This window comes from Capra hircus, chromosome 13, assembly GCF_001704415.2.
Source record: "Capra hircus breed San Clemente chromosome 13, ASM170441v1, whole genome shotgun sequence".
Lineage (NCBI taxonomy): Eukaryota > Metazoa > Chordata > Mammalia > Artiodactyla > Bovidae > Capra > Capra hircus.
Window position 1 is genome coordinate 37,706,431 of NC_030820.1, and position 65,156 is coordinate 37,771,586.

Genomic DNA, 65,156 nt, shown 5'->3' on the forward strand with positions numbered 1-65,156 from the left:
ACACTCCCCCACGTCAGCTAAAATGGTGCACTGGGCTTGGAACTGGTTGAGAAAACGTCAGGCGGATGGAACCGAGGAGAAACCCGAAATAGCAACCCTGTGGACTGTCGTGGTGGCCACAGGACTTGAGCCTCAGCACAGAAGGCCAGACTCCGGGGCCCAGAAGGCCTCTCCAGAGGGACTGTTCCATGGTGTGAGGTGCAGGGAAGGCCCTGGGAGGTGTGAGCAGTTGGGTCATCTCCCTCCACTCATCTACCTGAGGCCTGGTGCCTCCACCCCTTCTTCCAACTTCCTTTCCCTCCTGCTTCTTGTCCCCTCTCTGGGAATAGAGGCAATTCCCCAGATATAAAACAGGATATGTTTAAAGCTGCTATTAAATATGTTTATCTATTAGTTTTCCAATCAATCTTCCATGTGGCAGGAATACAATAAAAATGTGTGGATTCTTGGAACTTCCCTGGGGTCCAGTGGTTAGGACTCTATGCTTCCACTGCAGAGGGCTGCAGGTGGACCAAACCAAGATCTCTGTGTTCTTGCGAGCTGGAGACTGGATGTTTTTTTCCTCAGAGGAAAGGGGTCATTCTCACCAAGGCTGTTTTGATCTCAGAAGAGTGGGTCCTTACACATTCATCCATTCAACATGTACTGAGAGCCTACCATGAACCAGGCAGTGTCCTCAGCCCCAGGGATAACATGATGAGCAGAACAGACAAATGCCCACCTCGCGGAGATTGCAGGGCAGTGGGAGAGACAGGCAGTAAACAAATGCGTGTATAAATGTCATGTTTTAAGTGCCGTGAAGAAAAACAACACAGAGGAAAGGAAACACAGAGGCTACCTCTTGAGTGGTAATCAGGCAGTGTTCCAGTTCCATGGGGCCGCATGACAGGCCTCCTCAAATCTGAGTGATGGAAACAACAATCACTTTATTATCATTCAAGATTCTGTGGCCTGACTGGGTTCAGCTGGGTGGTTCTTCTGCTCCCCGTAGAGTATTCCTGGGGCTGCTGTCATATGAGGCTTCGCTGGGTGGGAACATTCCAGGTGATTCATTCACACACCTGTGTCTCGGCTGGATGATGAGAAGCCCAGGCCCTGCTGGGATGTCAGAAGAGCTGAGCCCCTCTGCGTGCAGTCTCAGGGCTGTTCCCTCTTTGCTTGGCCTGTCCATATGGCCTTTCCCACAGCCTTTCCAGCAGGGTGGTCAGACATCTTATGTGGCAGCTCAAGGCTCCCCAAATTGAAAAGTAGAAGGTGCCGGGATTTCCCTGATGGTTCAGGGGTTAAAAATCGCCTGCCAGTGCAGGGGACACAGGTTCAGAAGACCCCACATGCCATGGAGCAACTAAGCCTGTGTGCCACAACTACTGAAGCCAGCTCCCTAGAGTCCATGCTCCACCACAAGAGAAGCCACTGCAATGAAAAGCCTTCACACTGCCACTAGAGAGGAGACCCCACTCACAACCAGAGCAAGCCCTCACAGCAATGAAGACCCAGCACGGCCAAAAAATAACAAAATAAATTTTTAAAATAAGTAAAATTTTATTAAAAAAAAAAAAAAAAAAAAAAAAACAGAAGCTGCCAGGCCACGTTAAGGCATAGTTCCAGAGTTGGCACAGCATCACCTCTGACACATCATGTTGATTAAAGTAAGTCACGGGACCAACTCAGATTCCACGTAGAAGGGGGGCTTCATGGGACAGAGCACTGAGGGGCATGGTTCACTGGGTGCTGGTCACCCAGAGGCCTTGATGATGGTGTGACATTTGGGCAGAGACCAGAATAAAGTGAAGAGGTGAGCATGCAGCTATCCAGGGCGTGCAAAGGCCCTGAGGCAGGGATGTGCTTGGGCTGTGAGAGGAAAGCAGAGTCCACTGTGGCTAGAGCTAAGCTCTGGGCCGTGAGGTCAGGGGCAGCCTGCAGGCCAGGGAAGGGGACCGGGGAGTTGTGACCTTCAGGACCCACAACAGTCACCTGGTCTCAGTGCTGCTGGATCCTGGGCTTTCAGGTCCAGACTCCCCATCACTCTCACCAAGGCCCCAGGACAACCCTGTTTCACCTGCAGCCTCCCCTCCGCAGCTCTGCGTGTGCCTCCTCTGCTGGATGACTTCTCCACAGCTCTGAACACCCCTACACGCTTCCAGGTTCTACTCATTTGTCTTACCTCTGTGTGCACGTGCACTCAGTCATGTCCGACTCTTGGCGACCCAATGGACTGTAGCCCACCAGGCTCCTCTGTCCACTGGGATTCTCCAGGCAAGAATACTGGATGGGTTGCCATGCTCTCCTCCAGGGGATCTTCCTGACCTTCTGTAAATCAAAATGTGCTGTGAACAGACAGGCAGGGATTTGGGTTGGCTTCGTGTGCAGGCCCATGAATAATACATGTGTAAGCAAACTAATCGGTCACTCCCTGCAGCACCCCCACCCCCGTCCTGATCTAACAACGTTTGGGACATATGGGGCGGGACTGCCTAGTAAATAATGAACAACTAAATTAACTTGGCAACAGAATAGCTCTTATATTAATAGTTCACTCCATTTATCTCAGTCACCTTCCAGTAAGCAATTATCCAGGGAGAATGAAGTAAAGAAAATAGCCTTAGAAATAGCCTCAATGGAGACTGCAGGTCACAGGACAGCCTCCACTTCACCTGTGACCCCAGTATGCCCCGCAAGCCAGTCCTCAGACTAACTATCACAGCCTAGAGAGTCCTGGGTTAAAGGCAGACAGGTGGTGAGAGGACATGAAGAAAGTGAAGCCAGGGCAGGTGTGGCCTCCTGGGCTGCAGGGTGTGGAGACAAGCAGTCCATGGGCCATGGTGGCTTGGGAAGCCTTGCCCATAAATGGTGTGACAGCAGGTGATGTTTATAAAGTGACCGGGTCACTCATAACAGATCAGATTGTGTTCACCGTCTTCCATTTAAGATGAGAAAGTACACACATCTGGGAAAGATTTTCATTTGAAGGGACAAGCAGGTGCTCACCTACCTGTGACAGAAAATGTGATAGAAAATACCTGTGAAGTTATGCCCACCCCACCGCACCCCTCCTTTCCAATGGCAGCTCCTTTGTAGTCCCTGTTGCTGGCCCCTCCTTCACTCCCTACCCCCATGCAGGCCTGCCCACATGCCCATGAACAAACCTACAGCATTTCTTTTCCCTGGAACATTGGCATCTAGCCTCATGTCTTCATGCCCTTTCTGCTCTAGCAAGGTTCAGGCTCCCCTATCCAACTCCAATCTCGAGGCAGAGCTCTCACCTTCCCAGACTCCTGGACATCTCATCAACTTGAAAAGATCCAAACCAGAACTCTGGACTCCAGACCTCCCCAGACCTAACTCCTCACGCTTGGTCATCCTCATATCAGTAAATGGCACTTCGACTCTTGCACAAAAACTCTGGAGTCATCCTTGACTCTAGGGTGATGATCGTCTCATTCATATTTAAACTGAAACTGCCCCAGACGAAGAAAGATGTATGGTCTGACGATAACCCACATCCAATTCAACTAACCCAGTTAGCTCCATTCTGAAAAATATAACCCGGTATCTAGACATTCTCACCACCTCCTCCACTATCACCCTGGTCCAAACATTCCTCATGTCCTGCATTTATTTCTGAAGTGCCCTCCGAGCTGGTCTCCCCACCTCCACCCAAGCCTCCCGCCTCCAAATCTGTTCCCACAGCAGCCTCAACCAGCCTACTCCAACCTCAGTGAGATCACTTTTCTCTTCAGCTCAGAACTCTCAATGGTCTCCCAATTCATTCAGGAGAAAAGCTGCCCTCTTTGCAACAGCCTGCAGCGGCTGCCTGCTGCCCCACCTCTCTGACCTGTCTACACTCGCCCAGTCCTCCTCAGCCCCTGCTCTCAGACATGCTGAGCCGAGCGCATGTTTGTCCCAGCCTCAGGCTCTCCTCTCTGCCCTCATTTTCGCCAGGCCACATGTCCCCACCCACCTCCCCAACACAAAACACCTAAACTCCCACCTTTTCTGTCTTCCCTCGTCCCTCTGTCTTCCCTTGTCCCACCGTCCTTGCTGTGGATGGCAGATTTCGTTGCCTAAAAAGGGCCACAGAGAGACATGGACGGTTCTCATTAGCTCATCTAGAACCATCCTCCCACCAAAGGGGAAGACTCATTTCCCTCCCCTCAATGTGGACCGGCCTTAGGGACTTGCCTCTGACAGAAAATGTGGCAGAAGTGACCCAGCAGGGTCTGGGCTCTGCTCCTCCTCACAGGAGACAGCAGCCTGATGCTCCCTGCACATTTCCTAGGAAGCCACCACATCAGAGGAAACCCGCAGAGAGACAATGAGGAGAGACACACAGGGAGGCACACGCAGGCGACAGCCAGCATCAGGTACCAGATGCTCAAGAGAACCAGCCTTCAGATGGGCCCGGGGCCCAGACTCCCCACAGTGGAGGGCGGCTGTCCCCGCCGGCCCGTGCTGTGCCCTGTCCCCGTTCCTGCCCACCCCCGGCCCCGAGCCAAGTCTGGCAGTGTTTATGGTCATAGTAATGGGACACCAATTCTGATCTTCTCTATACTGTGTAACACAGGAGACTTCCCTGGTGGTCCAGTGACTAGGACTTGGCACTTTCACTGCCATAGGCCTGGGTTCAATCCCTGGTCCAGGAACTAGGATCCCACAAGCCACAAAGCGTGGCCCCCCAAAAAGTATATGTTTATTGCTGATTTCTCATCTGTCTTCGCCCAAGAAAGACAGTACTCCTGGAGGGCAAGGACTTGGCTCCATTTCTTCCAGCCTTGGTATTTAGTACCGCACACACAGTGGGTACTCAGTCAATATTCGTTGAACACACGAATCTCTGCTAATTAAAGAAAACTGCTCCTCACTATAATTCGCAATACCTTCTGCCGAGGCATAAGACCTTTTCCTGAAGACAGCGTTCTCTGGTGTGTTTTGGACCAGCTCCCTGTTAAAAAATATCTCTTGTCAGCCATCTGGAAAATGATAAAGTTGGATCCATACCTCCCACTATACGCCAGGAAATGGTCCAAACGGATCAAAGATTTATACGCGATAAAATGAAACCATTAAAGTCCTAGAAAAAAGCATGACAGAATTCGGATACAACCTTAGAGTAGGAAGGCCTTTCTAACTACGATTCACACTCCAGCGGCCATAAAAGAAAAAGATGGATCAATTCAAACTACAGAAACATCACAAAACTTCTGCTTGGCCAAAAAAAGCCAGCATGAGCAAAACTGAAAGATGAATGATGATCTAGGAGAAAATCAGCAAACAAACAAATTCCTGCTGGTTGGACAGAAAAGGCCAACATCCCAACAGAAAAATGGGCATTCAGGCAGTTCATGGGGAAAGGAACTACAAACAGGCCTTAATCAAATGAAAAGCATGCAACCTCTTTCTCTCGCGCAGAATAAGAAAAATGTGAAGCAAAACATGTGAGAATTGCACCATAAAGAAGGCTGAGCACCGAAGAACTGATACTTTTGAATTGTAGTGCTGGACTCTTGAGAGTCCCTTAGATAGCAGGATCAAACCAGTCAATCCTAAAGGAAATCAGCCCTGAATATTCACTGGAAGGCCTGATGCTGAAGCTCTGATACTTCGTCCACCTGATGGGAAGAACCAACTCATTGGAAAAGATCCTGATAGTGAGAAACATTGAAGTCAAAAGGAAAAGGGGGCAGCAGAGGATGAGATGGTTAGATAGCAGCACTGACTCAGTGGACTTGAACTTGGGCAAACTCCAGGAGACAGTGAGGGACAGGGAGGCCTGGCATGCTGTAGTCCATGTGGCTGCAAATAGTTGGACAAGATTTAGTGACTGAACAAAACAAAACTATTTGTCCCCTATCAGCTTGGTCCAAATCTCAAATCATGGCAAAACAAGGTGGGTAGGGTGTGGGGAGAGGGCAATCTCACACTTTGTTTGTGAGACTGCTAATCAAATTGGTATATCTCTGTGTTAGGGAATTGGGCCATATTGATCAATGCTATGGAGGGTCTATCCTTAGCCCTAACAATTGCATTTCTGGGACTTTATCCTACAGACATGTCTGCACATATGTGAAATAACATGTACAAAGTTACTCATTGTAGCATTCTTCATAGTAGCAAAATATTGGAAACAACATAAATGCCCATCACTAGCAGTTAGTGCTATATCCACAGGATACAATAGCTGCTGCTGCTGCTGCTGCTGCTAAGTCACTTTAGTCATGTCCGACTCTATGCGACCCCATAGACAGCAGCCCACCAGGCTCCCCCATCCCTGGGATTCTCCAGGCAAGAACAGTGGAGTGGGTTGCCATTTCCTTCTCCAATGCATGAAAGTGAAAAGTGAAAGTGAAGTCGCTCAGTCATGTCCAACTCTTAGCGATCCCATGGACTGTAGCCTACCAGGCTTCTCCGTCCACGGGACTTTCCAGGCAAGACTACTGGAGTGGGGTGCCATTGCCTTCTCCGGGATACAATAGCAGGCAGCTATAAAGGAGAATGAGGCTTCTTTTTTGTACTATTACGGTAAGAGCTATGAGATGTATTATTAGAAGAAAAGTATAGTGGTGGGGAGAGGGATAAATTAGGAGTTTGGGATTAGCAGATACAAACTATTATATATAAAACAGAAACAACAAGGTCCTATTATATAGCACAGGTTACTATATTCAATCTTTTAATAAACTGTAATGGAAAAGAATACGAAAAAGAATATGTATAAGTAAATCACTTTGCTGTACACCAGAAACTAACGCAACACTGTAATATAATTATACTTCAATAAAAAATAAAGAAAAAAAGAAAAACGCAGGGTTCCAAAGAGTATGCATGATGCTAATTTTAAAAAACAACGGTAGAGAACAAGGACACATATGTTCATATTTGCTTCTATAGGAGTAAAGAAACTCCAGAAGGTTCCCAAGAAGCTAACAGCGGTTGATCATGATGGATGGTAGAGAAGAGGCTTGGCAGATGAGAGACACGTGTGGGGGAAGGACTTGTCTTTGCATATATTTAAAAGTATTTATTTCTCTCCCAAACACAAGATAATTTGCAATAAGTGATTCACTCCTTTAGCTCCAAAAGAGGTCCCTTATCAAAACGTAAATATTGGACCTCAATCGGTTTCACAGCTAAGAATCCTTTCCTATGATCTTTCCCTCCCTCACCTTGGAAACCACCACGTGAACCACCCCTGGATGCCAAGAGTGTTGGCTGCTTAACAGCCCGGTGGTCCTGCCTCCCCGCCACTTCCCAGGGATAAGCCACAGCCAACAGCCTCCCTCGGCCTCAAGGTGAGACTCCGTCTGTGGCTCCTGAGATCAGGCTGCGGCTAGACTCCAGCTGCACCCACATCCTCGCCTGGTTTCTCTCTGTTGTACCTGGCATCCCTCACCTCCTTCCCAGTTTCTCTTGAGAGCCTCCCCCAGGAAACCACATGCCCTCGATTCCTGGTCTCAGGCTCTGCTTCAAGGAACCCAACCTAGGACATCAAGCACATACAGCGCATGGGTGATAACAGATCCCTCTTTCCAAAACAAACCACCAGAAGGCACTTCTGACAAGCACAAGAATTCATTTCCATTCTCGGTGCTGACCGAAGATCAATCAACAGCAGAGAACTTCCTGACCTAGCCTGACTTCGTACAGGCTAATGGATGGATTCCGATGAGGGCAGAAGATAACAAAAGTTCATCCATATCCATCCTCACCACTATAGACTTAAGTTTCCAGGGCTGCTAACCTGAGAACCAGTGCCCTAAATCCTGATCCTGGATGCTATAGTGAGAGTTCCTGACAACTGGCTGAGAGCAGGACAAGCAAACGGGTGTGGGAAGGGGACAGAGGCTCGGGTGGTTGTCAGCTGGTTTTGCCTGCCGCGGCAGAATCTGCAAGCTGCTCCCATGATCTGTCCCCTCTGCCCTGGCCTACGAGAGCCCATGGCTCAGGACCTGTGTTCCCTCCCCCACACCCCCTTCCCTAACATGGCGAAGTCCTCACCCTGGAATATGACTGGGCTACTTGCCATTTCTGGCCAGCCGATTCAGAGGGTGGGTGGGACCTGTCCACACCTGAACCAGACCCAGTGCCGCCCCATCCATGTCCCCTCAGCATTTGCTGTACTTGGTATATTAACATTGCTCACAGCCAAGCCCTCGGGCTCTGCCTGAGGGGTTTTCTTGGCACTTGAGGCATGCCTGGTCAGTGCACAGGGCAAGATGGAAAGGCCCAGAAATGAATGCTCCCATGCCAACATCCTCAACCAAACCCCAGGCATGCAGAGCCAGTGGACAATGGCTTGCTGTGCCCCTCCTGTGGGCAACTGCCTCCCAGAGACCCCCCGCTGGGATTGACTGCCCACCAGAAACTTTCCTGGTTGTATTTGTGTGCGCATGCTCAATCGCTAAGTCATGTTCCCCTCTTTGCGACCCCATGGACTATAGCCCATCAGGCTCCTCTGTCCAGGGGATTTCCCAGGCAAGAATATCAGAGTGGGTTGCCATTTCCTTTTCTAGGGAATCTTCAACTCAGGGATCGAACCAGCATCCCCTGCATTGGCAGGCGGATTCTCTGTCACTGTGCCACCTGGGGAAGCCCAACTTTCCTAGTTATGGTCCCTGTATTGTCTTCCTTCTCCTGTCCCACTCCCCCACACCCTACATCTGTTCTTTCCTGGGATCACCTCCTAAGCCAGCAACTTGACCTTGAACTCTCACCTCAGAACCAGCTTCTGGAGGAAACCAAACCGCGACAATTCTCTTACTGGCCGAAACCCAGATGCTCAGCTCCAACGAAGCACATATTGACAAGGAACCAGAGCGGCAGACACGGGAAGTCCGGGTCCCTAAGTAATGGCATGGAGGTGAGCTACCTGCCAACCCAGAGCCACCAGGTGAGGAGGAAACATCCTGCTTTAAGCCACATCACGTGCTGGGAATCTTTGTTCCCGCAGCTGTGCCCTGTCTTAGCTGGTACACCTGCCCAATATCCATGTCCTCTCTGGTCAAAGAACCCTGCTTTCCTGCTGGGGACCCACTCAGACCTCTCCTAGGCCAGAGGTGTAGTCAGCCTGCCTTCTCAGCCCTGCTTCAGAGGAGGCAGGAGCCCCAGGTCCGGCCTGGGCACAGAGCATAGTGATTGGCTGGGGTCAAGTGGAGGCAGTGATGAGAGAGAAACTGGGCCAATCAGAGACAAGAAGCATCAGCCCAGGATAAGGCCCCATCGGGAACAGTGGATGGTCATCCAGCCCCCATTCATACCTGCCTGAGAAAGAAGCCACCTGGAGGAAAACTGGATAAAAGAAAAAAGATACAGGATCAAATGATTTAAGCACCTAGGCCCAGCCACCCCTGAAGCTGGAAAAACCCCAGACGTTACAGCTGATACGTTCTTTTTGTTCATTAAAGTCATTTTAAATTGACTTTTTGTCACTTGCAACCAGAAGAGTTCTGTTTAATAAAACTCTGACCCTAAAGAGAACACCACGTCAGCTAGTTCACAATACCCTGTGCAAAACAAGCCAGAGGGCAGCTGGTCCAGACAGAGTCACTTAAGTATTCCCTTACAGGAATGTCAGATAACCGAGGAAAAAGAACCAGCCGCCTCCTAGCTTCTCTCTCCTGCGTTAAGTGCCGAGACCCAACGCCACTCGCCCATTGGAGCCAGGGTTGAGCCCTCAGCACTGGCTCTGTACCAGGAGGCTGCACCTGGCAACCACCCCACCCCACCTCACATGCCGCCGTGGGTCCCAAGGGCAACCCTGCCACGGCTGATGCTCAAATGCACTGTTCAGACCACATGGCACCGCAGCCCTGGCCCAAATAGCCAGAGCTGCAGACAGTCGAGAGGACCCATGTGGCCCCGCGGTGCGGTCTTGCCCTTCACCACTGCCCTGGGGCGATGACACAGATGTTGAAGACCCCTCAAAGCTTGCCTTCGCCTCATACCAGCCTCAGGTGCAGCCAATGTTGAACCTGAGGCCTCATCTTTCCCTTCTGAAGGGAGGGTGGGGAGACAGGGGTAAAGGAGTTCTGACCAGATTTAGGATCCCTGGATCCTTCCTCCAGCAGCCAGTTCCAGCCGCAGCTCCAGGCACAGAGATGCTGACCCTATAGGAGCGACCAGAGAACGTCATGCTTGGCTTGGTGCCTGGTGCATCATAGGTGTGAAAAGAGAATTTATTTCCTCCTTCCTTCCTTCTGAAGAAAAGTGCTGCTGACTCCACAGAGAAGTGTTGAGTTATAGGATGTACCACTTAAACCAGACTGTAGCCTGAAGTCTGACCACAGTGTTGGGGGTGGGGGGAGGAAATGGGCGAGAGAAGGTGGAAGCTACGGGGGAGGGAAGAAGGGGAGGATGATGTGGCAGGGAGAAAAGAAGAAATGGCCATGCCATCGAAACGTTCCCAGACCAGCCCCAAAGCCGAGGTTTTCTTAACTTTCCAGAGGGGGAATGAACCTGTGCACTCAGCCAGCGCCTAGGGGTCAAGGGGCAGCAAGGTGCTGTGGATCAGACCTCCTGCTTGGTTCCAGCAGCTCCTGGGACTGGGGTAAACCTCTCCCGCCACAGTGGCTCTGGGGAGATCCGGGTCCTTCCTCTCACCCCTCCAGGCATGGAGGGGACCCTGAAAACCACCCCACACTCCCTCCCCTCCAGCTTCTCTTTTGCTCCATCTCAGTCTCAGGGTGACTTTCTCGCTAACGTCCCAGGTGAGGACATGTAGGTGGCTGAAGGTCACTGCGCTCAGCGCTCACAGACCGCGAAGGAGATACTGATGCCACTGTTGTCCCCCACCACCACTCAGGGGCACTAAGTATGCTTCAGGGCTCTTCATGCTCCAGCCTTGGCCCCAATGCCAGACTCAAGGAGGGTGGACGACGGCCTTCAGCCAGCAGGCCTGACCCCGGAGCCCAGAGCATCTCCATGGGAACGCCCTGGCCACCAAGAGTGTCTGTGAGCCCGTCCAAGTCGAGCCCAGCGCCTCTGCCCAGCTCACCAGGCATGTGTTTACCTTTACCCAGTGCTCAAGATTCGCTTCTTCAAACCCACCCACTAGTATAAAACGTCAACCCCCAAACAACCTGAAGTCAAAGGTCCCGCAATAAGCCCTAGACAGGGAGCACCAGGTCAGCACTCTCCTGTTGCATTCTGAGCCGGTTAGTTCCACAAGGATGTTCCCTTTATTAGAATAATTCCGGCCAATGCTTTCAGAATAACAGAATTCGTTTTCCTTGCTGGAGTAGCATTTCAAGTGGAAGTACTTTTATTTCAAGGCACCATATCAATCTCTCCAAGGGTGTTTCTCTCAGAACACCCCTGCCTCCATGTGTGAAAATCCTAAAAACAAAACAAAAACAAAAACTAGACCCAGACGGTGATCACAGCCCTCCACAAGCTTCCATTAGTGTGATAGCGTTCCTGAGGGCCCAGCAGCCAGTTCCAGCAGGGGCCTAATGCCACTGTTATCAATGACAGTATTGGCACGGAGCCCCCATTGAGGCCCCCAGGACAGAGAGATGAACGGACCACTTGGACTCTGGAAAAGCATGTGGGGCAGGGGACCTACAAGACCAGGAATCCGTGGACACGTGGCAGAGTTGGCATCCACGCCCCTCTCCTACTTCTCCTCCTCCTCGCTCAGGTTGGCGTTTCCCTGGAGCGAGGACGTCATCTTGTTTTGCAAGAGAGCTGCCAGTTTCTTGGATGTCTTTTTGAGGAACGCGCTGCCGGGGTGGGCACCGTTCACGTGCAGGTACAGGTCCTCCTGGGTGGGGCCCGTGTAGCCGCAGTCCTCGCAGACGTACAGCTTATCCCGGCGCTGCTTATAGGCGTACTGCTGCTGCACCCCGTGGATCTTCTTCAGGTGGGACTCCAAGGAGCAGCGCTGAGTAAAGGCTTTGTGGCAGACATCACACTTGTAGGGGCGAATGCCTGCAGGGGCGAGGGGCAGACACAGAACCAGTGGGTCAAGGCCAAGCCAGAGCCTCCCACCTATAAGGCCATCAAAAGTCATCCCATACAACCCAATGGCAAAAAGCCCCCCAAATGATCCGATTCAAAAAACATGCAAAGGAACTGAATAGGCATTTTTCCAAAGAAGACATACAAAGGGCTCAGAGACACAAGGGAAGATGCCCAGCAACACCAATCATCAGAAAAGTACAAATTGCCACCACACAGGTAGGAGAGCCAACTCACTGGAAAAGACCCTGATGCTGGGAAAAATTGAAGGCAAAAGGAGAAGAGGGTAGCAGAGGATGAGATGGTTAGATAGCATCACCAACTCAAAGGATATGAGTTTGAGCAAACTCTAGGAGATAGTGGAGGACAGAGGAGGCTGGCATGCTGCAGTCCATGGGGTCACAAAGAGTCAGACATGAGTTGGCAATTGAACAAGGTAGGAGAAATCACCTCACACCTGTCAGAATTTCTATTATCAACAGGACAAGAGGTAACAAATGCTGGAGAAGGTGTGGAGAAAAGGGTACCCTCATGCACTGTTGGTGGGAATGTAGATTGGTGCAGCCATTGTGGAGAACAGGGTGGAGGTTCCTCAAAAACTTAAAGACAGACCTTCCATATGATCCAGGAATCCCACTATCCATATTTATCCAAAGAAAGTGAAAACAGGATCTCAGGAAGCTATCTCCACACCCATGTTCACCGTAGCGTTATTCACAACAGCTAAGACATGGAAACAGCCTAAGTGCCCCTCAGCAAATGAATGGATAAAGGAGATGAGGCACGTATCTACAACGGAGACTCATTCAGCCAGGACAGAGGAGGAGATCCTGCCATTTGCAACAATGTGGATGCATTTGAGGACATTATATTCAGTGAGATGAGCCACACAGAGGAAGACAGCGTGTGGCATCACTTAGATGCAGTAAAGTCCAACTCCCCCGAGAAACAAGAGAAACACACTTGTCAGGGGCTCCCGGGGTTGGGGAAATAGGGAGAAAAAAAGAATCACCATAACCAAGGATGAAGAATATGAGGAAAATGGTCAAGGCAGGAGACAAAATTGTCCACAGAGCAAACATGATAAAAACAGACGCAAACAGCAAAACTACCACCTAGCTTTAAGAGAAGGTACTCTAATCTTCTCACTTGCCTGCCTTAATGTTCGGGTTTCAGAGTGGGCAGAGTAAACCGTGCTTTTTATTTTAGTCTGGGTTTTCCTGGAAAAGGAGGTATTTGGAAGATGCCTCCAGGAAGGGAGACCCCAGGAACAGTGTGAGGTGACTCCCCACCTTCAGAGCAGGGAGATGATGACAAGGTGGTGGCTGAGGGGGAGGTCATCCAGTCAGTGGGCAACCAGAGTTCAACTGGTCAAGCAAGGTAGGGGACAGAGGAGAACACACACCTCCGAGTCACCCTGCCCCTTGGGAGCTGGGGTCTTTGTCCCTCTGCTCAGGCAGCACCCTGGAGAGTGCCTTTGGTGGGTGGGGCTCTCTCTCCCCAGCAGGTCCCGCCTGCCTGGAGGTGGGGGTGGGGGGCCTCCAGCAAGAACAACCATAGTGGTCAGCTTCGACGTGGACAGATATGCTCAGAAGTGACAAGGGACAGGGGCAGGGCACTGATGGCCTTAGCTACAGTCAGGAAAGCATCTCCAACCTAGATCTCATGCTGACTTTAAATCTGGTCTACTATCAGTGGGGCCTGCCTCCTGGCTGGAGAAGCCACAGGTACCATACAGAGCAAGAAGCTCAGCAATCAAATGACAGTCACCCCCATGCCCCCACGGGTACCCCACTGGGTGAGATGGAGCTTCTAGAAGTCCAGAGAGGTCCATGGAGCAGAGAGGAGGCTGCGAGTAGTTAGACCATCTCAGGGCCTGGTGGCCAGGAGGACCACTTCCCACAGGAATCCCCAAAGCTTTAGGCTCAAAATTTAAGAGTATGCAAAACCATCAATCAAGATAAGTATTTTCAAGGACTTCCTGGTTGGTACAATGGTTAGGACTTGCACTTCCACCACAGGGGACATGGGTTTGATCTCAGGTAGGGGAACTAGGATCCTGCATGCCCCATGGTGCAGCCAAAAAAAGCAAAAGTTGTTTGAGTTGCTGAAAAAATAGTGAAAATTAAAATTCACACTCTAAAGTGCTTATTTGACTTATACAACAATGAAATTTATTACGATTTTACTATCTTAGCTTTAATGGAAGCAAACTATTAAAAGATATCTTCAAAATCTACTTTTTTTGCTTAACAATATTCCTAGGGTACCAGCCAGAATGGCAATCATTAACAAGTCAACAAATAAATGCTACAGAGGGTGTGGAGAAAAGAGAACCCTTCTACACTAACAGTGGGGATGTAAATTGGTGCAGCCACTATGGAGAACAGTATGGAGGTTCCTCAAAAAACTAGAATAGAGTTACCATATGACCCAGCAATCCCACCCCCGGGCATATATTCAGACAAAACTATAAATTCAGAAAAATGTATGCACCCCAATGTTCATAGCAGCACTATTTACAATAGTCAAGATATGGAAGCAACCTAAATGTCCATCAACAGATGAATGGCTAAAGATATGGTGCAGACATACAACAGAATACTACTCAGCTGGTAAAAAGAATGAAATAATGGATGTCATTTGCAGCAACAAGGATGCAAGTAGAGATGTTCACAGTAAGTGAAATAAGTCAGACAAAGACAAATATCATATGATATCACTTATATGTGGAATCTAAAAAGAACATATAGTTAAAGTCACTCAGTTGTATCTGACTCTTTGCAACCCCACGGACTGTAGCCCACTAGGCTCCTCTGTCCATGGGATTCTCTAGGCAAGAATACTGGAGTAGGTTGCCATTTCCTTCCCCAGGGGATCTTCCCAACCCAGGGATCGAACCCAGGACTCCTGCATTGCCGGCAGATTCTTTACCATCTGAGCCACCAGGGAAGCCAAAAAAAAGAACATATATGTATAACTAAGTCACTTCGCTATATAACAGAAATTAATACAACGTTATAAAACAACTATACTTCAATAAAAAATAAAAATAAGTAAATAGTCCTGGAGAGTTTACCATGATAGTGCTTACAGCCTGATTCCATCCCTTTTTAGCAGCACCACAGTGTTTTGTTGCTCAGCTGCACCCAAATCCCATCTTTAAAGACTATAGAGATTGAGGAAGCACTGCTGCAGCCCACACTCTCGCGGCACATCACGCTGCCTTGTACAACCTGGTACTAAGGTGTGGTCCACCCTACATCACATCACCTAAGAGCTTGCTGGAAGTGCAGAGCCTCGAGCCCCCCCACCCTAGACCTCCTGATTCAAGCGAAAGCAGCGGTTCTCAGATCTGAGTCCAAAACAGGATCACCTAGATAGAGGGCTTGTCAAAACACAGATCCCGGGCCCCCCACCCTCACTGGCAATCCTGGTTCTGGGGTGGGGCCAAGAACCTGTATTTTCTAGCTGGTTCCCAGGCGATGCTGAGGCTACTTATGCTGAGGTCTGAAGCGATGCCAGATGAAGCCATAGGACAGCACTTGGGGTGTCTGAGGCAGACAGGCACCCCAGTCTTTTCCCCAAGGTTCCAAGTCCCCAGTTCCTTACTGGTGCTTCCTGGAGAGCTCTATCTGTTTATGAAGTTACACAGATGATAAAGGAAGTCAAAATGGAAAACAAAAAAAAACTCCCCAACCTCACTCAACCACCTGAACAAACTGAATGGCTTCCACTATTCTTCCACATCCAGAAGCCTCCATCATTGCCTCTACACTCAGTGTGAAAAAAGTCCCATCAGCTCAGTGTTGTGGTGGGGTGTTCCTCCAGCCCAGCCAAGCAGAAAGCAGGCCTGTATTATATTCTGCTGGTTCCAGAAAAACTGCCAAAAGAAACTTCATTATAATGCTCAGCACTTGGCATATAATAGGTGCTCAGTAAATCACTTTTGAAAGAATGAATGAACCCTCCTGGCCCAGGAAAAGAAAGGAAGACCCCCTGGAGGAAGAAACGGCAACGCACTCCTGTATTCTTGCCTGGAGAATCCCATGGACAGCGGAGCCTGGCAGGCTACAGTATGCGGTCGCTAAGAGTCAGACACAACTGAGCAACAGACACTGTCACTGTCAATCATCTTTCAATGAATGAATGAATGAGCCCTACTGGCGCAGGAAAGGAGAGGTCAGTCACATCTTGGGGGCCAGTTTTCTACAAACGTAGGGGCTATGAGGAGACCTGCCCCAAAGGAATACACCATGTAGGGTGCATGTTTGGGCCCCAAGGGGCTTTGTGCTACCCAGGCCTCTGGGCCCACATGGCAGCTGGCTTCTACCACCTCTGGCTAATCAAGAATCACCCTGATTTCAAACCTGAAGCTCATCAAGACAAATTCACCGAGAGACCAGCTGCTCCTTTCAGGAGGGATCCGAAACAGCCCACGACTATTTTAAAACATCCAAACTCAGCCGGTGGGGAAACCAGTACACTTCCACCAGCTTTAACCTGGAACAATGACTCCTGGATTCTGGAAGTGGGTGCTTTTCCCACCCTGTTCCTGGAGGGCCCCACCCCATGGTGGCCTGAGAAGGAGGGTGGACGGGGCTGCACTGCTTGTCCCGAGCCCTTCCCCTCGGACAAGTCCACAGGCAGAGTCATGTCTCCTTCCTCTCTCATCCAGCTGCTCAGCTGAATTGTACAGGCACCACACCCAGTGCAGAGTGGATGGCAAGGGCGAGAGGGTATCGGAACCCTGTGTTGTGTGGATGACAGAGGCAGGGAGGGGGAGACAGAAGGCCCCCACACCTTGTTACTGCAGTTAATCCTGCCTTCTGCAAACCTGCTCCCCCCACCCCATGACCACATTCACCCCTCACTCACTGGAGCAAGCAGACCCTGTCACATAGCAGCTGCCTCTCGGTGACTCTGGGCCTGGGAACAAGTTCCTGCCTCCTAGAGTCCTCCTTTCCCCTACAGACTCAGAGGTCGGTAAAGAAGATGGCCAGGAAGGAGCCCAGGTGAGGGAGACCAATGTCAGGGTCTCCCTGTCTTGGACACGAGTGCTCTTGAACAATGGCTAATCGTGTCTGTGCTGGGAGTGGGGTTCCAGAACTGAGAGACACCATCCCCGACACCTAGACAGTAACAGAGTCCAGGGCCACTGGAAACCCAGGCATTACCCATCAGCCACTCATCAACCCAGTCCATGCCTCAGTTTCCTCACCTGTAAAATGGGGACAATAATTAATTCCCCCTCGTAAGGCTGCTCTGAGGAGTAACTGAGATCTCATGAGCCAAGGATCCAGCACACAGTAAAAACTCAACGGGATGCAGTCTCAAGTGCCTACAATCCAGGTCAAAAGAAGGCAGACACTCTTTAGAATTTCTTGTTGTTTAGTCGGCAAGTCGTGTCTTTTTTGGGACCCCATGGACTGTAGCCTGCCAGGCTCCTCTGTCCATGGGATTTTCCAGGCAAGAATACTGGAGTGGATTGCAATTTCCTACTCACAAAAGAGTCAGACATGACTTAGTGATAAAACAACAATATTTACAGAGGACTTCTTTAATGTGTTACATTTCTTAAATGTAAACATATATTTTTAATGTATACCTAAGTAATATTTAAGGAGCCAAAGCAATGATTCAATCACAGTATCATTTGTCAATGACAAAAATAAAAGCATGTTAGTGACTGAAAAAAAAAAAAAACGCATTTGTTAAAAAGCATTATGGAACAGACATGTGATGAAATTTTTTAGAAAGCATTAAAACAGTTATAAAAAATCAAAATTTTTAAAAAAGGATAACATTTTAAAATGTGGTCCCTAGGGACTTCACTGGCAGTCTAGTGGTTAGGACTCCATGTTTCCACTGCATGGGGCTGGGTTCGATCCCTAGCTGGGGAACAAAGATCCTGTATGCCACGTGGCATGGCAATATAAATATATAATAATAAAATGTGGTCCCTAGGCAGCTGGTGGAGAGAGGCAGGAACAGACTTCCTTCCCCAACCACGTTCAGTGCTGTGCTGTGGGCCTGTATCACCTGGTCCAGAAAATACTGCGTGTGGGATATCACAAAGGGTTCCTTCTTTTCAAATGTTCTATTTCTACTGCCAAATCAAGCTTCATCTCACATATCCCCAAAGAAAAGTCTTTGTTACTAGCAATATCTGTTTTTGTTCTGCTTACTGTATCTAAATCTCCTTTACTGAACTTTACTCAAAAGTGGGCTTCCTCGAAAAGCTCTCTGCAGGCCTCCTCGTGGGAGTGGACATTTAGGACAACATCCGCAAGAGGCAATGTGACCACGTCCATAAATAAACATCAGAAGCGGTCTACCCTTCAGCCAGCTTCAGGGAGACTATCTGCAGGAAGACTAACACAAGTAGGCAAAGGATATATAAGATTTGTGATTGTGTTCTCTAAAATTAGAAGAGAGGGTGAGAAACAAAAGAAATAGGGAAGGGAGGAAAGGAAAAAAAACCCTGAAAATGAAAGACAGTGTTACAACTGGAGCAAGAAAAAAAAAATGACAGTGCCTCCATATTTGAAATTACATCATCATCTCACAATAAGAAACGCTCTGACACCCATTCAACAGAGTGAGACACCTCCACCAATGCAGGTAGGAAACAGTCTCCCAGATAGATAGTACATGAAAATGCAGTGTGTACTAAAAGTTTCTGGGGAAAAAAATTAAATGCTAGTTTGCTTTCAGGAGGGGCTTCCCTGGTGGCTCAAGATGGTCAGGAGTCTGCCTGCAGTGTGGGAGACCTGGGTTCGATCCCTGGGTTGGGAAGATCCCCTGGAGGAGGAAATGGCAACCCACTCCAGTATTCTTGCCTGGGGAATCCCATGGACAGAGGAGTGCAGCAGACTACGGTCCATGGGGTTGGACATGACTGAGCGACTTCACTTTGCTTTCAAGAGTGGAAATAGGGCTTGGTGTGGAGAGGAGGCTTCTTTTTTTTTTACTTTCTTTCATTCTTTCCCTTTCATATGATTTTTTGTAGCTAAAAAGTAAGTGAAAATCAAAGAGGGGAGAGCTTGTTGAGTGAAGGAGTCTGTGTTCTGCTCCTCAGCTCCCTGGGCTGGGAGGGGTGGAGGTAACTCTTGTTCCTCCATGCACCCCACTCAAGCCTCTCCCAGCCTGTGCTTCTCCCAGTCCAATCTCTCCACTCCTTTCCTTTCGCCTCCAAACAAACAACACCATCATTTCCTCCTCTTCAATCAAGACGGGATTTGTTGGCCTTTCTTTCTCAATGTGGCCCAGATGGAAGATAAGGCCAGAGGGCCCCTTGGGGGCTGGGGTGGTGGTCGGGGCAGAGCAGACACAACTTCTCTGGTCAACAGCATCCCCCATTCCCTCAAGTGACCTCCAACCTGAATTCCTCAGTCTCCCCCCATGGAACTCAGAAGCTTCCACAGGAATGACAAGCACCTCGAACTGACTCTTTTATTCTAGCCAGAGTTGTAAAGGTATAACCAACATGGGTTACGCGCTCTGGAGCCTCCCACAAACTGAGAGGGTGACCCCAGACACGTGTGCCCTTTTCAGCTGGTTGCAGCAGCTATGCTTTCTCCTTTATAGCTTCTATGTTGACTGAAGTTTTTCACACAAAAGTAGTCACTTGTACAAATAAGGAAAATAAAATGCTTTCAATTAAAGCCATATTTGTCTGATGAGCCTGGCACATCTGGTCACAGTGACGAACAACACCCAGACCACACACCTGACACCTCCGCAGACATGACTCGGCGTTTCCTCTCGCCCCTGGCGCCAGCGGTGCTCAGGGTCCCCAGGCATCGAGGGCAGAGACGGTGAGTACCGAGTCTGGCCCATGCTGGTTGCTCATTCTACTCTAAATGATAGATCTCCCCCGACCAAAAAACTAAACCGTCTCCTTCCATGGATGGCCAGCTGGTTCAACCTAAAAGATTTACACAAAGCCAAAAGAATATTCTCTAAAAACAGACCGATGACATTTTTCATGGGCTGTGAACTGAATATACATTCCTTTCTTGAAAGCTCTCCCCCATGCTCCCCCCCTCCATCCACTGTCTCATTTTGACCTGATGCTGGCCTCAGTGACCCTGTCACCTCCTCTCAAACAGAGCAAATCCCTCTATTCTGTGTGCAGTGAGTGTTCTTGGTTCCCCAACCGGACCCCCTTGAGTGGGCCCCCACTTGCCTGGGGCAGGACAGGCCTATAGAGCCAGTCCCACCCAAGACCCCGGGGGTATCAGGCTAAGGCCACATCCCTGCTACACTGTGCAGCTCCCCGCTGCCTCGCAGGCTTCTCCCAAGAGCCACCCTTCAATACATTGGTTTATAAGAATCACCATCTCAGGGACTTCTCTGGTCATCCAGTGGCTGAGACTATGCGCTCCCAATGCTGGGGGCCCGGGTTCAATTGGTCAGAGAACTAAAGATCCCGCATGCCACAACTAAGACCAGGCACAGCCAAATAACTAAAAATAAAAGTAATTATTTTTTAAAAAAGAAAAAGAATCACCATCTCAGAAACTGCTTGTAGGGAACCCAACCTAAAACCATCTGGATTGAAAATAGCCACTCATTTGCCAATATATTTTCACAAGATGGTAACAGAGCTGCTTCTTTCTATTCCAGTTTCTTTCAACCTGGAGTCAGATGTCATGTGGCTACTCCTCCCAACCCTCCATCTCACTAGTACACCCCCGATCTACTCTTTCTTTGGTGAAGTCATATCCAAAACAGAAGTCTAATCTTTTCTTTCATCTACTTGGATATTAAGGTCAGACATTTCCAGGCTCCGGTTTCCCTGGGTCTTTTCCAAGATGTTTCCTCCTGTTCTGAGTCTTTCCTTAGATGCCCTGTTCTCTCCGGGGCTGCAGAGTGGAGGAGGAGATGAGGGGGAGGGGATTCATCCTGCTTTTTGGGCCCCACCCAGCTCTGTCCACCTCTCAACACTGTCCCTCCAATTCTCAAAACAAGGGTCCAGAGATCTTAGGTAAGTTTTTACATTAGTCATGGACTGGCCCAACTGGACTGGGAGCAATCGTAACCTTCATTGAACTAGCTACTGTACTTGGGAAAACAGAGTCCACATCTTTGCTTCTGGTCCAAATACAACATTTACCTGTCACTATCCAGAGCAAAAATCCAGCATCTGCGTCTCAATCAAAGGCAAAGCCAAGTTCACAGAATTCTGGTGAGCTCTTTGGAGCTAGTGAGGTGGTTCACACGAGCTACAAGGTCAGAGGACCCCCAAGACTTTGCTCTTCTTACCGATTATCCCTTTGGCGTAGAGCTCAGAGCTTACAGGGCAGGCCTCTCGAGCCAGGAGGCCAGGTCTGTCCCTCCAGCTCCTGCTCAGCAGCCTCACCGCAGCTGGTGGCCTTTTGTTGATCTGCCAGCAGTTAATTTGTCAACAAGCCCTTGACTCCTCTCTCTGGTTCATCATTACCTGGAGGCAAGTCTCCATCAGAAAATAAACCAGAGCAGGGAAAACAGGTTCAAGACATTTCCTTAATACTTTTTGTTAACCACCATAAAGAATCTACCTGCAATGCAGGAGATGTGTGTTTGATCCCTGGGTCAGGAAGATCTGGAGGCAGAAATAGCAACCCACTTCAGTATTCTTAACTGGGAAATCCCATGGACAGAGGAGCCTGGCGGGCTACAGTCTATGGGGTCACAAAGAGTTGGACACGGCTGAGCATCAGAAGACCAGAGGTCTAGAACTGGCTCTGGGCCCCTTAAGAAGCTTAAGGAGGAGTCACTTTAAGAGTTAAAATTATGATTAAAAATATTAAAATCATTATCTATAGATTCAATGATCTAAGAACTGTCCAACAGAGACTCAAATGCAAATCACTTGGACTTTCCCAGAGGTCCTGTGGTTATGATTCTGTTCTTCCACTGCAGGGGGTGAGGGTTCAATCCCTGGTCAGGGAACTAAGATCCCACATGCTGCATGGTACAGCAAAAAAAAAAAAATTCAAGTCACTTTGTAGTTTTATAGTTCACGATTTTTTTTGGTGGTAGGGCTGTACCACCTAGCTTGTGGGATCCCAGGGATTTTCGGCCTCTCCTTTAGTAGTCACTAGAGGTCTTTCTTGCTCCTCTTTCAGGGCTCAACCAAGAGGACACCTCCTCCGAGAAGCCTCCCTGATGCCACTTTCTCTTCTGTCTGGCACACCCACTGGCTTTCTTGGGGAGTCCAGGGTTTGGGTTCTTTCTCCCTATGTGGGCTGAGGTCTCTGGAAGCACAGAGGTGAGTCTTCAGGCCTCAGGAAAACTCTGCCAACTATTTCAACGTTTACCACCTCTAATAGCTCATATTTACTAAGTGCTTACAGAGTGCAAAGCACTTTATACACCATTATTGCCCTGAAATCTCACAGCCCTCACTTAGGTGATAGGTATTTAAACCCCATGCCCACTTTAGAGATGGACAAACTAAAGCAAAAAAGAAAAAGTAATTTGGACAAGCCTGCACAGACAGCTAGCTCAGATCTGGATTTCTTAACCACTATGTGACTGATTCAACTTGCAAACTCTTCCCTGAGAGTGGTCAGTCCCTCATATTTCTACTAACGGAGAATTAACTCAGTCACAGATGAGGCAGCTCCATGTTTACTCCAACTGACCGTACCAGTAGCCCACAGTGCTCCCCGAGCCCCCTTCACTTTGTCTTAAAGGCCAGGCCCCAGGATCAGAGAGTGGCCAGAGAACCCATCAGGCAAGGTGCTGCAGAAGAAATAGGCCATGCCTTCTACGACATCCTCAGAAAAAGATGCAAAGCTGAGGAACTCTCCAGGACAACCAACGACAAATGACTGGGCAACCGGTCCCCAGTTTCTTAACCTCTTGGGTTAGTTGCCTATTAGACCAGCTTTGTAGCCACTTGTTGGGTCCATTGATAGCTGGGGCTGCCCCATCAACCACAGAACCCCTCCAACTTTCACAGGACCATCTACCACCTACAGGACCCTTCACCCTATTTAGGACCCTCCACAATTACACTGGACTCCCACCACCTATAGGACCCTTCACCCTATTTAGGACCCTCCACAATTACCCTACCACCGGCCACTTCCTAAGCATTCTTCCTGCCTCAACCCAAGGCAGGCCACAGAGGTCAAACTTTTACAGGTTCTCTCATGTTCAGGACTGAAATGAAAGTATTAAAGCTAGACCCCAGAGAGTATCCTCTACTGATTCCACTTTCATCACATTCAAAGCCAGACAACAGTCAGTGCCGCTGCCAGAAGTCAGGCTAACAGTGCCTCTCGGGGGTAAACTGACAGTGACCAGAGCGGGTTCGGGACAGGGCAGTGACTCACAGGGTCTGTCAATACTCCAGCTGGTTAGATGGGTGTGTTCACTCTGTAGAAACTCCTACATTCTCAAACTGTGCTCTTATGACATGTGTGCTCTTCTGGATGCATTGTTACTTTTAAATGAAATTTTAAATGAAAATTTCACTTTAGCAAAGTTTTTTTAAAGGAAAAAAGAAAAACTTTTAGCATGCCAGACCACTCTTTGGGGTGAAGGACACCCTTCTGAGGCCAGGAAGGAGCTCACAGCTAGTACCCTAAGAACAAAATGTGCGACAGAGTCTATGAAGGAAATCTCAATAGCAAGGATCTGAGAAGGGCCCTGTGCGGGGCTTGGGGAGATGGGAGCCCCACTGAGAGAGAGGAGTGGACATTTCCCCCCCCCAAAATGCCAGGGGGTGCGGAAACCCTGAACCCTGAAAGGGCCTGAGGGATCAGCAGGACTATAACAAATTCTAAGGACTGTAGGGAGAGAGAGAGGGACCCGCATAAGACTGACTGGTCAGGATGGGATGAGAGGATGGAGCCCAGTGGGGTGCGTGAGGGTTCCGAGGGGCTGGGACAGGAGGCAGATTTGAAGATGGGAGCCAGACCCAGAGGGGCTTTATATGGAACCCAACAAGATGGAGACTTTGAATTTCATCCTGCCCAGAGTTGGAGATTTTTTTTTTAAGCTGGGAAATGGCATCTTAGAATTCTCAAGGGATCTCTCTGGCAAAGGTGTGGTCCTCAAGAAGCCTGCAGACCAGACATCTCCTACACAAAACTACGGAGGCTACCAGCAATCAGAGGTGCTGGCAGACCGGTGAGCAAGTACCCCCTAGGGCTATCTGTGGAAGGAGATGGTGGGGACACAGACCCACTGCACAAGAAGGGGGCGCTGAGGAAGGCTGTGCAGGGCAGGCCCGCCCGCCTGACCTGCCACACCGGACCCTTCCTCCCCACCCCCGCAGAAGGCTTGGAGTGTGCTAAGTCTGCTGAGTGTTTTCTTTTTCTGAGCTCCCAGGAGGAACCAACGTGATGCTATTTTGAGACAGGATCACTTCCCGAGAGAAAGAAGCACAAAATATCTGCAGAGGGACCACAGGAACCGCGTTCCAGCGTCAGCCCAGCCCAATGGCTGCACCTGACGCCCAGATGCTCCGAGTGGGCATCCCAGGGCACTTCCAACCAGTGACCTGCCCTCAACCGCATCTCACTGGGGACGAGACCAGTCTGCGGCGGGGGCGGGGGGGAAGGGGCGGGGGTGGGTGGTCACGGGCCCCAGGGGGCACTGCTGCAGGTGGCCTGGCTCCAAATGGCCCTCCCTCAGCTCCCCTCACCCCCGCTCCGCTATCCTTCCAGAAACACGGCTCTGCTCAGGGCTCCCTCCTTCTTAACGCAGGAGCTCACGCCGCGCCCCTCACCTGTGTGCGTGCGCACATGCCGCTTGAGGTCGAAGGTGTCGTTGAAGCCCTTTCCGCAGAAGCTGCACAGGTGCCTCTTCACCTGGCTGTGGCACTTGAGGTGCCGGTTGAGCATGCGCTGCAGACGGAAGGCCTTGCCGCACAGGTCGCAGCTATGCAGGGCCGCATCGCCGCAGGTGCCTGTGGTGAACTGGGGCAGAGAGGGGCGTGAGGTCCAGTGCGGAGTAGGGGGGCGGGGGGAGGGGAGGGGTTGGCCGTGGCTTGGGCTGCCCCGCCTCCCACTAAAAATTCCCAACAGGTGTAGGCTTTGGGCAGCCAGGTGGAACAGAGCAGCTCCCCTACATCCATGCTCTTATTTCCAGCGGCGCCCCGCCCCCAGCAAGTGGGGGTGGGACCAGCAGCCTAGTGGGATGCACTCTCTGGAAGCGGGAGGATGGTGCCCTTCCCGGCCTGAGTCCTTCCTCCTTGCTAGAGCTCCAGCTGCCACCTTGGACCCTGAGGGGGAAGCGAGTGATGAAGATGGAAGGGAGAAAGAGAGGAGTGTAGGTCTGATAACATCCCAGAGCCCCCAGAGACAGCCATAGTCAATTCCTTCCTTCCGGGCCTGCACCGAGGTTGAATCCATCAAAATGGACTGTCTCCTCACCCCCTGGATCTGGCAGAGCCTCTGTCACTTCCAGATCTTAAGAGACCTAGCAGCGGCTTTTCTCCCTCCTCCCTCTTGGAAGCCAGAGGCCACCAAGAAGCCGGAGCACACCATGCTGTAAGGAAGCCCAAGCAGCTCGGCAGAGGAGCAGTGAGGTGCCAGGTGTGGATAAGCGGCCACTGGACCTTCCGGCCCACCCAGGACTACCACCAGCTGGGTGAACAAACTGGCCCAGAGGAGAACTGTCTAGCCCAGCCATGCCCCAGCTCCTGACCCAGAATCATGAACAAATGACAGTTGGCTTCCGAAGGGACTAGGTCAGAATCCCACAGCTTCATTACCAGAAAAACCATAATCAAATCCCAGGTTCTGAACGGTCCACTCCATTGTTTCAACTGCATTTGCTGCCTCAAAGGAAGAAACAGAATCTCTATGTGATGGAAAACACCAGATCTACTATGTTCATCAAAGGTTTCCTAGATCCTTTAGAAGATGGATCCAATTGTTCTGCCAAAATTCTATTCATCAGTTCAGTTCAGTTCAGTCGCTCAGTCGTGTCCAACTCTTTGCGACCCCATGAATCGCAGCACACCAGGCCTCCCTATCCATCACCAACTCCCGGAGTTCACTCAGACTCACGTCCATCGAGTCAGTGAAAAACTTGTTTCAGACAAGTGTCATTCACAAGAAGACTTGGTCCTTTCCTGGCTTAACACCTTCCACGTCTCAAACATCCTCCTTTCATCCACCCAAGGTACCACCTCCACCAAGCCCCAACTCACCTGTTCCCTCCCAGATAAGCTTCTCCAGGCTCTGCAATGCCTGTCCCAATATCCCTAATACCAGAGCCTCTCAAACCCCAGTGTGCACATGAATCCTCTGGGGGTCTTGTTAAAATGCAACTTCTGATTCAGGAGGTCTGCTGGGGTCTGAATTTCTAGCCAGCTCCCAGGAGACGTCACCGTGCAGTCCACGGACCACACTTGAGACATGAAGGACTGGCCTTCAGATGATTTAGCACTTTATTCCAACTCATTCCAGAGGCTTCCATCACACAGAAGCATTTCCTCAGGGTTCACCTGTTTTCCTCAACTAAATGCGTGGTGGAAGTCAGCAAGCGTTTGTGCAGGTTCCAGCCCCCATACCCCAAGCCTAGATGGCAGCCCTGCACCATGCAGGTCAGAAAGAGTTTCTGGGCGATGACTCACAGGTGGCAGAATGTGAAGACCCCAGAGCAGGGCTTTTTAATCGGCCCCCTCCAGTGGTTCATTCTCAACTGTTCCATCTTAGTCTCAGCCGACATTAATGTGTGCCTAATCGCAGACAGAGCCTGTGCTCTGAGCTGGAGGGTGCCCCATCACCAGGATGGCTTGTCCCCAAGAAGCGGCTGGTCTAGGCACAGGCCACTGCCATCCAGGAAGTCCAGGGTGCAAGAGGCTGCTCAGAGGGGCACCTAACCCCAGACGGGGGTGGGGGTGGGGCATGTCCTGGTGCAAGATAACATGCTTCTAGGGAACTGAGTGTCTCAGCCACAGAGGAGGAAGAAGACGGGGGAAGGGCAAAGAAGATTCAGGAGAGGGCTGGGAAACAGGAGCAGCGTTGGGTCCAGCCTGGCTAGCCTGAGCCCTGGAGAGCAGCTGATGAAGAGAGCCGAGGAAGCAGAGAAGCGGAGAAGGGCAGGGCTCTACCTGGGGTCCCTGATGAACTGGACTGTCAGAGGGAGGTGGGAGGTGGGGCACACTGGAAGATACAAGAGGACCATGGGGCTTGAGTCTAAAGACCTTCCTGTGTCCGCTGACGTGGTGGGATGTGACAGAGCCTGAGGGCGACTCCGCCGTGCCCAAGGCTCTCCCGTCACCAGGACAGGTAGTGGTCTCCTCCTCGTCCACAGTGCCCAAGTCCCCATTCTGGTCACTGCCTCCATTGAAGGGATGTGAAAAAGACTAAATATAACCCAAATCTTGGCAAAGGGTACTTGGAGCTTCTCAAAGCCAAGTCTATACAGGAAGGTCATCTGAGAGGTCACACAGCTAATAAAATAGAACACAGGCAAATGACCCTGGTCATTCTGATTAGAAACGCGAAGAAAGGGAGAGCTGTCTTCTGAAAGCCCCGCATCAACGTGCCCAGGGAGCATGCCGACCACAGCTCCAGCCTGGACTGTTAATACTTTAATCCTCTCAGTAAATTCCTATTTTAAAAATGCTCTGCATGCAACATAGATACTTCCTGTACTGGAAGTATCTGTCCAGGGTGGGACAGTATACTGTCCAGGGTGGAAATCTCATATCAGTGGCACTTTTTGGTTTGAAAAGAAGAAAATGCTGAGGGCAGAGGGGAGGGGCTCAGTAACCACTGAAGGTGGTGCAGAGCCAGCGGGCCATCTGACTGAGCAAGATATAGACAGCTTTCTTTCTCACCTTGGGAAGCAAAGAGGAGTGAGGGGACTCCAGAGGGAGGGCACCTCATTCTCAGGGAGCTTCCCCCTGGTCTTCCCAGAGCAAAAGGAAAAGTTCTCCCATGAGCCTCAGCGAAGGAAGGGTTCCCATTTCTCCATATTTGTGCGCATCCCCATTTCACAATATGGAAAACGGAGTTACCGCTAAATGCTTATCCGGAGAATCCCCAGAAAGGACCACCTGGTGCCTGTAAATGTGTCCTGAGCAGTCCAGCCCCAGACACTGATGAATTGTATCCAGAGCCTCTAAAGAGAGTCTCTCTTTGAAAGATGTAGGCTTAATTAAAAGGCAAAAGATCATGGCTGATAAAGCCAGCTTCTGCCAAACTAGTTCACTTGTCAGAAAGAAAGCATAGGACTTTCCTGGCGGTCCACTGGTTAAGACTCCAAACTCCAATGCAGGGGGTGCTCATTCAATTCCTGGTTGGAAAATCAGATCCCACATGCTGAACGGCCAAAAAAAAATTTTTTAATGGCAAAGGGGAAGGAAAAATTCCTTCATCAGAAAGAAAAGAGAGATGCCTTATTAGTCAGCCATAAGAAAGAATGAAATGTTGCCATTTGTAGCAACATAGACAAACCTAGAGATGACCATAAAAGTGAAGTCAGAGAAAGATAAATACTACATGATATCACTTAAATGTAGAATCTAAAAAATAATACAAATGAACTTATTTATGAAACAGAAATAGACTCACAGATATAGAAAACAAACATAGTTACCAAAGGGGAAAGAAGGAGGGGAAGAGGGGTAAATTAGGAGTATGGGATTAACAGATACACACTACTACATATAAAACAGATAACCAACAAGGATTTACAGTATAGCCCAGGGAACTATATTCAATATCTTGTAGTAACCTATAAAGGAAAAGAATCAGAAAAAAAAAATATATATATATATATATGTATAACAGAATGTCTTTGCTGTACCTGTCAAACTAACACAATATTGTAAATCAACTATACATCAATTTAAAAAAAAAAAAAAAAGGAAAAATCCCCAAGAATTCTGCAGAAAAACATTCGGAGGATAAATTTCTAAAGATGAAATTTATCCCACAGAGCGCACTTCACATATGCCTGGAACTTTGGTCTGGATAGCAAAAGGCGGGAAAACTACCTACATGTCCATCAATAGGGACTTGTTACGAAATTTAAAAAGATGGTAGGATCATATAACGAAAGCAGCTAGCAAAAAAGACAGAAGACTGACTACCAGCCACCTGAGTAAGCCCTCCTGGATATCCCGCCCAGTCAACCTCCAGGAGATTCCAGTCCCACTGGCATCCGACTGCACCCACAAGAGAGACCCCAGGCAACACCCACCCAGCTGAGCACAGTCAAGTCACAGAACTAGAAGATATCACACTATACCAAGCTACTAAATCTGGGGTTGTCTGTGAAGCAGCAGCAGATCACTGGAATGGTAATAGATGTATCACATTCTCTTAAGACCACCATATTTGTGAGTGCTAAGTCGCTTCAGTCGTGTCCAGCTCTTTGCATCCCCATGGACCGTAGCCCGCCTGGCTCCTCTGTCCATGGGATTCTCCAGGCAAGAATACTGGAGTGGGTTGCCATGCCCTCTTCCAAGGAGGTCATCCCGACCTAGGGATCAAACCCGTCTCCTGGAGCTCCTGCACTGCAGGCGTATTCTTTACCACTGAGACACCAGGGGAAGCCCCAAATGGGATTAGATGAGCTCTTTTCTTAAATTCAAATCCTGCTCTACCACTCACAGTCTGGGAAGTAGGCAAGTTACTCAACCTCTCTAAGGGTAATTTCACACCCCTCCCCCCATAAAATGTGGGCAATAACGATACTTGCTTCTTGGGATTGTTAAGGAATACTAGTTGCCCGGTAAATCCTAACTCTTAGAGTTTGACAAGTTCCAGCGTCCTGTGATCCTAAATAAAACGTAACAAAACCTCTTGTTTCTCCACCTGTCTTTTGAGTTTTCCTCTCACTGATGGAAGAAAAAGGGAACTAACCTTCAGTGTGGGTCACTAGACCCCAGTCCTTCATCTGCAATTCTGAAATCGAAAAAGTTCCAAAAACCAACATTCTCTCTTATCTCCATTGGCAACAAAACCAGAAGCTACCGTCTGGTGTCAATACTCATGCTTCGATATAGAAATTATTAATGTGTGCAATTACAGGGTACTACTCCAGATACAGTGTCATCTTCTGAAAAAGTTCAACAGTCTCACCCTTAATCCAAAATTAACTCTCCGAAAGGCTCAGCACTGAAGTGGGGAAGCTACCATGGAGGGTGGGAGGTGACATCAGTCTGGAGATTCATTAACTAATTGGTGATTAACTCACAGCCAGAAAGATGAAGAGAGACAGTTAATTCCACAACCCTGCAGCTTGGCGCTTTCTTATGCTGTCCTGTTTTCTTCAGGATCTCGGCTTTCGTTTTAAAATACACACAAAATTCCCTTCTAGTTCTTTTGAAAAATAGTCCTCTGCAGCAGAAACAAACCCATCATTGTATCAGAGCTACGGAAGACTTCAGGAGCGTCCGGGGAGGTGGGGACTTGGGCTGGCCCTCTGACCAACTTCAAAGCTGGCTAAGGTCATTTACCTGTCAACTTCTAAAGGAAAAAAAAAAAAAATCCTTTATTTTCTGTGGATGCTTCCACTAGACAAGTTCCTTAAATTAATGAACCTATTTCCTGCAGTAGGCTACCGTGGGTCTAGGCTACCTTCCATGGCCATGTGGACAAGATTACCACTGACACACCTGCTTATGTCTGAGTGCTCAAAACATGGTAAGTGTAATTCCCCAATTTCTTTGGGATAAAAATACCCCTCCTGCATCCTTAAGCATCACAATTCCACTACATGGCAGAATGCAGTCTTCCCAAATGCAGAGATGCTGAAGGGAACATATCCTTATCATCCAGAAGAAACAGGGGCTAAAACACTTGCAGGTGCCCACACTGACATTTTGATGGGGCTTGTAGTCTGCAAAATGTGTGCCTACAGTTCCCAGGGACCGGCCCATGGGTCTGGGCCTGACGTGTGGGAGCGGGAGGGATAACCCTGTGCTTTGTTTCCTGTCATGTGGTAGAAACGGCTTCAGGTTCCCTCATGTCACACTAGTGGCTAAGGTGATAGCACAACAACACAACTACACACCAGCAACTACACACCAGCAACTTCACACCACAACGACAGCACAATATACTAAAGAATAAGGAGCCTTGGGTTGGGCTTCGCCACCAGCACCTGTGAGGGACTCAAAACAACCTCTCTAGCTTTATCTTTCTCCCCATAAATATGAGGAGACTGGACCACATCTGGGTCCTTGAGTAGATCCTGTGGGTGGACAGGCTCAGCTTCTGTCCCCACTCTGAGGTGGACCATCCTGCATAGGAGAGGCTAGAAAGTGCAACGCAACATTTCCCAGAATCCCTTGCAGCTGTGGTCTTTAGATGTAACCTGGGTTCCACCAGTTACATGCATTGTTGGAGATTTGACTTCAGGCGGGCCTGAGTTAACTGAGCCGAGGCAAGTATGCAGCAATTTTTTTACACCTTGCATTAGCAGAAGAATCATGATGGGCAAATAGCAGCCATAGTGGCCACCACAGCAGCTCCCTAGGCAGCCCAGCTCTGCAGTGTGGCTCTGGGAGTCACTCCTGGGAGCTCAGCCTGGTCTCTCTTTATCCCAATTTGAAAGGAAGTGTTAGCCGCTCAGTCGTGTCCGACTCTTTGCAACCCCCATGGACTATAGCCCCCCAGGCTCCTCTGTCCATGGAATTCTCCAGGCAAGGATACTGGAGTGGGGTGCCATTTCCTTCTCCTGACCCAGGGATCAAACCCAGGTCTCCTGCATTGCAGGCAAATTCTTTACCATCTGAGCCACCAGGAAAGACTTACCCCATTAAATGCCCCATAATTAACCATCATCTGCAGCTCACACGTTGTTCTCCTATTTCTCCTTTTCCCCCTTTAAATTAATTTAAGCTTTTTCAAGTATCCATTCCAAGCATTTTCCCCTTTTCCCTTCCTGTTTTTCCCCAAACACTGTCACTTATATCTAGGAACTGTTGACTCCTCCTTCCCTGCCTGTATTTCTCTTCCATGTTGACTTACGTCCTCCTATGAGTCAGGCATTACTGTACCAGCTGCTGGAAATATGAGCCCACTAGGAATGTCCCCTGCCTTTGGTGGCTCTAGAGTCAAGAAGAGGAGTCTGGTTAGCCAAGGAGATGGTAAGTTATAAGGTTGGAGCTTCCAATTCTGTCTTGGGAGACTGAAGTCAACAGGCAAGGAATTAGGGATGAGGCTTATGTTGCCTTCCAAACATCAAATGGGTGTATTTTTTCCAAATAATACTTAAATCCAGCCAATCCAGTTGGTAAGTCCCTTGCCCTTGCTGGGGGCAACAAAATATTGGATATTAAAATCTGCCACAGGTCACTATTGGCTAACTCCCCACTGGGCAGTTTATACACTAAGAAAATCGCTTAGCATTTTGTATCCACTGTCTACCCCAATGCTTGAGAGGCCCATTCTATTATTTCTCCATTTTACAGATCAGGGAACTGAGGCTCAGAACAGATAACATATCTCCAAGCACAGCTGGTGAGATGGACCTAAATGAGGTTTTCCTTCTCCCACGGCCCCACATCTGTCCCCATGGGAGCATCCACATTTCTTGGCTTGGCCCCTTTACCATCTCAGCCTATTCTAGCTATATTTCCAGCTCCTCACCCTGACTCTCCCTGACCCCAGGCCCGTTTCCCATCCTCCCTTCAGCTCTGAGTCCTGTTCTTACTCAAGGTTCAGGCTCAGCCCTAAAGCCTGCCTCTTCGCACTCTCTCACTGCCCTCAAATCCACACCAAGAAACCTCCCTCTGCTAAGAATGTATTGCATCTTTCCTCGTGCTTCTGGTTGAGCGTTCACTTTCCTGTAATAGTGTTAATAATTAATATAGTATTTGTGTCTCTCCACCAACCCAAAGAATCCTAACTGGAGTTACTGGGCACCTACCATGTTTTCTGATTGACTCATTTATCCTCACTACTCTATGAGGCAAATGTCATTACTATTAATATTCCCACTTTACAGATGAGGAAACTGAAGCCTGGAAGGTTTGAAAGTGAAAGTGAAGTCGCTCAGTCATGTGCGACTCTTTGCGACCCCATGGATTGTGGCCTATCAGGCTCCTCCGATCATGGGATTTTCCAGGCAAGAGTGCTGGAGTGGATTGCCATTTCCTTGCAAAAGCCAGAGCGTAGAACCCTAACCATTACTGTCGGATGGTTCTGAAACACAAGGGTGGCACAACTTTATCTCCTGGCTGCCTTACGTACAGCAGGCACTAAATGCTGTGGATGGAGCTTCTCTCTGCCCTTCTCTGGTTCTAAGAACCAACTGTTTAATGAGTGCCTTCTAGTTATTGAAAAAAATGCATCTTGCTCAAGTGGCTTCCCCCTCTTAGACCTTTTGTTGTACTTTGCACAGAACTCTAAAGTTACACCACGTGCTAAGGCAAGGGCGGTTTGACCAGTCATTTGAAAATGGACCATACCATGGCTGATAATTCTATAATCTTGGAGCATCTTGACACCAAGATGTCTCCTAGTTTTGAGTGGAAGCAGAGAGGAGAAGGAACCTGAACTTCAGCCTCAGTAAACAAACAAAAACTCCCCTGGAAATTTAGTTAAGGAGCAAACTACACTCCACCCCCAGCCCTGGGGGCAGCACAAAGACAAGGATCCTGGGAATAAGATCAGTTTCATCCCCTTAATCCAGGGCCCCAGTGGAGCTGTTGGCCCGGGGCATCAGAGATCTCCTAAAATGGTGGTTAAGGGACTGGATAATTTTCCCCTGCCACTTCCTTTCCAGGCAATGTGGGCAGTTGGGGGATAGAGGTTTAAACTAGCTAAGGACCATCCCCAAAACAACGTTTCAATTGTCCTTCCAGCCGGGTGATAAATATGCAAGTGGGACACTTTGTAGAATTTCCTGGAGGGCAGAGGTAGCAGCCTCAGGCAAACTGTCCCTCCCACTTAACCCCACCAGGCCCAGAAAAGCCTCCCACCAGCTGACTTTGAACCTTTCCAAGCAGGATGCCCACATCCAGTCGGCAGCATCCTTTAAAGCCTTCTTTCCTAAGGATTCCCAGCTCCAGCATCTAGCCTCAATTCATAACCAAATCACCCCAGCCCATCCCGGAGCCAAGCCCCAGGAGCCAGGAATATGCACCGGGGAGGGAAGACCCCTCCCACCAAAAGTAACGGAAGTTTTCCCAATCCACAGTGTTCTAGGGCTTCCTCCCCATCCCCCGGCCTGGGCAGGGGGCGCGTTGGGACCGCCCAGGAGCGCCCGAGAATTAACACCTACACCGAGGGACTGGAGCCGGCAAAAGTTCGCATTAAGGCCCACCTGGCTAGGAGCTGGGGTCATATGATTCCTAAAAACACCACTCCCTGGCTCCGACTGGCTGTGAGTCAGTGGAATGGGACTTAATCTTGGAGGTAGCGGATACCTTTGAGCAGGCAATCTTGGAAGTTCCACCCAGGAAAGCGCAGATGGGCGTCGTGATAAACTGTGGCCTACAATTCTAAGAGGCTGGGTGGCGGGGTGGGGAGTAAATCGCGAGAACAGAGGGAAACAAACATTGCAAGCCAGTGCGGGTGGGGCCATGGGGCAATTTGCAGTTGAATCCGATTATCCGTGAATATGATTCAAGAAGATTTGATAAACACCAATTTAAAAGTGCCCGGCACAGACCTCGTGTCTAATGGGCACTTTATAATTGGCACTGGGAATAGTTGTTACTGTGAAAGACCTACTGTGTGCCAAGCTCCCACGACTGTCTCCGGAACACAAGGAACCGGGCGAAACTCCCTTCGAGTTCAAACAGCGCTGGGAACTGCGCCCCAGAGGAGGGGATCCCAGGGCCTGGGGTCCCTCCTTTCCCACCCTCAGAACTCCAACGGCCTGGTTGTGCTTCAGGCTCTATGCCCAGGAAGGGGGAAGGAGGTTGTGCCTGAGCGCTTTGGGCAGCTCCAGAGGCCACGCGGGAGGGCTGTGCCCGCGCGGGGAGCGGGTCTTCCGGGCGCAGCGGCCTGCTAGCCCGCAAGCAGGAGGACACGCAGAGGCGCCCTGGCCGCGGCCCAAGGGCAGGTGCAGGAGCGGCGCAGCGGGCGCGCAGGGTGCACCGGTGCCCGGGCGCGCGGGCGGGCGCGGCAGGGAGGGGCGCCGGCCCCGGGAGCCCGACGCCAGGGCGTGGTGCAGGTGGCGGCGGGGGCAGAGTCGACTCCGTACCTTGATTTTCGACCTGGCGACCGGGCGCTGCTTCGCCGCCAGGTGTCCATCCGGGCCCTCGCGGTCGCCGGGCTCTGGGGTTTCGCGCTCCGGGCCGCGCGGGGACGAGCTGCTCTCTGCGCCTCCCGGCTCCCCCGCGCTGCTGCTGCCGCCGCCGGTGCTACTGCCGCCGTCGCTGCGGCAGTCCTCTGGGGGATCGTGGAGCAGACGGCCCAGGCCCACTGCGGAGCGAGGGCCGCGCCCCGACACACAGACACGCGGCGTCAGGCCCGGGCGCCCGCGGCAGTTTGACCTGCGGGCGGTGCCGCCGCCGCCCCTCCCCGGACCTGGGCACCTCGCCAAGTGGGCAACGCCGCGGGGGTGGGCAAGCGAGCCCCCGACTCGGCCTCCCGAGCAAGCTCGGAGTCCTGGGTGGCGTGGGGGGACGTTCGCTCCTCGTTCCCAGTTCCCATGCCCACGAGGTTCGAGGGCCAAGCGCGGCTGGGGACACCGCGCGCCAAATTTCCACTCCCTGGGACGCTGATGGGGGGACCCGATCTCGAGCCACCTAGCCCCAGAGAGGTTGACCCATCCCTGTGCAACCTCACGAGAACGTGGGTTTGAGGTTGCCCCTTTGTGGCCCCCAGTCCCCTTCCTGGGCCACCTCTGCCCGCAGCAGCCAACGGTCCCGCCGCCGGGCAATTAAAGGCGTCCACTGGGGGGAGGGGGTGCAGGGCGTCTGGGGTTCCCAGCCTCTAACTCTCGGTCCTCTCGCCCCCCAGTAACTTCCTCCCCCCTCCCCCAAAGGAGGGGCATGGGGGACGGAGGGAGTCCAGCCCGGGTCGTGGAGTAGAGGGGACCCGGCCACCCCTGCCCCCACCCCAGGAACCCGGCGCCCAGGCCCGGCCCCCGCGCTGCGCTCACCTGGGATGTAGGTGTCTGCCCTCTCCTCGTCCGGGAGCTCATCCCAGCTGCGGACCGAGACCCCCAGGCTCCTCCTCTTCACCAGGAAGACTTTGGGCATCGTGGGGGCCCTCTCCCCGGACTGCGGGCCCCTAGTCCCGGTTGCTCCCCGCTAAAGGCGGCGGCGGCGGCTTGGTCCCCGGCTCCCCGCGGCCGGAGCCCACCTTCCCGCCCCGCCTGCCCCTTCCTTCCGCCCCCCACCGCCGCCGCGCGGCCGGGCCTCTCCCCCGCACGCCGGGAGACTTCCAGCCTCCGGGCTCAGCGACACCTCTGCCTGAAATCGCGGGTGAGACCACGCCGAGGAAAAAAGTTTCATAAGGTGGAATAGAAAAGGCACCAGGAAACTTGGGATTGAGCATGCGCCCTGCAACATAACGGTGTCAACAAGCTCGCTACCTGTCCGACCGGTTCCGGCGGCCGGGGCTGCCTGTTCCAGCCCTTCCTTAGGCATGAATGTTTGCAAAAGAATTTAACGTCTGATTCTCCCCCCTCCCCTTTGTAAAAAGGGAAGGACCCTTCCCTCTGAACTCCCTGCCCCATGCCGCACCACAGGCACTTCAGGGCGATCTCCTGGAACGAAACCCGGCGCGCGCTTCCCGGGGCATCGAGCTGGGGCCTCCCGCTAGTGCCCGCCCCCCGGCCCCCACCCGTGGATTCGTCTCCGACAAGCAAGCCAGAAAATGGCTCAGCTCCTTTGGACCTTGTGGATCATTCCTGGGTTTGTTGAAGTCTCGGTTGTGGAGGCCGCGGGGAGACGCCTGGGATTCTGATCCGGTAAAGAGGGAACTTGGGGGCTTCGGTTCCCCTTCATCTACAACAGCTCCCCCTTCCCCCAGTAAACACAGTAAAAAAAAAAAAAAATTTTTTTTTAAATTCAGCATCTTTAGAACACGTTATTTTGGGCAATACAATCTAAGAAAAACCAGTCCGTTTGCTTCCTCCCCAAAGCCCCTTCCATCCTGCGAACCTTCTCACCCCTAAATAAACACTCTGGAAAAAAAAAAGCCAAGTGCTAGTTATGCAAACGCAGCTTCAAAACAATTTTCTTATCCTCCCGCACTCCCATGATTGCTCCCCCAACCATTTGCTCCCCAAATTCTGAGGCTGGGAAATACTTTCCAGGAAGCCAGTCAAGATGGGTTTACCTCCCCTTACCGCCCCTACTGGGAGCTTGGCTGGATAGCTTAGGGTTTAATTTAGGTTTGGGGTTTGGGTTTTGTTTTGTATGGGTTTTTGTTTTTGTTTTTGTTTTAATCTACCTTTATACCTGGAGGGCCAGGGATGGTGGGGAGGGGAGAAGGAAGGGGAGATGGTAAGAAAAAGATGCCAAGTTTCTAAGAACAGCTGTACCCGCTTTGGGGGATAGAGGGCCCGCCGCCGGTCCCACGCCCCTGCTCGAATGTGCCCAGGGGTGCAGGGCACCGCCTCCACGGCCGCAGGGTCACCCCCTTCCTGGGGATCAGACACGTTCCAGCTCCGGGGGCTGCGGGGGCGCGGCCGGCCCGGGGTGCCCTGGCGCCAGCCACTCGCCCAACCGCCGGACTCACCTGTCTGTAACCTGACCCGCAGTGCGACCTGCCCACAGGGCGGGAGAATCAACACAGCGGTTTTCCCCGTCCTCTTCCGCCCTGGAATGGCCCTTGGGGACACGGCAGCCTGGTAACGGATTTCTCGGCTCGGCGGCAACACTCCGGGTGCTCGGAGAGGGGCGCAGCTCAGCCCCGACTGCCGGGGACAGACGCCCCCCGCCTCCGGGGCTGCCCTCAAGGGCTACCCATCTCCGGGCTCATCCCTGTCTGGACCCCATATTTTCTCTGCGAACGATCAATGCAGAAGGAAAAAAACTTGGAGCGGAGGGAACCCGGGGGAGGAAGAGGAAGACATCTCCATAGCGGCACGAGGAGACCAGGCTTCTTTCTCGTCCGAGGCCGATGGCGCAGCTTCTGGGAGCCTCTGCGAGTGTATTTTTATCTACCAACAAACTGGAGCCTGATTAGAAAGAAGACGCTTGGTTGAATGAAAGTAAAAATAGAGTAAAACTGTGAAATCATTGAAGTATGCCCCATCTCATAAAAACCTTAAAAACTTCACTTTTTTTCAAAATTCCTTATTTTACAAAAAAAAAAAAAAGAAAGAAAGAAAACAAAAAAACCATTAACAGAGCTGGTTTTTTTCTTTTTTCTTTCAGTGGATTTCAAATCACTGAGTATCTGATCCACTCTGTTCATTATTTGAAAACAGTGTAGAATGACAGGATCTAAGGCAAGAAATCTCAAAATGTAGCTCAATACTTAGGCATTAAGGGGGGAGGATAACAGGTTTAATCACACTTTTATTTGACCATGTTGGATGCACACCTAATCTTACATTTACTGGATATCTCTTTGGAAGAAAGGAATTCTGATGTTATCTTTCTTTTGTGTGTGATCAGACCAGATGGGTTTATCAACAGTATTATTAACATTTTCAAAGAATCAGTTTTGCCTCTGTTGACTTCTCTCTTGTGTAACGTCAGTATTCTAAGTTTTGTGAGAGGTATTGATAGAGCCTCACCTCAAAGTAGGATAAGAAATGAAAAAAAAAGAAAGAAATGAACTCAATTCTTTTAAAAATCTCAAAAGTGTGGAGTTGGAAGAGTGGTCCAGAGCTCACCCAGTATTAGGGGGAGGAGGTGGCCCCCCCTCGTTAGGTGTGTAGTCAGCCTTGCTTGAATACCTCCAGAGCTGTGAAGCTCATTTTTCCAAAATAGCAGCCCATGTTCCATTTTGACAACACTGCTGTTAGAAAGCTTTTCCTTCCATTTTATGGAAATCTGTTTCCCCGCATTTCTACCTCCCCTCCCCATTCTGCCCTCAGGGTCTGCTGCCCCCCCTCCCCCTGGTTCTAAACCAGGAAAAAAACACCTCCCCTATCCTCTCCTAAGACTCCTTTTCTCTGGTAATGTATGGTCAAGTTGCAATAGACAGGTACAAACCTGCTCAGTGGCATCCTCAGAGCATACAGTTATGAGGACAGGTTAGGGTGTTGGGAAAAATATTCCTTAGATTTTTTTTTTAACTTTTTATTGAAGCATATAACATAGAGTTGGACTTCCTTGGTGGCTCAATGGTAAAAAAAATCCACCTGCCAATACAGGAGAGGTGGGTTTGATCCCTGGGTCGAGAAGATCCCCTGGAGAAGGAAATGGCAACCCAGTCCAATGTTCTTGCCTGGGAAATCCCATGGACAGAGAAGCCTGGCGGGTTACAGTCTATGGAGTCAAATAAGAATCAGAGGTGACTCAGTAGAGAACAACAACTTAATGTAGCGTTAGAAAAAAATGCACAAATTATAAGTCCACAGCTTGATAACTTTTTGCAAACTGAATTCATCTTTGAATCAGCACCCCAGAACAAGAGAAAGCTACTTGCTCTATTCAACAATAGACCAGCTTTCTTATAGGTTCAATCAGACAAAAAAGAAGAAATAAAGGTATAGGGTTATAAAGGAAATAACAAACCATCATTTGTAGTCAGTATGATTGTCTGGGTGGAAAACTCAAGAGAATCTTCAGATAAATTATTAAAAGTAATAAGAGAGTTTAGCAAAGTTGTTTTTAGAAAATCTGTGTATATGTATTGTGTCAATTGCATTTCTACATAGTAAACAGTCAGAAAAATTAAAAGCCTAATTTAAAAAGTGACTTACAACAGCAACCAAAATACAAATAGCCTTAAAATAAATTTTCTAAAAATACTGTGCAAATTTCCTGTGAATAAAATTCAAAAACTTTTATTGGAAAGTGTTAAAGAATATGCTAATCAATGGAAAGATTTACCATACTAACAGATTGTTAGACTCCACATGAAAAAGAGGTAAAAAATCTCCAAATTCATCTGTAGATTTAATACAATTCTTAAAAATACTTAAAAAAAAAGACACTTCTGTGTGTGTGTGTTCAGTTGTGTCCAACTCATTTGAGACCCCATGGACTGTAGCCCACCAAGTTCCTCTGTCCGTGGGATTTCCCAGGCAAGAATACTAAAGTGGGTTGCTGTTTCCTACTCCAGGGGACCTTCTTGACCCAGGGATCAAACTTGTGTCTCTTGCATCTCCTGTATTGGTAGGCAGATTCTTTACCACTGGGCCACCTGTGGGGTCTGCTCAAATTATTGTAAAGTATATATGAAAGAATAACCATCCCACTCCTGAAGAAAAACAAGGTATGCAGACAGTATCAGACATCAGTGGTAATTAAAATAGTGTGAGACATTGGTGCACAGCTGGGCATTGGTGGATGGACAGACATTGGTGCATAAGTAGACATTAGTGTACAAGTTGACTGCCAGTACAGAACAGAGAACCCAGAAAGAGACACACACGCGTGATTTATGAGAGAAGGCACTGCAGAGCAGTGGGGAAAGATGTGTCATTCAATAGGTGAAACTGGAATACTGGTTATCCATTTGGGGAAAAAGTAAAGGAAACTGAATAATGTGCACACAGAACAATTTTCAGTGGATTAAACATTGAAATATGCATATATATATATATATATATATATACACATAGATAATGTAGAAGAATGTATTCATGATCAGAGGGTAGAGAAGAATTTCTTAAGAAATAAAAACAGACCACAAAAGTTGATAAGGCTGAAATAGATCATAAAGTTGATAAGGCTGACTGCAGAAAAATTAAAAATGTATCAAGATGGGGTGGGAGGTGGGAGGGGGCTTCAGGATTGGGAACTCATGTACACCTGTGGTGGATTCATGTCAATGTATGGCAAAACCAATACAGTACTGTAAAGTAAAATAAAGTAAAATAAAAATTAAAAAAAAAAATAAAATTACTAGCTAAAAAAAAATGTATCAAGAGGCACAAGAGAATGGTAAGCTAAACAGCAGAGAACTTTTTGCAACACATTTATCTTACAAACGATTAGAATCCAGACTATCTAAAGAACTCTCATGAATGAATGTGAAAAAGACAAACAATAGAAAGATGGCAAAAGACTTAGACAAGCATCTCCCAGAAGAGAAAACATGAATGGTTCATCAACATATATAAAGATACTCAGCCTCATTAGTAAATAGGAAAATACAAATTAAAATGACAACGAAATATGATTTCAGATGGCTCAGATGGTAAAGAGTTTGCCTGCAATGCAGGAGATCTGGGCTCAGTCTCTGGGTCTAGAAGATCCCCTGGGGAAGGGAACGGCTGACCAATCCACTGTTCTTGCCTGGAGAAGTCCAGGGACAGAGAAGCCTGGTAAACTACAGTCAATGGGATTGGGAATGATCAAACATGACTGAACAAACTACCAACTTTCAAAATGTTTAAGTCTGACAATACTCAAATGAAATTGGTCAAATATTTCTAGTAGGTATGTATATTCACGGAAGCACTTTGGGGGCTTCCCAGTTTCATTATTCAATTTCCTTTATTTTTTCCCCTGATAGTCCAGTGGCTAATAAGACTCTGTGCTCCCAATGCAGTGCATCTGGGTTCAGTCCCTGTTTAGGGAACTTGATCCCACATACCACAGCTAGAAACTCCCGCATGCTACACGTGAAGACTGAAGATTGAAGATCCCAGTGCAGCAGCTAAGACCTGGCACAGCCAAATAAGTATTTTTTAAAAATTTTTTGGAAAAGAGTTTTTCTTTACCTAGTCAAATTGGACATACACATGCTAAATGACACAGATATTCCACTTCAGGTTCTAAATCTAGAAAAAGTCTTGCACTTTTGTACCAAGAGTCACAGACGAGAATACTCATCATAGCAGCATTTATTATACTTAGAAAAATAAGAATCTCAATGCAATCCAAACAACCGTCAATAACTGATGTGATTAAAACACGGTGATAAATCTGTACAGTGAGAAGGAATAGCTCGTAGCCACACACATTAACAAAAGTAAGTCTCAAAACATATTGTTGAAAGAAAAAAAGCAAGTGACAGAAGAAGTGTATTATAAGATTCAAATTACTTTAAAAAACAGATCAAAGCAAACCATATCTTGTTTAGGAATACAGACACGTGTTAAAACCATTAGTCAACAAGCAATGACTTGGAAGAGTCTCTGGAGACTAGGCTGATTTAAAACAACGAATACCGAAGGTGACCTATTGTATGATTCCAGAATGTATATAGCATTCTTTTTATTGCTTATTTTTTTTTAATTTTATTCTACTTCTATTTGTAGTAAAGATATACAGGAAGGTAGATTATCCATTGTTATAGTAGGTTTACCAGAAGGACAGACCCTATGACTTTCCTGGTGGTCCATTGGCTAAGACTCCACACTCTCAATGCAGGGGGCCCAGGTTCCATCCCTGGTCAGAGAACTAGAGCCTGCATGCCACAGGTAAGGATCAAATAAATAAAAATAGTATTAAAAAAATCAAAATACTTTCCAAATTCCCTTAAAAAAAGAAAAAGGCCCTGCCTATGACTGTTGTAATCCTTGACAGTTTCTTAGAGGCAGCAACGTCTCTTCCAGTTTTGCTTGTTTAATTCAGAAACTAAATGTGTTCACAGTGATACTTTTGTATACTTGAGTTTGGTGCATTATCTTTTAACATCCTATGTGGGAAAATGAGGACTCAGGGCATACTTCAGTCTCTGATCCCACTAAAATTAGTCATTTCCTTTTTTAAAAAATTAACTTTCTTGATTTGGGAGAATGGCATTGAAACGTGTATAATATCATATATGAAACAAGTAGCCAGTCCAGGTTCGATGCATGATACTGGATGCTTGGGGCTGGTGCACTGAGACGACCCAGAGGGATGGTGCGGGGAGGGAGGAGGGAGGAGGGTTCAGGATGGGGAACACGTGTATACCTGTGGCGGATTCATGTTGATGTATGGCAAAACCAATACAATATCGTAAAGTAATTAACCTCCAATTAAAATAAATAAATTTATATTTTTTTAAAAATTAACTTTCTACCTTCATATTCGTTTTACGTTTTGTATTAGTTTTCTAGGGCTACATAAAGTGTAACGCTCAGTCGTATCTGACTCTTTGAGACCCCATGGACTGTAGCCCGCCAGGCTCCTCTGTCCATGAAATTCTCCAGGCCAGAATACTGGAGTGGGTAGCCGTTCCCTGTGCCAGGGGATCTTCCCAACCCAGGGATTGAACCCAGGTCTCCCATTCTTGAAATGACACAATCATAAAAATGGAGAAAAGATCAGTGGTTCTCAAAGAGTTAAGGATTTGTAAATAGGTAACCTGAGGGATTCTTGCGTGATGGAACTGCTCCATACCTGTAGTAGCTAATAGTCCAACATGCATATATGATACAGTTTTATAGAATTAAACACACACACTCACACAGAGGCTTCCCACGTGGGGCCAGTGGTAAAGAACCTCCCTACCAATGCGAGAGACATAAGAGACATGGGTTCGATCCCTGGGTCAGGAAGATCCTCCGGAGTAGGGCATGCTCACCCCCTCCAGTATTCTTGCCTGGAAAATTCCACGGACACAGAAGCCTGGTGGGCTACAGTCCATAGGATCGAACAGGGACAGACACAACTGAAGCAACTTAGCATTCATGCACACGAACACACACACAGGGGCTTACCTGGTGGTCCAGTGGTTATGATTTCACTTTCCAATGCAGGGGGTGTGGATTCCAAGCTAAGATCCCACATGCCTTCTGGCCAAAAAACCAAAACATAGAAGCAATATTGTAACAAATTCAATAAAGACTCAAAAAATAAATGGTCCGCATCCCACCCCCCCCCCCAAAAAAAAGACTTAAAAAAAAATAAAATGAAAAAAAAAGAGAGAAAAATAAATAAATAAAATGAACACACACACACCACCACCACCACTCACACACCAGTGAGTACAAGTAAAACTGTGTAGGTCTGGAAAAGACCTGTGGGTTGTCTCAATGCCAATATTCTGCTGATAATATACTTCACTTGTTCTCTATGACTTACCATTGGGGGAAACTGGATACAGGAAAACAACTGCATGTGAAACTGTATTATCTCAAAATTAAAGTGTCCTACTCTGAATTCTCCAGGCCAGAATACTGGAGTGGGTAGCCTTTCCCTTCTTCAGGGGATCTTCCCAACCCAGGTCTCCCACATTGCAGGTGGATTCTTTACCAGCTGAGCCACAAGGGAAGCCCAGCAATAGAGTTCATCTTCAAAGTTTTCATCACAAGGAAAAAAATTGTGTGTGGTGATGAATATTAACTAAATTTATTGTGGTAATCATTTTGCAACACATATATGTATCAAATCATTGCATTGTACACCTAAAACAGATTGAATGTTATATGTCAATTATATCACAATTAAAAAAAAAAAAAACACTAGGCAAAGCAAGAAAATGATCAATACAAAAGTCACCAGAATGTTGTTCACTTGGAAAGAAGACCAGGTGTAAAATTGTTGTTGTTCAGCGGCTCAGTCATGTCTCTTGATGACTCTTTACAACTCTTTTATGACCCCATGGATTGCAGCACGCCAGGCTTCCCTGTCCTTCACCATCTCCTGGAGTTTGCTCAAACTCATGTCCGTTGAGTCGATGATGGCACCCAACCATCTCATCCTCATCACCCGCTTCTCCTCCTGCCCTCAGTCTTTCCCAGCATCAGGGTCTTTTCCAATGTGTTCTTTACATCAGGTGGCCAAAGTATTGGAGCTTCAGCTTTAGCATCAGTCTTTCCAAAGAATATTCAGGATTGATTTCCTTTAGAATTGACTGGTTTGATCTCCTTGCAGTCCAAGTGACTCTCAAGAATCTTCTCCAACACCACAGTTTGAAAGCATCAATTCTTGGGCCCTCAGGCTTCTCTACGGTCCAACTCTCACATCCATACATGACTACTGGAAAAACCATAGCTTTGACTAGACGGACCTTTGTCAGCAGAGTGATATCTCTGCTTTTTAACACACTGTCTAGGTTTGTCATAGCTTTTCCTCCAAGGAACAAGCATTTTTTAATTGCATGGCTGCAGTCACTGTCCTGAGTAATTGTGGAGCCCAAGAAAATAAAGTCTGTCACTGTTTCCATTTTTTCCCCCATCCATTTGCCATGAAGTGGTGGGACTGAATGCCATGGTCTTAGTTTTTCGGATGTTGAGTTTTAAGCCAGCCTCTTTCATCTTCATCAAGAGGTCTTTAGTTCCTCTTCACTTTCTCCCATAAGGACAGTGTCATCAGTATATCTGAGCTGATTGATCTTTCTCCCAGTGATCTTCATTCCAGCTTGTGTTTCATCCAGCCTGGCATTTCATATGATGTACTCTGCATATAAGCTAAATAAGCAGTGTGACAATATGCAGCCTTGACCTACTCCTTTCCCAATTTGGAACCAGTCCACTGTTACATATCTGGTTCTATCTGATGCTTCTTAACCTTCATACATGTTTCCAGGAGGCAGGTGTAAAATTAGGCAGGGATAAACAGGGGGTGCCCAGGTGTTTCAGTCTGTAAGGAACCTGCCTGCAGTGCAGGAGACCTGGATTTGATCCCTGGCTTGGGAAGATCCCCTGGAGGAGGGTATGGCAACCCACTCTAGTATTCTGGCGTGGAGAATCTCATGGACAGAGGAGCCTGCTGGGCTACAGTCCACGGGGTAGCAAAGAATTGGACACCACTGAGCAACTAAGCACAGCACACAAACAGGGGTAGGGGTGGGGGTTCCAAAGTCCTGGCAATATTGTATTACTCAACCTGGAAAACAAGAATAATTGCTGCTGTTATTTAATCATGTATTCATATTAAAAACTGTCTTGTCACTGTAATATATTTGACAATATTCTTTAAAATTTAACAAACCAAATGGCTGATGTGGTGCACATCTTCACTTTTGGGTAATCTCCCCTTAAGAGTCACAAGGGAGCCAGGAGATTCCTTTCTCAGATTCCTGAGCGGCTGGGTGCAAGCCTGTGACCCGGGATCTACCCCTGGGTTTTAGGGTCCTGGAGGCGGGTCCTAAGCTCAGCGAGGATGGATCCCGGCCACTCGGACGGCCGCGGCAATGCCCCCAGTGGAGACGCTCGGAACTGCAGTCTGAGCATCCTTTTGCTTGCTGCTCCCTTCCTAGACAGATTCTAGGGTCTCCTAGAGATTTCGTGAGCTCCCTAACATCTTTAACAAATTATTTTCCTGATTAAACAAGGTAGAGTGCAGTCTGTTGCCATCTTGGGTCATCTATGCTGCAACTGGGGTTGTCTCCAGGACTTCATTAGGCTGTCTTCCAATCAAGGACATTACCCTCAGATGACTGTAATTCAAAATAAAAACAATAAACCACAAAACAGGTATACTTGTTAAAAATCTCTCCTTTATAGAATAATTTGCAAGATTCTGGTTAAACTCCTGGATGCAAAGTCTCTCTCTTTCTTCTCTCAGCCCCTTTCTGTTGCCCTAAATAGACACCTAGTGTGCCTCTAGTCCCATACTATCCCAAATGAGAACCACCAGCTGGTCACATGTAGCTGCTGAGCACCTGAAAGGTGGTTGGTCTGAACTGAGATATGCTTTAAGTGTAACACACTGGACTTTGAAGACACTATGAAAAAAAGACTACAAAATATTTCATTACTGCTTTTGTATATCATTTTATATGTTGAAATGATAATACTTTGAATGCATGCATGCTAAGTCACTTCAGTCGTGTTCAGCTCTGTGTGACCCTATGGGCTGTAGCCCACCAGGCTCCTCTGTCCATAAGGTTTTCCAGGCAAGAATACTGGAGTGGATTGCCATGCCCTCCTCCAGGTAATCCCTATCCAGGGATCGAACCCATGTCTCTTACATCTCCTGCATTGGTAGGCAGGTTCTTAACCACTAAAGCCACTTGGGAAGCCCAATAGTTTGAATATATTGGGTCAAATAAAATGAAATATTAAGATATAGTTCAAGGGTTTTGTTTTTGTTTTTCGCTTTTTATATTTTCAGAAAATTTAACACTACTCTGTTATTTGAGTTATAATTTTATCTGACAGTGCTGGTCTAGACTATTGATGACCAGCAAGGGGAGCCTGTGCAGTTCTAGAAGGCTGTTCTTTGCCATCCTCACATTTCTGGTCAATACTGTGATTTGGGGCGGGGGGAGGGCAGTTGACAGGGAGGCCACGTTGAAGGCCAAGGACTTGGCTTTGTACCATGGCTCTGCCATTGACATGCTCCAGGGACATGCAAAGTCATTTAAATTCTCTGAGCCACAGCGTCTTTATCCATAACGTGGGATGATAACGTGTCTCTTACCTACTTCACACAGTTGCTGAAAATCAAATGGACCATATTTGTGAACGTGCGTGTTGGAAGCATTTCCTATTGTTTAAATACCAATGACCAATGTTAATCGAATTGCCTTCCCTAATCTAGACACTGGGTCACCTGCACTAGCCACGTTGTTTCACCAAACAACCATCTGTGGGAGAGAAAAACTTTTTGTACTCATTTCACAAGTGAGGAAACCAAAGCTTTAAAAGGCTAAGGACCACTGCTCTTAGGGAAGCACCAGCTGCCAAGAGCATCCACCCTGCACTCAGCAGAAACGAGCAGTGTATCCATCAGGGACCCCAGCTGGCCCGAGATGTGTTATGCGGGGACCCCCGTTAGCCTGAGGATTACTCAGTCTGTAAACACACTCAAAATCTTCCAAGAACAAGATCTTAGTGTCTCTTCCACACTAATGAGCTCTCCATGCTCCTGGGTGCAACTGTGTCTGGGGCAGGGACACCTCTACCTGCGGAGGCCACCTGGTGTTTCCACCTGCCCTCTGGCATCCATTCCCCCATCTTCTAGTAACTGAACATGCAGTTCTGGGTGGGCTGACTCTACCCTCTGGGGCAGGTGGGCACTTAACCTGGCTAATTAGACCCTTTGATTTGGCCACTGTGATTGTTTCTGGGGCAGAGATCCAAACTGAACCAGCACTGGGGAGGAGCTGTTGCCAGGACAGCTGGAGGGGGAGGGAGGATGTGACACAAGCCCAGGGCAGGCAACCAGCAGCTGCCCGAGAATGTCGGCAACATGGGGGAAGGCGATGCCAAGAGACGGAGAGAGCCAGCCCGCGTGCTCAGGATGGTTCTGGATCCAGCCCAGCCTGAAGCAAGTCTACCCCTGGGACTCCTGAATAAATTCTCTCTCCCTCTTGCTCAAGCCAGTGGGAGTGGTGCTTTGTCATTTTCTACCAAGAGTTTCACCTAAATACCTAATGAAAATGACGCTTGTCTGCGTCTCTGCTCTCCGGTGAGTCATAGAAAAGGCAGTGTATCCCTTACCCATGAACCACAAGCTGGGTCTCCAAAGACCAGCAGGACACAGTGTTTTGTTTTGTTTTGTTTTGCTTTTCAATTATTTGTTTATTTGACTTAGCTGGGTCTTAGTTGTGGCCCATAGGATCTTCAGTTGAGGCATGCGGAATCTAGTTCCCTAACCAGGAATTGAACCCAGGGCCGCTGAGTTGGGAGGGAGGAGACTTAGACACTAGACTGCCAGGGAAGTCCCCGCAATGACTTTTTCACTTACTCCTATGAAACAGAAGGTGTGGTTCTATAAACTAAGTACGAACATAGGAAGCAACTGATTTCTATCTTTTAGGCACATAAACATGTAAATATAAATAGATAAGCTGCTATGAACATTTCTGCAAAACTTTGTATGGATGTATGTTTTTATTTCTCCCAAGTAAATACCTAGAAGTGGCATTACCTAGCAACTGATGGTCCTACTTGCTCCACATGCTTGTCTTGTGTGTGTTTGCCAATTTCAGCCCTTCTAATAGGAGGAGTGGTATTTTATTGTGGTTTTAATGTACATTTCCCTAATTGCCTGAGCTTTTTTCACCACCAGGTTAAGAATGTATATATGAGTATATATGTATGTCAGTGTGTTAGTCATTCAGTCATGTCTTTTGACTCTTTGTGACCCCATGAACTAGGTAGCCTGCCAGGCTCTTCTGTCCATGGGATTCTCCAGGCAAGAATACTGGGGTGGGTTGCCATTTCCTTCTCCAGGGGATCTTCCCAACCCAGGGATGGAATCCAGGTCTCCTGCATTGCAGGCAGATTCTTTACCATCTGAGCCACCAGGGGAGACTTAACAAATTATGTTTCATTATGGTTAAGTGTCTTTTCAGATATTTTGACTATCTGTGGGTGTTGTTTGCTTATTATGGACTAGTGAGAATCCCCTGAATATGAAAAGTCATCATATATATATATATATATTTTCCCTAGTCTGGTGCTTGTCTTTCCATCCTCTTAGCTATGTCTTTGAAGAGCAGTTTTTAATTTTGATGTAGTCCAGTTTATCCATTGTTCCTTTGGAATTATGGTACTATGTGTATCTAAGAAAAATTTCTTAGATTTTGAGACTTTCTTAAAATTTTAGGAACATTTTCTCCCAGAAATTTCTTCTAGAAATTTTGTAGTTTAATGGACTTGAGTTTAGGTCTATGATCTGTTTTGAGTTAATTTTTGTGTATGGTACAAGATGTGGATTGAAGTTCGAGCTTTTGCATATGAATACACAATTGTTCTGGTACCATTTGTTGAAAGGACTATTGTGTCTCTACTGAATCACCTTTGTTACCTTTGTTGAAAATCAGTCGTCTGTATACATGTGGGTCAATCGCTGGACCCTATTCTATTCTGTTGATTTATTTGTGTATTTTAATGCCACACTGTCTTTATTACTGTGGCTTCATGAATCTTGGAATCAAGTTCTGTAAATCATTCAATTTTCTTCTTCTTTTTCATAGCTATTTTGACTCTTCTAGGTCCTTTGCATTTCCATATGAATTTTGGAATCAGCTTGTCAATGTCTACAATAAAGCTTGCTGGAAATGTAAGATATATATATATATATAAAGCTTGGGAGTGAGTTGATTATCATTATGAGTTACTGATCTAATCACCATAAGAGACTTACAGTTGTGTATGAATCCAGATCCACACACTCAGGTATGGGGACCACATCACAAGACTTTATCTTCTTTAACCTGACTCCATGCTTCCATCCCAGTGGTGAGTTTGCCATGGAGCCACCTCTTCCACCTCCCCATCTCCTCACTGCTTCTGGATCATGGGCCTCCGCCTCCCTCCCCAGCCTGAGCAACCTCCCAGCTTTCCCTGCATCCACACCCCACTGCCCCTCAACTCATGAGTTTAGGTTTTCTTTATAGACTGCAAGAGAGATGCCCTCAAAAGCCCTTGATTTTCAACCCAGACCTCCCTGAAGACTAGAAAGCATGAAGGAACATCTACCTGGTTGGTACGAATGGAAGAAAAATTACTGTTTGAACAGAATACAAATATCTCAGTAATTTTCCTACCACGAGGCTTCCCAATAATGAACTCACCATTGTTGTTTGTCAACCAGGCAAGGCTCTGTGGCTGTTTGGATTGTATTTACTGCTCTCTGGCAAATTTTAACATGGAATGCCCCAGGTGAGAAGGTGGTTCTCTTTTTAATTGAGACCCTTCTGACTAGGTCCTGGAGAAAATCTCAGCTTGGTGCTAATCAGTCTTCAACACCTTTCTAATACTGGCTAGATTCCCTTTAAGTAGCAAGCCAACCTCAGGCTTTGATCTTCTGTCAGGCATGCCAGTGGTAAATGGTTAAACTTTAACAACCTCATTCTGTTGGGCTACGCGCTCAGATGCTCAGTCGCCTCTAACTCTTTGCTACCCCACAGCCTGAAGCCCACCAGGCTCCTCTGTCTATGGGATTCTCTTGGCAAGAATAGGGGAGTGCCATTTCCTCCTCCAGGGGATCTTTCCAACTCAGGGATCAGAGCTGTGTCTCCGTCTCCTGCATTGGTTGGCGGATTCTTTACCACTAGCACCACATATTGCGACCTATATTTTCACCACTGATTAAAGAAAGTGATACTGGCTTTCTCTTTCTAGTAGTGATGTGAAATGTCCTATTTATTGATTTATCAATTTTTATATTTTATTAGATGATGTGATTTTATTTATTTAATTTTTGAAATTGAAGTATAGTTGATTTATAATATCATATTAATGTCAGATGTACAACATGATGATTCAGTAATTTTACAGAGTATATTCCATTATAAATTATTCCAAGAAAATGGCTGTAATTCCCTGTGCTATAGCGACACTATAGATTGTATAGAGTTTGTCTTTGTCTGACTTATTTCACTTAGCATAATACCCTTCATGTTTACTCACATTGTTGCAAATAGCAGAATTTCATTTTTTATGGCTGAGTTAAAATTTCTTTTTATTTATTTATTTTTCTTTTTGACCATGCCAGGTTGCATGTGGGATCTCAGTGCCCTGACCAGGGATTGAACCCTTGCCCCGTGCAGTGGAAGCACAGAATCTTAACCAGTAGATCACTAGGTAAGTCCCTATATGTGGAATTTTAGATTCTTTTAGATTTCTCTCCATCTCTTCCCCCCACCTCTTGCGATTAATTTGTCAAAGAAGCCAAGTTGTGTGTCTGGTGGGATGTCCCACAATTCTGAAGTGCTGATTCCATCCCCCTTCCCCTGCTTGGCCCCCATACTAACATGTTCTGCAAGGGGGTTGCTGGATCTAGAAGCTCGATCAGACTCAGAATGGGTTTTTTTGGCAAGAATGCATCAGTTGGTGTTGAGTTCTTCCATCAGGCGATGTAAAATATCTTGTCCCTCGTTTGTGTGGTTTAGCACCATTGATATGTATTACCTATGTCCATATTTCTCTAGGGATTTATATTAATAGACTGTGGATGCTCTAATTCTATCTTCCCTTCTTTAATTTTATTTTTTTCATTTTCTTTGGACTTACGCCCAGGGGTGGAATTGCTGGATTATATGGTAGCTCTATTTTTAGTTTTTTGAGGAATCTCCATACTGTCTCCATAGCAGCTGCACCAATTTACATTCTTACCAACAGTGCTCAAGGGTCCCCTTTTTCCACATTCTCATCCTCATTTGTTATTTGTAGACTTTTCGATGATTATCATTCTGACAGGTGCAAGGAGATATCTTCCTGTGGCTGTGATTTGCATATTTTTTCTTTTGGCTCATGGGATTAGTTGCTCCGTAGCACGTGTGGTCTTCCTGGACCAGGGATAGAATCTGTGTCTCCCGCATTGGAAGGCAGATTCTTTACCACTGATCCACCAGGGAAGCCCTATCATTTCTTCTTTATTAGCTGGAGTGTTCTATAAAGAGATGCTTCTTGTCAACAATTTACCTTTGAGATACAATTTACAGATAAAGTTAGATCAATGCCTGTTCTAGAAGGGCCATCTTAACAATGGGGACACATTTGAGGGTCCTCTTGTCTTCAATGCTCTTGTTCAGTGTTCTGCACCAGACATTCTATAGACCTGCCTGGTAACTCCTCCATCCCCAATACCCTCAATTTTCTGATTCTTTCTTCTTTTGCTGCACACATCTGAAAAAAATCCCACGCTGAAAGGCTTGTACCACCTGCCTTCCTCTGGGCCTGTCCCTGAGCTGGGGAGCCTTACTGAAGAAAAATGACCAACCAGGGCCAGCTGCTTTCACAAACCTGGAGCCCACTCTGTTTCTCCACTGAGGCATGAGATGTGCCTAGTGAGTCTAAAGAAATAAATGTCTACTCTTATTTACATTAAAGACAACTGTTTTCATGCGGCTAGTGGCTACCATATCAGACAGCACAGATTATAGAACATTTTTCTGATTTCAGGGAAAAAGTTCTATTCGGCTCGTCTAGAAAACTGATTTTCCATTCCCCAAGATGTCGAGTTCATACATTGCCCCCTTGCCTCAAAACTCCTCTATCATTTTCTCCACTCTGCTTTCATTCTTCCCTGAGAATACAGAGTGTAGAATCTTCCAGATAAATCCTTCATTCTTTATTATTATTTATTTGGCTGCATCAGGACTTAGTTGCAGCATATGGGATCTTCATTTAGGCTCAGGCTCGGTAGTTGCGGTGCACAGGCTCACTTGCGATACAGCATGTAGGATCTTAGTATCCGACCAGAGATCGAACCGTGTCCCCTGCATTGTAAGCTGGATTCTTAACCACTGGATCACCAGGGAAGTCCCAACTCTTCATTCTTTGTGGAATATATAGAAGCTCCCTGGTACAAGCTTCCTCAGTCTCCTGCCTCTAATCCACAAAATCTATGCACACTTGCTAGCATGGGGTTAATGCCCAGCTTCCACCAGAGGCCAAAGCCCCCATGAGGCTTCAAATCCAGCCCCTTTTTCATCATCAAGGACTTTGCCCCTTCTGTGTGGTCCAGCTCCCTCACTCTATCAGTCGCTCCCATCTTCAAGCAAATACCTTCATCTTCAGTCTTTGAAAATCCTTCCTTTATCCCCCAGCCCCTCTCCCCTCCCCCTCACCCCGCCCCAGTTTTCTGATGCCTATTCAAGTCAAAAGCGTTCATTCTGCCAGCAGGTCTCGAACTGTGGTCCTCAGGGTAGTAGCATCAGCCTGACCTGGAACTTTGTTAGAAATGCAAACCCAGGCACTGTCCTTGACTTCTGTGCCCAGGAATCTGGGCTTTACCCAGATTCTGGTGATTCTGGTAAGCACTGGGGTTTGAGAAGCACACTACATGCTCTATAATATGTACCTACATCACTTTCTGTTCTCTCTTCCTCCTTCAGCTGAACTGTTGTTCTCAGCTCGTCCTCAGAGCTGGATGCTGGCTCCTTTCATCTTCCCTACCTTTGTTCTTTCCCAAGCAGATCTCACCCATTTCTTATTGTTAAATTTCAATTCCTTCAAAGTCACAGGTGCAAACCACACCTTCCTTAGAGTTTCAGATTCCCCTGGATCAATTGCTTATTTGGTGTCTCCATTCTGAGTCTCTGTAAACCATCCCAGTAAGTCTGAAAAAGTCCTGAAGGTTTCCTCAAAATCTCTCCTTCCCCTGTCCCTGCCCCCAGACTTCCCCATCAGTAAGTAGCATTCATTCAGCAGCCCCAGAGGAAACCTAAAGTAAAAAGTGAAAGCTGCTCAGTTGTGTCTGACTCTGTGCGACCCCATGGACTGTACAACCAAGGAATTCTCCAGGCCAGAATACTGGAGTGGGTAGCTGTTCCCTTCTCCAGGAGATCTTCCCAACCCAGGAATCAAACCCAGGTCTCCTGCATGGCAATGGGATTCTTTACCATCTGAGCCACCGGAGAAGCCCCCAAAGGAAGCCTAATAATCATCCCAATTCTTCCTTCTTCTCACTACCCCTCCTCATCCTTCATTCCTCTTTGCTGTGAGACATATTGACAAGTCTGGAGACTAAGATGTGGACTCTCCATCCTCAAATGTGGGTCGCACAGTGACTGATTTTTTCAAAGAGGACAGTACAGAAAGGAAAACAAAAGTAATTTTAGTGGACAAACCCAATAAATACTCTCTCAGCTAGATGATCAAGAGGGACCTCAACCATGATTAGTCGTGTGTCTAACACGCACTCTTGATGAGACATGATGAAAATGGTGCTTTGCCTCCCAAACACACATAACCCCAGCCTCTTCACGAGAAAAACCTCAGATATGGTCTACAAACACTAAATGCTGGAGAGGATGTGGAGAAAAGGGAACCCTCTTATATTGTTGGTAGAAATGTAAATTGATGCAGCCACTATGGAGAATAGTATGGAGGTTCCTTTAAAAACTAAAAATAGAATTATCACATGACCCAGCACCCAGCAATTCCACTCCTGGGCATGTATCTGTTGCTGCTGCTGCTAAGTCACTTCAGTCGTGTCCGACTCTGTGAGACCCCAGAGACGGCAGCCCACCAGGGTCCCACATCCCTGGGATTCTCCAGGCAAGAACACTGGAGTGGGATGCCATTTCCTTCTCCAATGCATGAAAGTGAAAAGTGAAAGTGATGTCACACAGTCGCGTCTGACTCTTAGCGACCCCATGGACTGCAGCCTACCAGCTCCTCCGTCCATGGGATTTTCCAGGCAAGAGTACCAGAGTGGGTTGCCATTGCCTTCTCCGGGGGTATGTATCTAGAGAAAACTAATTCTCTAGAGAAAACTCTAATTCGAAAAGATATGTGTATCCCAAAGTTCACAGCAGCACTATTTACAATAGCTAGGACACAGAAGCAACCTAAATGTCCATCAACAGACGAATGGATAAGAAAGATGTGGTACACACACACACACACACACACACACACACACACACACACACACACAAACAGTATACTACTTAGCCATAAGAAAGAATGTTTATTTGCTGCCAGTAAGTAAACCCATTTTCCACCTGTTCTGTAGTTCATTGTAGTTTAAACTACCAGATATTTAGTTATATTAGTGATTTTGTTTATATTATGTAAAATATAATATATAATAATAGGAAAAAGAAAGAATGAAATAATGTCACTTGCAGCAACATGGATGGATGGGTGGATCTAGAGATTATCATACTAACTGAAGTAAGTCAGAGAAAGACAAATACTATATGATTTCACTTATATGTGAAATCTAAAATATGATACAAATCAACTTATTAACAAAACAGAAACAGACTCACACATATAGAAAACAAACTTATGGGACTTTCCTGGTGGTACAGTGGATAAGACTCCGCCTGCCAATCTGGAGGACATGGGTTCGATCCCACGGTCTGGGAAGATTCCACCTGCTTCAGAGCAACTAAGTCTGTGAGTCACAGCTACTGAAGCCCAGGTGCTGCGACTATTGAAGCTCGTACACCTAGAGCCTGTGCTCCACAGCAAAAGAAGTCACCAAGATCAGAAGCCTGTGCACTGCAACTGAAGGAAGCCTGTGCAGCAACAAATACCCAGCACGGCCAAAAATAAATAAATAAATATTTTTAAAACGCCTATAATCTAATGGACAAGATAAACCAGCAAACCAACAATCAGAGCAGAGTGAAAAACGTATGCGTGCATGCAGGTCTTTAGAATAGAGGCCCAAGTATTACTCATATTTGTAAAACACCACCCCCGCCCATCCAGTTCAGAGCCTGGATCAGGCCCTCCATAAACACTAATTTAACTGAGGACTTACTGAATGTCAAGCATGGGTAAATTTCTTTATAATCACTTCCTATGGAGAGAAATAGCTAGATGGATGTTGTGAAAAGTTTAATGAAATTAACTTAATTATTGATTAATAACGGCTTCCCTGTGGCTCAGCTGGTAAAGAATCCGCCTACAATGCAGGAGACCTGGGTTCAATCCCTGGGTTGGGAAGATTCCTTGGAGAAGGGAAAGGCTACCCACTCCAGTATTCTGGCCTGGAGAATTCCATGGACAGTAGAGTCCATGGGGTCGCATTAATAAATTTTTGCTCAATTAATAACCAAATTAATTAATCTTTATTAACTATTGATAAAATTTTGGGAGCAAAGATCCACGTGCCTCATGCCCAAAAAGCTAAAACATACAGCAGAAGCAATATTATAACAAATTCAGTTCTTTAAAAATAGTTCACAGCAACAACCAAAAAAAAAAGATTTGCACTTTTACTTGTGTAATACCCCAGTGTTTTAAAATGCTTAAGATTTTAAAGTTATTTTAATCTGATTTGTGTACTAGGTGGTGGTGTACAAGGAGCTAAGATTCACTCTCCACTGTTACTTTCTTGGGAGCAGGCTTCTTGTCTGAGCCTGACAAACACAGGACACTGTGCTAGGCTCCAGGGACACCAAGCAAAGATGTGGTCCCTCCCTAGACAAAATACTGTTCCTAACAAAGGGGAGCATGTGTTTGGAATCCACCAAATTCAGGATTACGTTTTGTTCTGCTTGGTGAAAATACAGCTGCATGAGAAGAAAAGTGATCATTTTCTTCAAGAGCAAAAAGGTTTTTCAAAGGACATATAATCCTGTCCAGGCATCAGAAGGGGATTAGACCTTCCACACTGCAGACCACTCCTGAAGAGCGATCTTGCCGTGGACAGTGAAGAGCACAGATCAGAACGCATGCTGGAATGACCGTGGAGCTCTGTGTGCCATTTAGCTGCCGATAGACTTCCTGGGGACATCTCGTTCTTTCTTCTGTCCCCATATTGGTTTGATTTATGCACTCTTTGCCTGAGGTCTTCATGTTCCTCACAGAGTTCCCAAATAAGAATGTTAGTCTGTCCCTTGTAAGAAAAATACTAAACCTTAACTCATTTTTTTGAGGGGGTTATTTACGTATGCTAGGTTTGAATGACATTCTGATGCGATTGTTGTGCTTCTCTTTCTCCAAGTTCCCAAATGCTATCAACTTATCCTTAAAACGCAAACAAGCAAAAACCATTTGAAACAGAAAGAAACTGAGACAACTATATAAGTTTTTAATGATCTTAAAAGTACCTGGTTATGAAATTGGCTGCTACTGGAAAAGGATCAACGTTGCATACATTTTCCTAATATTAACTCATTTATTCCGCAAAGATCTGTTCATCTTCTTTTGCACTTTAGCTCACTTTTACTGATCATGTGGGAAGTGCAGTAATAGGTAAAGTGCTGTCAGAAACAAACAAGATATAGCTTTTGCCTCCAGGAGTTCAAAATATGACAGGAATGAAGAGATCTTCGGGTGTGGCAGATTAAATAATAATAATACAAGAATTAGATAAACTACATCTGACTATATAAGAATTTTGAAAAATTTCTACAAAGATATCAAGATAGGAAAAATGACATCATTAGATGTGAGGTGATTAAACCTATTTTAGTGGGTACGTTTTACTGCCTTTTTTGGTAAAAATGAGGGAAAATATTTGTATTTGCTTCCATATACTTAAACTCTGGGAAGATTCATGCAAAATGAAGACAGAAGTTATCCTAAGGCAGGAGGGAAGATCTGGACAAATGGGGAAAGAGTGTTTACTGCTTACCATATGTAAGTGTAAATTACAGTTTGAAGACTAGGTACAAAAACAAAATGTGAAATATCTCATTGATAAATTTTTATATTGATTACATGTTAGAAGGACAGTTCAGATATATTGGGTCAAATAAAATATATAAAAGTTCATTTCATCTGTTTATTTTTTCATTTCTGTTTTTCTTTTCTTGTTTCTGATATGGTACAAGAAGATATGAGATATGACACCTGTGGCTCATGTCCTATCTCCTGGATGGCACTGCTGGACAAAAGAGAGACCTTTGAACACTCAGTGAAGATTTTCCAGCTTATTTCCTTCCCATGTCTTGGTCATTCATCTCTTCCTTCAATTATCTGAAAGCATCACAATACTTCATAGATTCATGTATAAACTATCTGAAGTTCATATCTATTTCTTGCCACAAAATTAAATTGCAGGATGTTGCAAGAATTCAGAAAAAGATTAAATCACCTTGAGTTCTACTCAAGTAGAGAGGGGAAACCATGAATTTAACGTGTGGCCTGAACACATGTATTTATCTCCACTCATCCCAGAGTTCACTAAAATAACCACATACAGATTTAAAAAGCCATACAAACCCTATTAGGGCTCAGACGACAGAAGTGACCACAAGCAAAAAAGAGACATCAGCACTGTTTTTAAAGATGGAAAGTAGACAGACAAGCGCAAGCAGGAAGAGGCTTGGTAGATCAAACTAGTCTCAAATGCCGCGTTGGGGATAGGGTGGTGGATAAAAGCAAGGGGCTTTAAAAAATAAGCTTTTTTTTTTTTTTTGCATCAGAATACTGGAAAGGCTACTCTGGTGGCTCAACAGTAAAGAAGTCACCTGCAAGGCAGGAGACATGGGTTCGATCCCTGCGTCGGGAAGATCCCCTGGAGAAGGAAATGGCAACCACTTCAGTATTCTTGCCTGGGAAATCCACATGTCTCTGCCCTCAGCTCCCCCCCATCCCTGCTCATTTGTTGCATGGTCAGTGAGGCTCACTCTGATCATCATATTTTTATTGTAATCTGACTTCCTCTCACTACTGGCACTCCTAACCCTCCTATCCTGCTCTGCTGTTCTTATTACTTTCTAACACACAAGACTAGTGATATATTTATGTCTATTCACTCTATCTGTTTTCTTCATGAGGATACTTTAAGGCAAGTCTTTTGTCTGTTTATATATATATATCCCAAGTACCTAAAACAGTATCTGGTACATGTTAGGCAACAAATAAGCATTTGTTGAATGCATGAACAAATGAAGAATGGAGACAAGGCTGAATGAGAAATCACCAGAGAATTCTTATTTATGGAATCAATCCATCAATGAGGCTGGAGACAACGAGGGGATGAGCAATGTCAATCCTGGTTGGTTGAGGTGAGATAAAGGCTAAAATAATTCACTAACTATGAACTTTATGTCATGAGTGGAATTCCTGACAAGGAATTCCAATTCCTGGAAGTCCTATATTATGTCCTGATGATTCATCCATACATTTCTGTGACAAATAGTACCACAAAGAACTCACTTCATTGAAAGAGGAATAATAAAAATTAAAACAATGATAATAAAAGATGAAATATTAAATTTATAAATTTATTCACAAGAAAAAAAGCTGAGGAAAATAACAGAAAAAAGAAAAGATAGATGAAGACCCCTGCCTGGAAAAATGTTACAAAGAGCACATGAGAATCTGACCATACATATGGTCAGTTCAGTTCAGTTCAGTCGCTCAGTGATGTCTGACTCTTTGCAACCCCATGAACCAGGCCTCCCTGTCCATCACCATCTCCCGGAGTTCACTCAGACTCACGTCCATCAAGTCCGTGATGCCATTCAGCCATCTCATCCTGGGTCGTCCCCTTCTCCTCCTGCCCCCAATCCCTCCCAGCATCAGAGTCTTTTCCAATGAGTCAACTCTTCGCATGAAGTGGCCAAAGTACTGGAGCTTCAGCTTTAGCATCATTCCTTCCAAAGAAATCCCAGGGTTGATCTCCTTCAGAATGGACTGGTTGGATCTCCTTGCAGTCCAAGGGACTCTCAAGAGTCTTCTCCAACACCACAGTTCAAAAGCATCAATTCTTCGGCGCTCAGCCTTCTTCATAGTCCAACTCTCACATCCATACATGACCACTGGAAAAACCATAGCCTTGACTAGACGGACCTTAGTTGGCAAAGTAATGTCTCTGCTTTTGAATATACTATCTAGGTTGGTCATAACTTTTCTTCCAAGCAGTAAGTGTCTTTTAATTTCATGGCTGCAGTCACCATCTGCAGTGATTTTGGAGCCCCCCAAAATAAAGTCTGGCACTGTTTCCACTGTTTCCCCATCTATTTGCCATGAAGTGATGGGACCGGATGCCATGATCTTCGTTTTCTGAATGTTGAGCTTTAAGCCAGCTTTTTCACTCTCCTCTTTCACTTTCATCAAGAGGCTTTTTAGTTCCTCTTCACTTTCTGCCATAAGGGTGGTGTCATCTGCATATCTGAGGTTATTGATATTTCTCCCGGCAATCTTGATTCCAGCTTGTGCTTCTTCCAGTCCAGCGTTTCTCATGATGTACCCTGCATATAAGTTAAATAAGCAGGGTGACAATATACAGCCTTGACGCACTCCTTTTCCTATTTGGAACCAGTCTGTTGTTCCATGTCCAGTTCTAACTGTTGCTTCCTGACCTGCATACAGATTTCTCAAGAGGCAGGTCAGGTGGTCTGGTATTCCCATCTCTTTCAGAATTTTCCACAGTTTATTGTGATCCACACAGTCAAAGGCTTTGGCATAGTCAAGAAAGCAGAAGTAGATGTTTTTCTGGAACTCTCTTGCTTTTTCCATGATCCAGCGGATGTTGGCAATTTAATCTCTGGTTCCTCTGCCTTTTCTAAAACCACCTTGAACATCAGGGAGTTCACGGTTCACCTATTGCTGAAGCCTGGCTTGGAGAATTTTGAGCATTACTTTACTAGCATGTGAGATGAGTGCAACTGTGCGGTAGTTTGAGCATTCTTTGGTATTGCCTTTCTTTGGGATTGGAATGAAAACTGACCTTTTCCAGTTCTGTGGCCACTGCTGAGTTTTCCAAACTTGCTGGCATATTGAGCGCAGCACTTTCACAGCATCATCTTTCAGGATTCGAAACAGCTCAACTGGAATTCCATCATCTCCACTAGCTTTGTTCGTAGTGATCTAAGGCCCACTTGACTTCACATTCCAAGATGTCTGGCTCTAGATGAGTGATCACATCATCATGATTATCTGGGTCGTGAAGATCTTTTTTGTACAGTTCTTCCGTGTATTCTTGCCACCTCTTCTTAATATCTTCTGCTTCTGTTAGGTCCATACCATTTCTGTCCTTTATCGAGCCCATCTTTGCATGAAATGTTCCCTTGGTATCTCTAATTTTCTTGAAGAGATCTCTAGTCTTTCCCATTCTGTTGTTTTCCTCTATTTCTTTGCATTGATTGCTGAAGAAGGCTTTCTTATCTCTTCTTGCTATTCTTTGAAACTCTGCATTCAGATGCTTACATCTTTCCTTTTCTCCTTTGTTATTTGCCTCTCTCATGACTCCTAAAACTCAATGAACAAATCTGCTTTATAAAATAAGAACATAAATTAGAGCTACAAGAGATTAAGGAAAGTGTAAAGAGACAACAAAAAGAAGAAGGAAGTGGTATCAGTAAAATTGTGAACCTCGAAGCCTTGCTTTAGGAATTTTACTTTTTTATTTCAAGAATCTTGCTCACCATAGAAATACTGAGAAAACAACTAGAAGCTGTCTGAGTCAACATTGTAGGAGCTCTAGAAAACAAGCAAAGGTTAGCAGCAACCAAGCAAACATCCATTCAAGAAGAGGTCATCTTCTGCACTTTGCTGGTGGTCCAGTGGTTAGGATTCCGTGCTCTCATTCCTAAGGGCCTGGGTTCAATCCTTAGTCAAAGAACTTCCTGGAAGTCTCACAGTGTGACTAAAAAAAAAAAAAAAAGGAAAAGTAAAAAATTGTACATGTATTATGAGTCCAAATTGATATAAATAAATGATTGAATAATTTCCTGAGTGGGAGAGAAGAGACACACCTCCAGTGTAGAATTATATAGTTCCTTTGTTGAATTCCCATTGATCCATTTCCATTGATCAATTCCAGCACTAGAGGGAAGACTGTCTTGGACCTACTGAGAGAAAGTCAATTTTCTCCAACAAGCCACCTTCCTTCAAGGACAGTTTGGACTATGGATGGCTGAAATGAGAAGCTAAGCTCAAGGAAGATGGGACCCTATTGCTTAACTATCTGCTAGGGCCCACACAGGGCCATACTTGAGGCAGGGCCCTACATTTGCTTTTTAAACAGTCCTAAATCCAGTGGAAAGAGGAGCCTGGTAGGCTGCAGTCCATGGGGTCGCTAAGAGTCGGGCTTGACTGAGAAACTTCACTTTCACTTTTCACTTTCATGCATTGAAGAAGGAAATGGCAACCCACTCCAGTATTCTTGCCTGGAGAATCTCAGGGACAGAGGAGCCTAGTGGGCTGCCATCTATGGGGTCTCACAGACTTGGACACGACTGAAGTGACTTAGCAGCAGCAGTAGCAATGGTGCCATCGGAGAAAGCAATGGCACCCCACTCCAATACTCTTGCCTAGAAAATCCCATGGATGGAGGAGCCCAGAAGGCTGCAGTCCATGGGGTTGCTGAGAGTCAGACATGACTGAGCAACTTCACTTTCACTTTTCACTTTTCACTTTCCTGCATTGGAGAAGGAAATGGCAACCCATTCCAGTGTTCTTGCCTGGAGAATCCCAGGGATGGCGGAGCCTGGTGGGCTGCCGTCTCTGGGGTCTCACAGAGTCGGACACAACTGAATCAACTTCGCAGCAGCAGCAGCAATGGTGCCATCTGGGGTGCCACGTGATGTGATGTTTCCAAACCATTTGGTGCTGAGATTGGAACATGTACATAAAAGACGATCACTGGCGCCACTTCAGCGATGCCCTCCACCTTCTTCCTAAACAAACAGTGGCCTCTCTGCCTCCTCTTTCTTCCTCAGGCCTGCCTCACATGACCTTCAAGTTCACTATGCCTCCACCCTCACCTGCGCACTCCTGCCCACCATTTATTCCACCTTGAACCTATGCTTGCCTATGGATACCTACTAGATAAGAGTAGATGATTAATATTACCAGAGACTTGGAAACCCACAATAGCTTCGAGGACCTGGCCCCGACTCAAACCTGCAGTACAGAAGTCACATTACGCTCAGTGGTGAAGGCATTTTTTCAAATCCCACCCTTGCATGAGTACAGGTGGAACCAGTGCTGATGACCATCGTGTTCAAACATGTGGAGGGGGCTGTACTTCCTCCACTTCATTTCCATTGCTTGGTTCTTCTCCAAGCTGCTGATCTCCAGCTGCACTTGTTTTTGACTTTGTGGCTCAGCCAATAAAGAAAACACCTGCAATGTGGGAGACCTGGGTTTGATCCCTGGGTTGGGGAGGTCCTCTGAAGGAGGGAAAGGCTATCCACTCCAGTATTTTGACCCGGAGAATTCCGTGGACATACAGTCCATAGGGTCGCAAAGAGTCGGAGATGACAGAGAGACTTTCACTTTTACTTTGCAGGAACTGCAGGGAAGGGCAAAGGGTAGTTTGCTATTCTAAGCAGTTTGGAGCTTTATCCTAAGGAATGGGGAGCCATTGGGAGGTTTTTGAGAAGGTCAGATTCATATTTTTGTCTTAAATGGTATGTTCAATCTGATGGCAGTGTTTAGGTCTCCCAGTGGTTTTACATAGGAAGAAGTATCACGCACCAGGGGCTTCCCAGGTGGCTCAGTGGTGAAGAATTCACTTGCCGATGCAGGAGACACAGGAGACCTGGGTTTGATCCCTGGGTTGGGCAGATCCCCTGAAGAAGGGAATGGCAACCTACTCCAGCATTCTCGTAGCCTGGCAGGAGTTGCATGGAGTTGCAAGTCTTACATGACTTAGCTACTAAACAATAGCAAATACATATATGTGTGTGTGTGTGTGTGTGTGTGTGTGTGTGTGTGTGTATGCTTTTTCAAATTCTTTTCCACTACAGGATACTGAGTATAGTTATCTGTGCTATACTGTAGGTTCTTGTTCTTTACCTATATTATATAGTATATAGTAGTGTGTATATTGGAGAAGGCAATGACACCCCACTCTAGTACTCTTGCCTGGACAATCCCATGGACGGAGGAGCCTGGGAGGCTGCAGTCCATGGGGTTGCTGAGAGTCAGACATGACTGAGTGACCTCACTTTCACTTTTCACTTTCATGCATTGAAGAAGGAAACAGCAACCCACTCCAGTGTTCTTGCCTGGAGAATCCCAGGGACGGGGGATTCTGGTGGGCTGCCGTCTATGGGGTCGCACAGAGTCAGACACGACTGAAGCGACTTAGCAGCAGCAGCAGCGTGTATATGTTAATCCCATACTCCTAATTTATTCCCCCATTCCTTTTGGAAACCACAAGTTTGTTTTCTATGTCTATGAGTCTATTTCTGTTTTGTGAATAAGTTCGTTTGTAACTTTTTTTAAATTCCACATATAAGTCAGATCATGTATTTGTGTTTATCTGACTTACTGCAATTAATAAGACCTCAATTCTTGATAGTCATCATGGAGAAAAAACTTTCTTGGTGCAAGAGGCAATGATAAAATGTGAAGCCATTTTTTTTTTCAGTTCATAATTTTACATAATATATATATATATATATTTTTGCCTTGCCCCACAGCTTGTTTCCCAACCAGGGATTGAACCGGAGCCCTCAGTAGTAAAAGCATGAAGTCTTAATTGCTCAACTGCCAAGGATGTCCCTTATATAGGATTTTGTATATATGTATAGGCCATGCATATCAATATGAGCACAAAATCTATTACCACTTGATTCATGCTCATGAATACCCAGTAGCAGCATCAAGATTAGGAAACAGGGGACTTCCCTGTGGTCCAGTGGTTAAGATTCTGAGCTCCCACTGCAGAGGGCCTGGGTTTGATCCTTGGCCAGGGAACTAGATCCCACATGTTGCAACCAAGATTTCCCATGCCACAACTAGGAACTGGCACAGCCAAATAAATAAATATTAAAGGGGGAAAAAAAAAGATTGGGAAATAGGATGACATCAGCATCCCAGAAGGCCCACTCACACTCTGTTCTTTCAGGAAATACTCTCCCACTCTGCCCCCACCCCCAGTAAGGTAAGCACCTGCAGATTTCTGCGAGTGGGATATACACAGGTACACTTGCACGTTTTGGGTGCACACATGTATGCAGTTCTGTGGGGCCTCCATTTGGGGTTGAAGGTTCTGGGTC

At 47.0% G+C, this 65,156-nt stretch overlaps 1 protein-coding gene and 1 long non-coding RNA gene across 2 annotated transcripts; both read right to left on the reverse strand.

The window, feature by feature from the left end:
• On the reverse strand, positions 1,585 to 5,459 carry LOC106502754. Its single transcript, XR_001296401.2, has 3 exons — positions 4,878 to 5,459; positions 3,992 to 4,064; positions 1,585 to 2,327 (listed from the first exon to the last, which is right to left on the reverse strand). It is a non-coding gene; the product is annotated as an uncharacterized LOC106502754 (long non-coding RNA).
• Positions 11,156 to 37,943, reverse strand: OVOL2 (ovo like zinc finger 2). The gene is made up of 4 exons (XM_018057232.1): positions 35,983 to 37,943; positions 35,080 to 35,300; positions 24,686 to 24,875; positions 11,156 to 11,925 (listed from the first exon to the last, which is right to left on the reverse strand). Exons 1-4 carry the CDS (start codon positions 36,080 to 36,082, stop codon positions 11,612 to 11,614), a joined length of 825 nt encoding a protein of 274 aa, XP_017912721.1. The 5' UTR covers positions 36,083 to 37,943; the 3' UTR covers positions 11,156 to 11,611.

Bases quoted from the DNA above. Each gene is read 5' to 3' on its own strand.
- OVOL2 (XM_018057232.1), bottom strand. From the start codon at position 36,082: ATGCCCAAAGTCTTCCTGGTGAAGAGGAGGAGCCTGGGGGTCTCGGTC. The intron at 24,876-35,079 runs GTACGGAGTCGA...TCTCTGCCCCAG, and splicing joins TCGCCAGGTCGAAAATCAAG to TTCACCACAGGCACCTGCGG. The intron at 11,926-24,685 runs GTGAGGGGCGCG...TCGCCCCTGCAG, and splicing joins GCATGTGCGCACGCACACAG to GCATTCGCCCCTACAAGTGT.